Source organism: Nicotiana tabacum, chromosome 6 (assembly GCF_000715075.1).
Source record: "Nicotiana tabacum cultivar K326 chromosome 6, ASM71507v2, whole genome shotgun sequence".
Classification (NCBI taxonomy): Eukaryota; Viridiplantae; Streptophyta; class Magnoliopsida; order Solanales; family Solanaceae; genus Nicotiana; species Nicotiana tabacum.
The window spans coordinates 217,758,139-217,830,227 of NC_134085.1; the positions used below are offsets into that span (position 1 = coordinate 217,758,139).

General features: G+C 35.6%; 3 protein-coding genes across 4 annotated transcripts; all 3 read right to left on the reverse strand.

The window, feature by feature from the left end:
* Positions 1–11,991: 11,991 nt before the first annotated feature.
* LOC107800572 (calcium sensing receptor, chloroplastic-like) lies at positions 11,992–16,220 on the reverse strand. Its single transcript, NM_001325687.1, is given in 6 exon segments — positions 11,992–12,285; positions 12,402–12,533; positions 13,163–13,304; positions 14,325–14,517; positions 15,225–15,470; positions 15,916–16,220. Coding segments are annotated over 6 exon segments (1,197 nt in total). The 5' UTR covers positions 16,162–16,220; the 3' UTR covers positions 11,992–12,047.
* Positions 16,221–18,534: 2,314 nt separating this feature from the next.
* LOC142182340 (uncharacterized) lies at positions 18,535–18,918 on the reverse strand. Its single transcript, XM_075256609.1, has one exon. It carries the CDS (start codon positions 18,916–18,918, stop codon positions 18,535–18,537), a length of 384 nt encoding a protein of 127 aa, XP_075112710.1.
* Positions 18,919–34,530: 15,612 nt separating this feature from the next.
* Positions 34,531–41,284, reverse strand: LOC142182352 (uncharacterized). 2 transcript variants are annotated; one of them, XM_075256721.1, is made up of 3 exons: positions 40,193–41,284; positions 38,277–38,377; positions 34,531–34,678 (listed from the first exon to the last, which is right to left on the reverse strand). In XM_075256721.1, exons 1-3 carry the CDS (start codon positions 41,187–41,189, stop codon positions 34,658–34,660), a joined length of 1,119 nt encoding a protein of 372 aa, XP_075112822.1. In that variant the 5' UTR covers positions 41,190–41,284; the 3' UTR covers positions 34,531–34,657. The 2 variants fall into 2 exon arrangements, with proteins under 2 accessions (XP_075112822.1, XP_075112821.1); XM_075256720.1 differs by lacking the exon at positions 34,531–34,678 and having other exon boundaries at positions 37,972–38,377.
* Between the last annotated feature and the right edge of the window lie 30,805 nt (positions 41,285–72,089).

The window sequence follows — 72,089 nt, forward strand, 5'->3', positions numbered from 1 at the left end:
TATTCAATTGTTCATATGGAGGCGCAACAGTTTCCGACATCTGGTTGATAAGTGCGAGCTTGGGAAGGTCTAATTGGTTGACTAGTCGTCGCAATTGTGGCAATGTTGCGAGGTGGATGTTGATTGAGGACGACTGGTGGTATTGGGGTACCTTGTGATTGGTGTTGTGCGAGCTGCGAAAGTTAGTTTTGCAGATCATCAAATGTTTTTTTCTATGGCTTCGCGCTAAGTGGAGGAGTCCACTAGCGGTGTTCAGATTGTAGAGTCAGATTTACATCAGTTTTGGCTTGAGGTATGTATATAATTGGTATTGGAAGGTTTCCGAAATTTGTATATAACTAAAGACTGAGATCTTTCTAGGGATGATATTGGGGCTTTGATGGGGGATATTGCTTATCGACTATCCGAAGAAATGGTTTAGTTCGTTAGTGATGGGGTCAGTATGGCAATGGAAGTAATTGGTCATTTTGAATGGGAATTCTCTACTGGCATTTGTGGCAGCACTCTTAGATTGGACGGTCTGCGTGACTCGGTTGAGTTGGGGAGGTGCAATCCTGATGGCTTAGTTGCGTGCGGGCAGACCTCGGAGGGTTCTCGATGGTTCGACAAAGGCTTGAGTTGGTTGTCTACTATAGGCGTAAGGAATATGTGGTACTATGACTTTCTACTGAATATATATAAGAAATTAATATAGTTTTGACCTTGTTGAATATCATATGTGAAGGGTGTGCATTTTTGGAAGGGACCTTGAGTTTTTGTTTGCGGGTGCGTGGCTAGCAGCATGGTGATTACTGGATTTTGAGGCTTTCAGGGTTCATGTTTTGATACGCGGCCAGAAATCCTATATAGGTGCTTCAGCAGAATAATAAGGTGTGAGTGATATATTAGCCATTTGATTTGCGTAGTGGAGTTGGGTATGGAAATTTCGGTATTCCTGAGGTTTGGGGCTAGATGCCCTCATGAATGGACTATTTCCTGGTTACGGATCTTGAAGAAATGTCGAGAATGGAATAATTAATAGCATGTGTTATCGATAAGTTGTTGTGGATCTTTTTGAAGCATACTTATCTAATTGGGAAGGATCAGAATTTGGTTAGGACTATTTGAAAGCTCAATGAGAATATGTGTTTTGTATCAGATCAAGTTTGTGTGCTCCTGTGAGGTTTCCGTTTTGGTTATGCTATCAGGCAAAATGGATATTATTTGCGCCCTTAGCCTATGTTATGTGCTACTCTTTTGTGATGTGCTAGGCGGTGAGGTGCATGATTATCCCCCACGCATGTTGTGATTTCATTCAGGTCTTATGGCGATGCGGGCGAGATAGCCCTCGTGAGGTTGATTTGTTCATAGCACCTTATGTGTGCTTGCTTCTCTCCCATTTTATTACTTTTATTCATTGTCCCCATAGTTTTACATGTGCACTCTGCAGTGCTTGATATCAGTATTCATATGTTCAATGAACTCGATCATTTTGACTTTATGAGTATTTGGGAGCGTGCTGCACGCCGCAACGGATGTTATGAGGGATACCCTTTCCTTGTGTTTATCTGGTGTTGTGTTTTCCCTCTGTGGGGCGATTTGATGAAAAAAATTTAATTAATTATACTTTTGTTGTTACACGTGTTGTACTTGTTAGATAATTCTTATACTTTGATTTCCTTTATTTGTGCTGCATAATTGAGTCATTGTTAGGCTGGTGTACAAACTGTGTAGTTTGAGAATCCGTGTGGTTTTGTGATGAACTGTTAGTTGAGTTTCTTGTATTGGCTGAGATGAGGTTTTTAGATCTGAGGTTTGAACTATGGAATTGGGGGTGAGGAGTGTTTGGGAGTATGTGGTTGTTCTTGCTAAGAGTTGGTTAATGGCCATTGGCAGGCGAGAGAGTTTCTTGACTTGTTGGCTTCATGAGCGGCTATGAGTTTCCGCATGTTTCTTTATCATGGGCAGTGTTGTGGAAGTCCGGAACAAGGTTGTATTCAATGTGAAGTGTATTGTCGGCATCCATAGTGTTATTTGAGCAGCTATGGTGGTCAGAGGTTATTGCTTCGAGTATTTGAGATGCGTGGATCAACATGTGATTGTATTTTGGGTTGGAATTTTTGGCTCGATTCGTCTTGTTCGGGTGTAATCAGTGTGATGATGTGGAATTTGGGTTCTATGACAAATTTCAGATGACGAGGTTTGGGTTTTGTTCTAAGGTTATGGACTAAGGAGGAGATGGGACCTTCAGTTAAGTGGCATTGTCAGTTCTGCATAGGTTGGGTGATAGGGAAACACCCACGAGTGTATGTATGAGGAGCTCATGTAGTGGTTCAATGGCTTTGGAACGACTCCGGGCACATTCGAGGACAAACATATGTTTAAGTGGAGGAGAATGTAACGACCCGACTGGTCATTTTGAACAATTGCATTCAGTTCGGCAGTTTGAGTTCAAGAGCAACTTCACATTATGTATATCTACTTGTGTGTAGGGTTGGATTCAGTTTTCGGATGAATCGAAGTCGAATTGGAAAGAAGGAATATAGTCCTGGAAGCTTAAGCGGAGAGAATTTGACTGGAATTTGACTTTTGAGTAAACGGATCCGGAATGAGTTTTGGATGATGTCAGTAGCTTCGTATGCTAATTTTGGACTTGGGCATGTGTTCGGATTTGGGTTTGGAGGCTCGTAGGGTAATTTGAGGCATTTTGGTGAAAGTTGGAAAAGTTGAAGTTTAGAAAATGGAGAGGTTTGACCCATAGTTGACTTTTATGTTATCGAGGTCGGAATATACTTCCGAAAGTTGGATCATCTCCGTTATGTCATTTGGGACTTGCCTGTAAAATTTGGCGTCGTTTGGAGTTGATTAGATATGGTTCGGACGCTTGGTTGCAATTTTAGAGTTTCTTGAAGTTCATAGTGATTTTCATGTGTTTGGGCATCTAATTCATGGTCTTAGCGATGTATGAAGTGATTTGAAAGTGGGGCTAAGTTCGTATGATGTTATGGAATGTTTTGGTACATTTGGTTGAGGTTCCTGGGGCCTCGGGTGTATTTCGTGGTGAATTTTGAGCGAGTCCGGGCATTTTGGTACTCTGAGATGGTTCTGGCACTTTTGGGAGTGTGGACTGCACCAAATATATGCGGACCGCAGAGGAGAGTGCGGACTGTACTAAAATTTCGTGGACCACAGTGCGGACCGCATAATTTCGTGTGCGGCCGCGCATCAAGATGTTCTGCAGGATCACTTGTCCGATTTCGGAAGCTTATATCATTTGATCTATAAGGAATTTTGAGATGATTCAACAACGAAAATTGTAACCCTTCGTGTCTAGTTTTCAGAAAGATAAAGAAATCATAATTTGGACATATGTAGAGAAAGTTATGGCCAAAATACTAAAGCATGTCACTGTAGTCAAAGTTCTCCGCGGTTAGCGGTGATGGACCGCGGTCAGCGTTGGTTTTTTTTTGCGGTCAGCAGTGATGGAAATCTCGGAGGTGCACTATAAATACGAGGTTTAGGGTTTTATTTCATATTTTGACCTAGAGAGCTCGGATCTTGGCGATTTTTTGAAAGGTTTTTCAAGAAATTCATTGGGGTAAGTGATTCTAACTCGGATTTGGCGAGAATACATGAATCTATCATTGAATTTATCATTTGATTTGTGATTTGGGATTGAATTTGGGAAAAATTGTGAAATCTTTCAAAAATATAAAATGATGATTTGAAAGACCAAATGATATCAGAATTGGATAATTTTTGTATGGGTGAACTCGTATCAGAATAGGTATTCGATTTTTGTAAATTTTGTCGGGTTCCGAGGTTCAGGCCCGGGGAGTTGACTTTTGTTGACTTTTTGCAAATTGTATAAAAATTATAGTTTTGTTAATTGGAATTATTTTCTCTTGCATTGTTAGATGTATTCAAGTCGTTTTTGACTAGATTGAGCCGAACATTGATGAATTGGTAAAGGAAAAGCTAAATTGATTATTGAATTGGCCGGATTGAGGTAAGTATCTTGCCTAACCTTGTGTGGGGGACTTCCCCTTAAGAATTGAGTCTTCTATGCTAATTGTAATCCATGCATGCGAGGTGACGAGTGTGTGCTCGGACTTATTTGGGGGAAATTTGCCTTTAGGGTTCTTAGGTCCTTATGTGAAAAGTATCCTGTTATGATTGAGTTTCCTAATTGCTTAAATTGCTTCTATATGCTCCATATGACGTTGTTAGCTTTCCTTTAATTCTTAGGTGTTACCTTGACAATTGACCCGTAATTGCCTTAATTGAAATGATTGCATTCCTTATTGTTTTGATACTTCTTGATTGTGAGTTACTCTATGACTTCGTGCAAATATGTTACATGTCCAATTTGTTATGGTTACCGGTGTAGTCATCACATTCTTATTATGGCTTGTTGTTTTGTTGAGATTATTGTGCTTCTTGGTTTTTCCGTGACCCTTATTATGTACTTGTTTATTCCCTTTCCGGGACGTTATTGCTTATGATATTATTTTCCTTGCCGGGATATTGTTGTTATACTATTGTTCCCTTGCCGAGATGTTATTGCTTATGATATTGTTTCCCTTGCCGGGATATTGTTGTTATACTATTGTTCCCTTGCCGGGATGTTGTTGTTTACAATCTTGTCTCCCTTGCCGGGACATTGTTGTTATACTCTTGTTCCCTTTTCGGGATTCTTTTATGATTGATGTTGATTTGTAAATGGGATCGGGTGGCACACCGCCACAGTGATATTTGAAATGGGAGCAGGTTGCACACCTGCAACAAGATATATGAAATAGGAACGGGTGACATGCCGCCATGGTGATATATGAAATGGGATCGAGTGGCACGCCGCCACGGTAATATTTGAAATGGGATCGGGTTGCACGCCTGCAACAAGAAAGAATAAAAGTGAATATTGATTCTTATTGTGAGAACGAGAGTAAAAGCACGAAGGGTGATGTCGTGCACTTTCTGTTTGCTATGCTTATTTGTTGTTACCAATTCAAGTGTTTTAACTGTTCAGATTCCTTTACCGTTGTGATCCTTTGTGAAGGAACCCCATCGTGTTTTCAATACTTCGCCGTATTTATATACATATTTTTCAATACTTTAAAATTTCAGTAATTGTTTCATCTTCAATTCATTTAGTTACTCAATTAAATTTTCTTAAACCGTCTGAAGTTGTATTTTACTTAAAAATGAAATTTCTACTAAGTTAATTTATTAAATTCCTTGTTAAAGGCAATAATTCATTCGATGTTGTATTTAATTGAAAATGGTACTTTCTTTATTCAAATGATTTCTAAAAATAACTTCATCTTTTCTTCTGGGTTCCTAATTGGTTTAGAAGTTATACTCTACTTTATGTTATGTAAATTAAACTCCTTGAACATCTTAATTGCATTAGTTATGAACCCTATGAACTGAGTAACAAGAGAACGTTATTGTGTAAAGTGAGATAGAAATATGTGGGCACAAGGTGCCGGGTTGTGCTAAAAGTTTGGTAATTGAGGTTATGATATGAGACATCGAGTTTGAGATGGCTGGAAATTGTGCATCAGAAACGATATGATTTATTGAGCTGACATCGCCTTCCTTGTTGAGTACATTTTTACTTGTCTATGTTCCAGCTATGTTGGTGTTAATTTATATGGTTATCTTTCGTTTCCACTCGTGTTTCTCTTTATTATTTCTACTGATTGTAGTTTGTTTTTTCCATGTTGTTGATATTACTATGTCATTTCTAGGTTGATAGATTATTATCAAATCCTGTTTAATTTATTTGACCAGTAGGTGTCTGAACTGTTCCTCGTCACTACCCCACTGAGGTTAGTCTTGATACTTACTGGGCACAGCTGTGGTGTGCTCATACTACACTTCTGTACATTTTTTTGTACAGATCCAGGTATTTGAACGGTAGTAGCTGTGCGGGTCGTTGCGATGGAGACTCAAGGTAAACTTGCTTCAGCGTTCGCAGGCCTCAGAGTCACCTTCATTTGTACTTATTTCCATTTGTTCCTTTTGTTTCGGAGTAGTGAGGTATTTATTTTGTATAACTACTTTTAATCTTGTACCACCGATTTTGGGAATTGTAATTTATTCAGAGTAATTTAATTTAAAGTTAGTAACTATCAATATTATTTCAGTTTATGTTAGGCTTACCTAGTTTAGAGACTAGATGCCATCACGACTCCTTCGGAGGGATTTTTGGGTCATGACACAAGTATACTTGCGTGTGCATTTGGCAAAAATAAGTTTTTGGCGCTGTTACCCAGGACTTAGAAATTAACTATTTTACTAGATTAGATTTTTACTTTTTATCTATTTAAGTTTTTAATTTTAGTTTAGTGTAGTTGGTATTATGTTTTTTTTATATAGCATCTTTGAACGAAAAGTGGTGGGATAGTAAGTATTCTTATTTTTGTGATCCTTGTCCATATTGTAAAGGATTCCACTTGTGGCAATTTGTAAAAATATTCCTAGTGCCGAGTTGTGTGCACCATCTCCATCCTGTACTATTTGTGATGGTAGATGGAATAATTGTCCTAAATATTGTTATCCTACTTCAATCCCTTCTTATGTTGATTCTAATAATTCCTGTGAGTTTGACAGGAACAAATTGGATAATGGGGAACACGATGTTCGCATTCTTGATATGCACAGAAAATTATTAGAAGAATATGGAGGTTTTCGTGAGAAAATTACAAATGGGAGGCAACACTTTATAGAAGGAAGAGATGTATTGGTACAAGAGATCGACCAATTTGGCAGTTCTATTCGTGACTTGGATGCAGATTTGAGTGCAAAGATTGATGCGTGTAACACCCAGCAATTTAATAATGAATTGTATGAAGCCGAAAAAGATTTTCTAGGCCAAATTGAGGAGCTAAAATGAGAATATCAATCACTAGACCATGTTTTTGTTGATAATGCCGGGGTTGAGGGAGTACGTATTACTGAGGATATCAAAAATAATGCAGTTTTAGAGTTGGGGCGTATTGGTCCTCATTCTACACATTTTTCTACATTATGTTTGGATGAAGACATGAAGATCGAACTTTTGGAGAGATGTATAGATGAAGAACAAAACCCTTACATACTGAAATTTGCCACACCAAAAAGGCAAAACGACATACCTCACTTAAGGGCCAAGAGGTGCAAGATGCGATGTTATTTACTTGGTTCTTTTGTATTTACACCATCGCCCTAGGAATGTGACAGAAAAATTGATGCAAAATTGGGGGCGCAACTCATATCTTCAAAGTGGAAGAAAAAGTGGTGAAAGTATGGCGTCGTACCGCGACGTTAAATCAGGTGATTGGGAGGCAACCCAATTCTATTCTTTTTTTTTTAATTGTGTTATTTTTTTTTGTATTGTTGTTTTTGTGTTTTGTAGGAAGAGGGGCATGGAGTCAAAGCCAATAGGCATGTGAAAAATCGAGCAGATGGTTGAAACTAAGTGTGAGGTACCCGCACAAGGGATCATACCTGGGAGAAGTCTGAGTATCCCGTGAGCTGCTAATTCTTCGGCCTTTGGCCTACCAGGGAATCTCTTTTACCCTCTTGTTATTTTCAGTGTGCATTGAGGACATTGCACAATTTTAAGTGTGGGGTGAGGAGATTGTCTGGGTAATTTTCTGTGCTAACTTAGCTTAGTTGTAGTACTAGTTCTTAGTGTAATATTAGTTTTTGTTAAAAAATAGAAAAGAAAGAAAAATGAGAAAAAAAAATCAAAAAATTTGGACTTTTCCCGATGATGAATTTTGTGGACGACTTTCTTGAGGGATTAAGGTCTAATAAAAAAATTCAATAATATTTTATTTTTATTTCTAGTTAGTTTTAGTTAGATAATGATCCCCCTTGTTTTTTTTTTGCATCGGTTCTTTTCCAGGGGATGTAACCTAAACTGGGTAATTTTTTTTTTATTTTTAGGATTAGATTTTTTTTGGAGTAGTAAATGATGGAGAAGAAAGTTGTTTGATACTAGCATATGTAGGCCTAAGCTTGAGTAGTACTTTCGTTTGTGTGCTTGAGTAATGAATAAAATAGCAGACTTTCTGACACCTAAGCTCATGGTTGTGATTCTGTATATAACTTATTCTTATTTTGTTGTTCGCTATGATCCCGTGTGTCTCAGAGTAGAATTGATCCATCTTGATTGATACTTGTGCCATGTGAGGTGAGGATTTCTTACATATATTCCATATTTTGCATCTTAGCTTAGAACTTGCCCTGCATGTTATTGAAGCGAAATAAAAGTGTTGCTCTGTTTAGAGGATGATAATAGACTTTCTTTGATATGTCTTGTGAAATTTAGCCTTTTCAGATATTGTACCACCAGTTAGCCCTTTGAGCCTGTAGCCTTTTGTTTGGAAGCATATTTTTGCCTTGATCCTTTTGTTGAATCTCTAGTTTTTGCACCCTGCTTTCTTGAGCACTATTGCTTAGACTGTGATATTAATTGATAAATTTGAAGAATGGGATGGTTAAGTGAAAAATGGTGACCAATGATGGTTGAAAAATAATGAAAAGACACTCTTGAAAAGAATATGACATGATAAAAAAAAATAGAATGAAAAATTTCTTTGAAAAAAATGAAACGTTCTTGATATGAGGGAAATACTTGTGAAATAATTGTTGAAGAGAGGGTTGAAAAATAAAAGTGAAAATATGAAAATAATGGGTGATGAAGTCTAAAAATGCAAAGTGCTTAGGGAAGTATAAGTCACTATTATATGTTCTCCTACTTGTCCCTTAGCCAACATTACAACCCGTTAAAGTCTTATTTGATTCTATTCGACCATACTTAATTAGTAGAGATGTACATAATGGGCAAGCCTATGGTTCTTTGTGCATACATGTGAATTTATTTGTGAGTGCGAGAGTTGTTATTTGATGATAAGTCCTTAAATTATATCCATTCTTTGATTTGAGTGTATAGACTATTTATTCTTGTGAGAGCACGTGTTTCATGATAGATATGTGATGTTATTAGCTTCTTTGACAGAGTAGGTGAGCAAGCTTAAATTTGATAAGATAAAGTCCCTCTCTGAGGTTAGGAGGTTAGAAGTTTGTTGTTTGTTTGTGACTTGTATATTTTGCACGATGATCAGGCGCTGGCCCTGGACGCTGGGTACGGACTTTTCTTTCTTCGTTCTGGATAAGGTTATTTCGATCCTACACGATTGCAACTCGTATAAAAGGGGGCCTAAACCTAATTTGGAGGAGATCTAACATACTTTGAAGGAGAATTTACGTACGGGAACACAAACCACGCTTGGAGGAGGCTTTTAACTAGTTTTTCTTCTCTTCTCTTCCTTTAATTTCATAGTTCATTAGTTCTAGAATTTTGGGTGCTACATGAACGTTGTAGTTTGAAGCTTGAATTATTTTTATTATTTTATTATATTGGTTTATTTATTCAATCTTGCGCTTAATTATTTGATTGCTTGATCACCAATTGAATACTATCTACGAATCTAGGATTAAACTCGGGAGAGGGAATTCTAGATTGCATATAAGATTGAGTAGAGCAAGATCTTAATTTTGAGGGGGGAGGGGGTAGATTTGCGGTTAGGATAGAAATATACCTAATCGCCTTGTTTGGTTACTATACATGAATTATTAATGCGTTCTTGTTAATTCTAATTCCATAGGAATATAGGCGTTAGATTAGCTTGAATATGCGAGTTGTACTTCGGGAAAAGGCTACGAGCAATATTAACCGTATCAACCAATAAACCAGATAAATTAATTAGACGATTTAAGTGGAAAACTCAACGGGATTGCTAGCTAACCCATAGCTCTAGAATATTTACTCACATTGAATTCGTCTTTATAATTCAACAACTTGTTTTCTTTAATCTCTTAATTTGTTGCTTTAGATTAATTTTAGTTAAATATTCATACGTTAGGATTCGCTTGAATAGATTAATTGTTTGTTTTAATTTTGTTAATAGTTAATCACAAGTCCCTGTGGGTACGATATCTGGACTAACAATCCTATATTACTTGTTGACGACGTATACTTGCGTATGCGTTAGGGAGCAACACATATCGTTCCTTCAAAGTATAATTGAAATGGATCTTTCAAGGTTAAATATCCACTTTTTAACCCTTCATCGAGATAATGGCCAAGGAAAATCATGGCTTTTGCCTTATCCTGACTTGTTGTTTTATTTCCTTCTTTAATAGTGTCACCAAGACCGTTAGCGTCAAGGTGAATTTCAGCATCAAGTACCCATGACATATAGTTATTCCCAGAGATGTCAAGTACCACAAATTCAAGTTTTGACAAATTTGACATAGTGAAAACTATCATAGAAAATAAGTGAATTAGAATGATAAGAATTGTTATCAATGAAAGAAAAATAAAATCACTGCAGAATATAGTCGTGTATTAACATTCTCTATATAATTGTTAGAACAAATAATTATGTGTAGTGCGATGATGAATTAGTGCTCAATATTACACATAAGAACTTTAGACATGTAAGTATATTTTCAGAGAATAAATAAGTTGAAGTAATCTCATTAATAGGTACTAGTATATTTGTTCTACTTAGAAGACATTTCAATAAGTTAAGTAGGCATAAAACTAGATGATATCAATTCTGCCAAGTTTCAATATTGAATACGATTCATCTAATAGTTAAGTCATTAATTCTAAAGTCATCAATTAGTTTGTATACTTAGGTGATAAATTCATTGAATATACGTTTAAACCTTTTGAAATTTTTGCAAGAATTCCTTCTACGTGACCATTCCGTCATAACATTTGGATGTGGGATTAATTTGTCTAATCATTATAATTCAATTTAATACTTATCTATTTATGTGTAGGTTTAAACTTCTTCGTAGATTATATAATAAAATAACAATTTAACCGAAGCTTATTGTTTTCGTACCAAGGCAATTATTATAATCATATTCAAAACATGTTATGCATATGGTAACTAAATTATACGTTAAAGAAGATCCTAATAGAAACGTTATAAACATAAGAATGTATATCCGGACCGGAAAAGAAATTAACTACCTCTTTTTGGAAGAAGATAAAATTCGAATGAAGCAGATAATCTCAGTTGGTTAGAACTTTGTGCTGATAACGTATTAAGAAATGAGAGCAAAATAGAATAATGGAGACAAGATGTATATAGGAGGAGAATATAGAAGTTATCGTATTTAAGTGTGTTTCTTATGTGTTTTCCACAGGAGAATAACATTCTATTTATAGGTTACAAAATGTCTTCTCAAATTACATGTATTAATGAACTCATTCATTTGGTGTATGAATTCCCAAAGACAGTTACGGAAAGAACATCCACGTACATTGGAAGGGACATCCACATACATTGAATTTCTAACAAACTTATCTTTTTAGAAAATATTTTACCAGACCAAACAATTTGCCAGGGCCTCAAATAATATTTACGTATTTATAATAAAGAACTTCAATATTTACAGTTTATAAATATTGGTGTAGCTGTCAGCAATTTCGAATGAGAATATTTAAAAATCCTGGTGAAATGTTAAAATATTAGTTTAGAGAATATTTCAAGCAACATGATGTTTTCCCCACACAAATAAAATTTCACAAACTATTTTTCAACTAAATTTGATGTCCAAACACAATCGCCCAACTTTCAAATATATTTTTGTTTAATTTCAACTGGGAATATTCTTTTCTTGACTTTTAATAAAATATTGTTCAAATGCCTGCTTCATATTTTGTGATTTGAATTATGCCCAAATTAATGAAGGTGATGCAAGAATTGCTTTGACGATTACTGCAAAATCAAGAGCTTGAACTTGGAAAAACTTAAATCCAAAACAAAGTGAAGGGATGGAACCTCTTAAGCTGAACCTTGCTCAATGTGCCATTAGCACTTACGTTGGATGTAGAATCAAAATCTGAAAACATGCAGTCACATGCTAAAACAAAGTGAAGAATTGAGGCAAAGGATAGTTCATTAGAACTGATCAAAGAATTACACCAGGCTATCTTAAAGAATCCAAAACTATACTATGGCCATTTGTTGGTCATTACAAGGGGAAACTAATTAATCACTATCCCCTGAAAGCAATCTGACGGTGCCTGTTGTACCAAAACGTCTAGCTGCTGCTGGTATGACTCTTGATGGTGATAAGACTTGGGCAAACGAAAAGTTATAAGAATCTGTTCCCAGCCGACTCTGCAACCAACCCCTCCCTCCGGAGAAGCCATCAGTCATGATCCAGCAGTTCTTAAAGCCAAGGCTCGTCAGTGTTTTAGCAACTGTTTTAGCTGAATCAGAGTACCTGAAAAGTTTTAATAATATATCATTGATAACTAAAATTATACATAGGTGCACATAGAGTATAAGAGCATAAGAGAATTAAGTGTGGTGCTCGAGTTTATTATGAGAAAAACTCACGAGTCCATTATCACAATGTTAGACCCTTTGTTGATTTTCTTGAGGTATGATATCTTCAGAGCTACTAACTCAGCTTCCACTTTCTTCGCATTTCTCACGAGACTCCTTAGTTTGCTCGGTAAATCTTCCAAACTGAAATGTACCAGGAGAACAAATCCATAAGTCTAAACAAACTTTATCTCAAAAAAATTTCCACATCTTCCCTAGGAAGTTTTTTCCTCAATACCTTGTCAGAGTTAAATGATTGCATGTACAACATAAAAACAAGGTGAAAGCAAGTATCCTAGACCTGGTTAACTTCTCACTAGTACATAAAGTCAATTCATCTCCAGGTATTACTACCTTCTTTTGTCAATTCCTCCCCCACCCCACCCCCACCCTCTTTTTCCCAACTGGTAAAGGAGAGTGTAGCGAGGAAACAGAAAATGAAGGCCTAGTCAATGATCATACATATTTTAATACCCCCCCAACAAAATCTAATGCTATTTTCTTTTTCCTTTAAATGCTTCTGATGGAGAATTCTCAAGAAATTAAGAGAACCTTCTTAACCTTCAGACAAGTAACATAATAGGCTTCTTTTAGTCTTTATGCATGCCATTCTAAGGTATTTATCTTGATAAGCTTGTTTCTGAGATAGAATGAGAAGCATCCTAAATTTCCTACAATTTGGAACACTAGAATGGTGGTGGAAATACAACATGATGCTTGTAAAGATAGAGCATGGTTCATTTAGCAAGAATGTTAATTTCAAGCCAACTTACGGGATTTGAATCATATTGTTTTTAGCACTAGATGGAAGACGAGGAATTCCAGCCTTATCCTTGTCCTTCTCTGTTCTAATATCAATCAAGACATAATTCTTAGAACACATCTGGTCCAGTGTTTGAGCAGGAGTTAGTTCACCTGGAAATGTCATTCCAAATCAAGTTTCTTTAGTCCCAAAATTAACAGGAAAACGAAAATTGTTTAACAAAACTATAAGCAACAAACTTGGATTCAAGATAATGCTATTAAAGCAAATTGTGAAGGCAATTTCCAGTATGATAACAATTTCAGTCACTCAGGACACCATTATTTGATGTTGCAGAAGTTAATAACTAAATGAACGCTGGTTCTCGACTGATTACATATGGACTTACTTTGCTTTACAGAAAAAAGCCAAGTTTAGTTGTTGTGAAATGCCAAGCTTCTCAACTCCCAAAAATAATAGGAAATCTCAAAATGGCAAGACAGCTACAATGTGATTACTTGATATCAAGACACTGATAATAAAATGGATTGTGAAGGCACCTCCCCTCATGACGATGACAAATTTCACTATTTCAGCTACTTGGGAGACATTTATTGGTAGCAAGAAGGAATTGGATAATCCATCCAACCAAGCCAAAGTTAGTCATGGTCTTATATTTTTGCATTACCTTTTTTTCTTTTAATTTTAATTTTCTTGTGGGGATGGGGAGGTTGGTGGCAAAAACTTTTGAAAAAGCCTTGTTTAGTTTATGTGAAATAGCACTCACACTGTACCACCATTAGAAATGCAGGAAACAAGCAGCATTGAATTTTTAAAACTATTACTTGCATACTGTCATCTTAGTCTAGTTACTTGTTTTCTCATTCTGGTCGAATGTAATTTACGATATTCTAAAGCAGATTGATTTTAAATGCATGACCAATAACCACATGATTGAAAATGAATATTACGTTTCTCACAGATAGTAGCAGGCATTGGTTCTTGGGACCGAGTTCATCTAGAAGTCCCATAATCTAACACTCCTAAATATTATTCTTAGAACTATTATTATGCTTATGTACTTTAGGAGATCCCTCCGGAGTACTACATCTATTCTCAGTTGTATATCTCAGTGGTCTAAAGCGACATAAATTCGGGGAGATAAACAAGAGTAAGAAAACCCATCCAATTACCCTTGTAACCACGAAGGCTGAAAGAGAGAGCGGAGAAAACTGGGGGAAGTAGAAGATATGCCAGGAATAATGAGCCACCGGCCACTGCAATAATAGCTGGATCAGCTGATGAAATTGTTTCAACTGTGGATGAGGCGATTGGTTTGGCCCCTTCGATCACCTTGGATGTCTGTTGAGCTGCATCAACAACTGTCTGCAACCAAACAATCATTTATCTCTTAAAGTTGAGTAAGGAAAGATGAAACCCAAAATATAACGACATGGCAAAGTCCAAGAATATCATTTTCATGTCCAGAAATGGATTAAAGAAGAATAAAGCATTGAATACTATTTTGTTCTATATCCAGTGCTAGTACCTTCACCTTTATCCACCAAGATATTTTTCCTCCCACATATGACTTACATGATTATCGCTTCAACAACAACAACAACAAACCCAGTAGTTTCCTACGAGTGGAGTCTGGGGAGGGTAAGATATGCGCAGCCTTACCCCTACCCCTAGAAGGGCAGAGAGGTTGTTTCCGATAAACCCTCGGCTAGAGAACGACTGAAAAAGAAAAGGTAATTGCAACAAGTAGGAATAACAGCAAGATGAAATAAGAACGAATCCAAGAATGCAGTCAAACTCTAGGTAGTAATAACCATCTATGAATAAAAGATATCATACTAACACTAATGCTAGTGAACTGAGTAAGACAAAGAGAAACGCTCGTCTACCTATCCACCAAGATACTTTTCCTCTCACATATGACTTGCATGATTATTACTTCTTACAAGAAAATTTCACTGGTCAAAAGGCAATGTACAGATGGCTGGCAAAGTGGCAATTTATTCACAAAGCACAGATGAATTTTACTGACTAATTGAAGCATGTGAAACAAGAACTTCCTATAGCCAAACCTTAGCTGCAGTCATCACTGGCTGAGTGTCCATGCCAGCGCTCTGCATTGCCTCTTGGGCTTTCTTAGTGGCATCAGATATGACAGGAGAAGCATTCTTTAAAATTTCTTCTCCTGCCTGCTTTACTAAAGGCAATGCCACATCAACCCCGGGCTTCACAAATTCAATTATGGGCCCAATCACTCGGCTTGCAGCATCAAAGATGTTCGAACCAACCTGTTGAGCTTGATTAACTGCAGATTCTACCTGTAAAGAGGAAGCTTCCGATAAATTGCTAAGAACTAAATTTTTTCACAAACCACAAACACAGAACATAAATTTATGGACCTGCAGTCCTCTGCCATTTAATACACAGCATGTAGAATCATAATTATCCGAGCAAAATATTGTCACAAAAATTCTAACTTTAAAACTATCAGGAATAGTAAATTTAACAACGAAAATCAACAGGAAATGCGGCTAGAACCACAAAATAAATAAATAAATAAAGCTTCAAGTGTTATTCGATAAAACAATTTCTAGAAGAGCTAAAGCAACCAAGGATGTGAAACAAGAATTGTCATTAAATACAAGGGCGAAAGCAAAAAAAAAACTATACCTAGCAGAATTGCCATTAAATAAATGGCTTTTAAAAAACATCCAAGAAAATGTAAAGAGTTAACTCAATTGAGGGAAAATTAGTAAGCGGTACCTGATTAAGGGAAGAGACAATATCTTCCTTGGGTAAGCTGAGTGCTCTGGCTTCATGGGTAGCAGTGAAGAGAGGAAAGAGGAAAAGAGCCGTTGAAGTAGACAGTGATACTGACACAGATTTTGAAGTGAATTCCGGTTTCTGGGAGAGTGTAGGGAAATTAAAGATTTTCGTAGGTGTAGAAGAGGAAGAAGAAGAAGGCGGAGGAAGAGGTGATTTTACGGTGGCTGAAGCTCTTAGTGCCATTGCCTTTCAGCCTCTTGCCACCGCTTGCCTGAGTCTGTCCCTCCAATGAAAGTTGGTTGTGTTTATGGCCTCTGTTTTGTGGTATAATAAAGGTTTGTATCAATGATAGCTAATGTGTGATGAGAAATTGAGAAACCAACTCAACGGCTGAATTTATTTTTCGTGTTCCTTGGTCCTTATAATCCGACGTGGTATTACAAAATTCTGATGAGGCCATAACCATGATGACACGTGGCTTACAAGATAGAGAAAAATGGGGCCCTTTTCCTACTGTGTACTACATCTGTCTACCTTTTGCTTATGCGGACTGGAGTAGTACTGGGGATCGTAAGATTAGTAGTACAACACTTTGTCGCAAGTTTTATTTCGTGTCTCGTACAACTAACACTAGTTGTATGAGGTTCTTTTTTGTCTTACAAATTTGTAGACCTCAATCTTACACTTTTGAATCTACAGAAATTTGGGTTCACAAAATTGTGAGATAAAAAAGTTGCCTCATACAACGAGTATCAGTTGTATGAGACATAAAATAAAATTTTCCTTGTGAGACCTTTCTGGGTGTGTTTTGGTACGAAGGAAAATATCTTTCAATTTATTTATGTTTGGTTGACCTAAATATTTTAGAAAATATTTTTTTCATGAACTTATTTTTCTCCAATTTGAGAAAAATATTTTCCCTATCAACAACAACATACCCAGTATAATCCCACAAGTGGGGTCTAGGGAGGATAGTGTATAGCAGACCTTACTCCTACCTAGCAAAATAAAGAGGTTGTTTCCAATAGACCCTAACTCCAAAAAAGGTGAAAAGAGAGAAAGGAAGAAGACGAAGAAGAAAGAAAGAATAGGTGGGCAAAAGACCATAAGGAAAATGGGAGAAAGACAACTATAGTAACAACAACAATAACAACAACAACGAAACTAGTAACATAAAATAGCATCAAGCAGTAACAAACTGGAACAAACGATACACAGGAACGAAAAAATAAGGGAGCTACTAATACTACTAAAAAAGAATGGGAAACTCTCGACTACCTACTAGACAACTACCCTAATCTTCGACCTCCACACCCTTCTACCCTGGATCATATCCTCGGTGAGCTGAAGTAGCGCCATATCATGCCTAATCACCTCTCTCCAATACTTCTTCGGCCTTCCTCCACCCCTTCTCAGCCCCGCCACGGCCATCCTCTCACACCTCCTAACAGGAGCATCCGTACTCCCCCTCTGCACATGCCCGAACCACCTCAGCCTCAACTCCCACATCTTGTCCTCCACTGGGACCACTCCTATTTTTTCCGAATAACTTCGTTCCTAATCTTATCTCTCATGGTGTGCCCTCACATCCATCTCAACATCCTCATTTCCGTTACTTTCATCCTCTAAACATGGGAGTTTTTGACTGGCTAACACTCAGCCCCATACAACATAGTAGGTCTACACACCATTCCATAGAACTTACCCTTAATTCTTGGTGGCACCTTTTTATCACACAAAACATCGGATGCGAGCCTCCATTTCATCCATCCCGCACCGATACGATGGGAGACCTCATCATCAATCTCTCTGTTACCCTGGATTACTCGAGATACTTGAAACTATCCCTCCTCGGGATGACTTGGGTATCAAGCTTCATATCCACGCCCGCTTCATGAGTCTCCTCACTGAACTTACACTTAAAGTATTTCGTTTTGGTCCTGCTCAACTTGAAATCTTTAGACTCTAGGGTCTACCTCCAGACCTCCAGCCTCGCATTGACCCCGCTCCTCGTCTCATTAATCAGCATTATGTCATCAGCAAATAACATGCACCATGGCACCTCTCCTTGAATGTGTCGTGTCAGCACATCCATCACCAGAGAAAATAAGAACGAGCTAAGAGTCAATCCCTGGTGCAACCCTATCACTACTGGGAAGTGATCTGAGTCACTTCCCATTGTCCTCACCCGAGTCTTAGCACCATCATACATGTCCTTGATTACCCTAGTGTAAGCTACCGGAATGCCGCTAACCTCCAAACATCTCCACAGAACCTCCCTTAGAACTTTATTATACGCCTTTTCTAGGTCTATAAACATCATGCGCAAGTCCTTCTTTCTCTCCCTATACTGCTCTACCAATCTCCTCACCGGATAAGTGGCTTCCGTAGTCGATCGCCCGGCATAAATCCAAACTGATTCTCAAAAATAGACACACTCTTTCTCACCCTGATTTCCACCCCCTCTCCCATATTTTCATAGTATGACTCAGCAGCTTGATACCCCTATAGTTATTGCAGCTTTGTATATCACCCTTGTTCTTGTACAAAGGAATCATCATACTCCACCTCCATTCTTCGGGCATCTTCTTCGTCTTAAAGATAATATTAAACAACTCAGTAAGTCACTCCACGCCTGCACGGCCCATACTCTTCCAGAATTCTATCAGGATCTCCTGGCCCATTTGCTTTTCCCCTACTCATCTTACGCATCGCTACCATAACCTCTTCGACTTTAATACATCTACAATAGCCAAAATCATGCAGACTCTCGGAGTGCTCCAACTCACCCAACACAATGCTTCTGTCCCCCTCCTTGTTCAACAATCTGTGGAAGTACGTCTTCCATCTTCGTCTAATATGGGCATCTTCTATCAATACCATGCCGTCCTCATCTTTGATGCACTTCACTTGGTCCAAGTCACAAGTTTTTCTCTCCCTCACTTTGGCTAACCTGTACAACTTTTTGTCCCCGACTTTGCTCCCAAGCTCCGCATACATGCATCCAAAGGCAACAGTCTTAGCTGTCGTAACCGCTAACTTTGCCTCTTTCTTTGCCTTCTTATAACATTCCCAATTCGTCCTCTTTTCCTCCTAGTTTGTGCTCTCCACTAGTTTCAAATAAGCCGTTTTCTTAACTTTAACTTTACCTTGGACCTCCGTATTCCACCACCAATCCCCTATACATCTCCCAGGGTATCCCTTTGTAACCCCTAAAGCCTCTCTCGCAGCTTCCTAATGTAGTTCGCTGTCATGGCCCACATCACAGTCGTATCCCCACTACTCTTCCAAAATATTTTCCAAAACTCCTTCTCAACCTTCCCCACCCTATGCCCTATCCCAACCCACCCCCACACCCCACCTTCATCCACCCAACCCCACTCTACCCCAACCCTAACCCCACCCGCCCCACCCCAATCCTAAATAAAAATATTATTAATAATACTTTCTTTTCATGTTATAGATAGATTTTTTTTCATTTCAACAAATGAGTATTTTTTTTCATGATATAAACAAATATTTTTTCATTTTAATAATAAAAAAAAACTTTTTTTTCATGTAGAAAAAGTATTTTTTTTATTTCAATAAAAAAAGTATTTTTTATGATGTAAAAAAGTATTTCTTTTTTCATTTCAACAAAATGAGTATTTTATTTCATGATGTAGAAAAAGTATTTTCTTTTATTTTAATAAGATGAGTACTTTATTTTCATGTTGTAGAAAGAGTACTTTCTTTTTCAACAAAAAAAAGAGTATTTTTTTTAGTTATGGAGCACAAATTTTAACGTAATTTTTGCATAACAAAAGTAAAGCGTCACATTAGTTCCTTTGGGTTTGTGTGGATTTTTAGAGACTTGGGGGAGGGGGAGGGGGCGGTGAAGAGAATAGCATACAAATATATTTTCTACTCTCTAACCAAACGCTAGAAAATATTTTTCGAAAAATATTTTCCACTCACCAACCAAACAAGGGAAAATAAGTGATAAAACCACTCATTTTTCATGAAAAATATTTTCTAGGAAAACATTTTCCATGAAAAATATTTTCCTTCATACCAAACACACCCCCAATCGCTTCTCCTTTTTCTTTTGGATTCAAGGTTAACCACAAAACTAGGAAACAAACGATAATGTTATGTTTGCAGCATAGATAAATTCAAAATTTAAATTTAAAGGGTTTAGCTTTTAAAATTTTTAGCATTAAAAATATTGTATTACTACTAAAATTATGGGTTTAAATTTAATATTTATTGATATTTTAATAAGTTTGATATTTAAATTCATATTCCGTATCGAAAGTTATGAGTTTTGTTGAACCGTAACCAAAAAACTTTCAACAAAACTACATTGACCCTGTGCACCAGCCGGAGAAATCCTCCTGTTAGGCATTCTATTTCGGAATCCTTAGGTAATAAGCCAAAGTAGAGGAAACACGACTTAAAGTAGTATGACTTTTTGACTTTTTTATTTTGGTCCAAAATAAATATCATTTTATATAATCAAGAAGCAATTAACTTTATATTTTCGAAATTTGCCCTTATTTATATATCACAATGCGTTGAGTTAACAATATGCAAATTTTAGTTAATGGTAATTTAGTCTAAATATTTTTTTCCTTTAGGAAATAATATTTTCTTAAGATGTGCGCCAAAAGACAAAAAGCCACTTATTTTGGACCGAAGGAGTAGTGTATATGACATAACTTTAATGCTAGAATTTTTCGGCACTGTGTTGAATGGAATACTGAGTTATAGTAGGGATGGCAAGCGGTGCAATGCGGGTTTTCTCTTAACCCGCAAAAATTCAATCCGCCCCGCTTCGTATAGCAAATGCACTCGTGTTCACCAGCTCCGCATTCACACCCGCATCTACCTGCCCTGCCCCGCTCTGCACCCGCTTAACTTTTTTTCCCCTTTATTTTGTTAGTTTATTTATATTTTAATCTTTTGGCTGGAATTTTTTTATACATTTATGAGATCTACTCATACTTTTTATTAATTTTAAAGAATTGCAGATTTTGTTGAGTGTCAGACTTACTGTAATTCCTTTTGGGTTACTAGTAAACGAATTGTTCATTCTTTCTCCACATAACATTTCTATTCAATCGCTTTATTTTACTGTATCAAAAGTCTACTGATTTGAAAATACCGAATTTATTATGTTAGAAGTTTACTTAGCTTAGACCCAATTTCCATTAGTTAAAATTGAGTTTCCTTTTTTAATGAAATTTTAAAATCCGCAATCGCACAGTTTTTATTTTGTTTATTTCGCCCCGCCCCGCCCCGCATCTGCATATGTTTAAATACGCCCCGCATGTGTTTAAACCCGTACCGCCCCGCACCCACACCGTCCCATTTGCAATCTCTAAGACCCTAACCTTTAGCTACTCAGTAAAGTTCACTTCTTTTTTTGGCGATCTTCTCCACAGAAAAAGGCTACGACATATATATTCAGCCATGAGCCAGCTTGGTGCAAAAGCCGAAAGGAATTCCGAATTATTCCAGCTCGAGCATCCAACTATCCAAATATTTCAGCAACCATCTGATCATTGGACCAGTGTCCATTATGTTAGGTTAAAGCCCCGTTTATTTGAGCCCAACAAAATTGACCCAAATTAAAACGTAGATCTTGATTGATTGGACTGACTGGTTTAGCCCAATTCAAAAGTTAAGAAGAAAACACAATCAGCCCTAATAACAAGAAACTATATACACATAGAACATAAGACATATATGGAGGGGAGGTTGGAACAATACGGATCCGAGCCGTGGAATTAACCATGGATTCTTATGTCAAAGGTTGATTGATGCTTTATGCACTATCTACCTTTTTTAATAGAACATAAGATATATTATTGCTTGTAATAAATCCATTATGGATGTGGCAACTTCTAGGAATTAAAGGACTAAAAATGAGCAACTATTTTCTACAAGATATAAATATTCCCAAAAAGTTTTGTTAACATACCAGAAAACAATCATCTTAGTCTTACATATATATAATTACAACTATAATACAAAATAACCAGATTGATAGTAGCAGTATCTAAATCATAAATTCAGGAAATAATAAACGTGACAACCAAAAAATTATTTTTAATTTGAGGCTTATTTTAACAATTCATGACAAATCCACCAAGCACTCTGATGTAAGCATCTGTTCAAATACAGATGATGAATTGAAGTATCAGATTATTAAAAACATATTGTTCTAAGGGACTAACAAAGACATACACTATGTGACAACACCAAAATATTAGTTTTTCAGCTTTCAAAAAGGAAAGAGAGTGAAGCCTAATTCAGAAAAAAACATGGAGGAGCTAGCTCTATTCAGTTTTGGACTTTTGATGAGCTAATTTTGTTTGTTGCCTCTTGGAAGTATTATATACAGGACATTAGTTGTACTAAACCTTTATCATTAAACTTGATCCTATGACAAGCCATGACAAATATTGCTTGTAGTAAGCATTCAATGTTTCTAAGAATATAAATTTTTTGCATCATCGTTGTAAGTCGACCTACAATAACACGTAATTTTCCATTACAAGCTTTCCATTACAAGCTCAGTGAAATAATTGAAAAATAAAATAGTACTATTTTTGTTGTTGTTATTGTAAAATAGTACTTCCTACGTTTCAAAATTAGATGAGGTATTTTCCTTTTTAGGCTGTTCCAAAATAAATGACACATTTTTAAATTTTGAAATAATTAAATTGTAAACTCTTCATTTTACTCATTTTACCCGTACTGAGAATAGACAAGAGGGGTTGCTCTGATGGTAAGCAACCTCCACTTCCAACCAAGAGGTTGTGAGTTCGAGTTTCCCCAAGAGCAAGTCGGGAAGTTCTTGGAGGGAAGGATGCCGAAGGTTTATTTGGAAAGAACCTCTCTACCCCAGGGTAGGGGTAAGGTTTGTGTACACACTACCCTCCCCGAACCCTATTAAGTGGGATTATATTGGGTTGTTGTTGTTGTACCCGTACTGAGAATCTTTTATAAGTCACAAAAGTCTTTTTTTTCCTTAAATTCCGTACCGAATCAAACTACCTCGTGTAATTTGAGATGGAGGGAATAATTTACTATAACCTTTCGAATTACACTGATAGTGTAAAAATTATTTATGTTGTGCCAATTCATAATCAACGTAATCATAAATTGTCAATAATTGTAGATAGTAAACTACAAAAATACCCAATAAAGACAATCAACATATAATTATAACACCTCTTTTCTTCTTTCTAGTATATATACAAACCACTGTTCCCAATCCTCCTAATCATAAAACAAACCACTTCTAATTAATCTCCTCTCTAAGTATAGAATGGAAAGCTCAAAATCCCAATCATCTGAGTCTTTAAACAACTCATCCAAAAATATCCAAGAAAAGCAAGTGATAAAAAGAAAGTCAAAGTTAATTTCCTCAAATGATGGAAAGAAATTTATTGGAGTGAGACAAAGGCCTTCAGGTAGATGGGTTGCTGAAATCAAAGATTCTTCACAAGAACTCAGGCTATGGTTAGGAACTTTTGACAGAGCAGAAGAAGCAGCTTTGGCTTATGATAATGCTGCACGTCTTCTTCGTGGTAGAAATGCCAAAACAAATTTCAAATACCAAGGAATCTTGAAACCCAATGAAGAAAACTGCAGTTTGTTGGAAAAAAATCCAAGATTATATCAACTTCTTAAACTTGCAATCATGAAGAAACTTGCAGGGAATAGATATCAAAATGAAATAGAAACAGAGGCATTTGTTCAAGAAAATATGGGTTGTGATCAAGATAAAGAAGAGATCTGCAGGATCCAATTACAAGGAAGTAGTTCAAAGGTTTATTCTTCAGTGATTGTGGCTCCTTCTTTTAGTGCTTCTGTAGCTGATCAAAGTGGGAAAAAAGACCAAGAAGAAGAAGAAGAAGTTGAAGAAAATCACTATCAAACTAGTGCTCAATTATTTGAGTGCCTTTTTTCTCATGCAAATAAGTCGTCGGCAGAGAATAATGGATTAAACAGTTCCTTTTGATGTAGCTTAATTAGTATAGGAGTAGCATTTTTCTCTATATTTGCTTGTCTCTGCTGAGATCAGTTTAATGCAATACATATTTACTTTTTGACACCAAAGTTTATTTGCTGTTCTCTTCTTATTCTTCTGCCTAGCCATGGACGTTTATGGTTCGGTTTAGATCGGTTTTTTCCTAAAAAGAAATCAAATCAAGTAAGTCGATTTTTCAAATATTGGAACCAAACCAAACCAATTAAGTCGGTTTTTTATCGATTCGGTTTTTATCGGTTTTTGTCGTTTTCGGTGATTTATCGTTTTTTTCTTAAATATGAGACATACACTACCAAACGCATATTCCGGCGACTACATTTTCAACGTAATACTATCAAATCAATTGCTCTTTGAAAAATCTATCATTTACCAAGATATATTGATGATAATTGAATTAAATAGTGATGAATAATTTAAGTACTCAATTAAAAATTAATTATTTTTATCATGAAATAAATTCTTGTACTTGCAAAAGAAAACTACCAATCAAACTAGAATGTAAAGGCAAAGAATTAGATTATTATAATAGCAAAAAACTAGACTAAAAATACAAATGACTAATATGTACGACAAAATTTTAGAAATTTTATATAAAAATACATATATGTAGGTGTAATAATAATTTTAAATAGTTACTTTTATAGTCGGTTTGGTTCGATTTTCGGTTTGGTTCGGTTGTTCGTGTTTTTATGAACACCCCAACTTCTAGCATATTATGATGGAACTCCAACACGCGGAAAGTTCCAGTATAATATACTGGAGATTGGAGCACCGGTGCTCCACTCTCCAGTATATTATGCTGGACCGATATATTATACTGGAGTTCTAGTATATTATACTTGAGTATTTTTCCGGATTTTGAATAGTGTTTTCGTTCAGATTTATTTTTACATGAAAAGTGGCTATATTTCGATTACTTTTGAAACTATGGCTATTTTTGAATGACCACTTATAAATCTGGCTATTTTTGAATTTCTCCCCGTTTAGCATATTTGACCATTGGGCTGCGGAGATCTTTACATAAATAGCTAACTGGATTCCCTTTTTACTTTTTCTAGCTGATTTACATAAATTGTAGTACACGATTGTGCATATTATACAAATATTGTACATCAATTATAGATTTGCCGGTTATTTTTAGTTTAAACGGCTGGATAAGTGGCTATTTAGGCGACCTTTGGCCCTATGGCAGAATTCTTACCTAACTATATTATAATAGAAACCAATTTACCATATTTATTTAGGTTCCTTATTAATTACTTTGTATATCTATATTTACAAGTTATATATTGTCAAGGTAGGCCCATGCTTCAATGGACCGGGATACAGACCATTATGATCCAACTTACGAAATGGAGCTAGTTTCTCGACTTTATTCATAAAAACTAAAGTTGGAGTGTCATACATAAAAGAGATTTTTACATTCCTATGCCATATAGTAAACTATATTACCCTCCATGCTTAACTGTTAATATAATTACCTTTTATATACCTAATTACCATTTATATATATTTTAGAGGTTTTAATGGTATTAATTAGTCTCGTAATTTAACTCTACCGTATATTCCCACTCCCCCCAAGTTTCTCTCTCCAAATCTCACCCCCTCACCCACGTATCAAACCACACCCCACGATTTTCTCTTCAATCACCCACTATTTTCTCTTCTAAAACCAACGAAAATCTGTATCCCCTTCACCATTGACAACCATTAAAAAGCTTTGAAACTTTGAATTCGAATTTGGGTTTTCAAAAGACATTGTTTGTGGATTGGATGTTGTTGCAAAGAATTGAGAATTCTCTCTACATCTCTATCTATCTCTCAATCCCAAATTTCAATAATATAAAGCAAAGGAAAAGAGAGCAGCAATTCCACCATTGACAGTCATTAAAAAGCTTTGAATTCGAATTTGGGTTTTTAAAAATTATTATTTATTTGGATTAGGTGTTGTTGCAAATAATTGGAAATATGGTTTGGAGTTTATATCTCAATTTTGAGGGGTTTTGGTGAAGATTAGACTTGATTGTAAAAATTGTACGGGGTGCCCTATTTGGTCGCCCTCATTTAACCTATACCCATTTTTTTTAAAAAAAAGTTTTAACTTGTACCCACTTTTTAAACAACTTCAGCCCCCTTTCTCCTCCTTCTCCTCCTCTTCAAAGTTTTATCTTTTCTTTTTTTAGAAGTAAGTTCAGCCCTATCTGCTTCTTCTTATTTCTCCGGTGAGTCCTATAAATTTTCAATCATTTTATCCTTTTCGCCGACACCCTCAGCTGTAAAGGTTCTATCTTGGTTTTGCAACTTGAATCTTATTCACAATTTTGATATGAAAATGGGACAAGAAAAATTAATTATTAATTTTATATTGTTGTTTGGTGAATTGGGTCTGACGAAAATTGGAGATTTCAGTTGTCGATTGGATTGGTAATGTGTTGATGTTTCCTGGTTCCTGTTAATGTTGCTTTAAGTTACTTCGTTTGGGTACAACATGCCTCCTAGAGCTCTAGAGCTGAAGTTCGCCAATTGCAAACAAAAATTTCAGCTCTAGAGCTGAAGTTCGCCAGTCTCTAGAGCTGAAGTTCGCCAGTTACAAAAACAAAAACTTCAGCTCTAGAGCTGAAGTTCGCCAGTTACAAAATAAAAACTTCAGCTCTTACAAAAATCAAAACTTCAGCTCTAGAGCTGAAGTTGGCCTGTTGAAAAATAAAAACTTCAGCTCTAGAGCTGAAGTTCGCCAGTGACAAAAACAAAAACTTCAACAATTACAAACAAAAACTTCAGCAAATAGAGAACAAAACTTCAGCTATTATGCTTAAGTTTAGCAATTACAAAGAAAAACTTCTGCACACTTGGTTCAACGTATGCTGAAGTTACGCGAAAAAGTGGGTACGCTTGCAATTTTTTTTGTAAAGCGGACACAAGTTAAAACGTGACCCAAAAAGCGGGTATAGATGCAAATGCCCGACTTGGTTTTGGCTGAATTTCAGATTGAAACTCGAAGAAGAAGAAGAAGAAGAAGAAGAAGAAGAAGAAGAAGAAGAAGAAGAAGAAGAAGAAGAAGAAGAAGAAGAAGAAGAAGAAGAAGATATGCCATACATTATATTGCAGAAATTGTAGTAAAATTGTTGAAAAATTATAGAAAAAATGTATTCTGTTGTTTATTTATTTTTCTTTTATTCATTTAACTATCGTATGAAAGTTGAACAACATTGTATAAAAATTATATTTAAGTTTTATGATATTGTAGTTGTATATAACTGAGTAGAAATAATGTATAAAAATTGTAGATAAGTTGTATAATATATAATTAGTTGTATGAAATTTGTTTTTACTATGTATAAATTAGATACAAAATATACAAAAGACATATTGTATAAAATTTGTATTTAAGTGGTATTTTATTGTAGTTGTATATAACTAAGTAGAAATAATGTATGAAAATTGTAGATAAATTGTATAATATATAACTAGTTGCATGAAATTTATTTTTACTATGTATAAATCAGATACAAAATATACAAAAGATATATTTTATAAAATTGTATAAAAAATATTTAGTTCTATCGAAGTTCGTTTAGAACATAATAGAAAGAACGTATAGTGCCTTGCAGCTTAATTCCAAACTCTCACAGCTACTACAATAACAATGTAGTTTTGGTTCTGTAATCACCTTTCTAAGCCATAGGAATGTGGGTTGTCCCGACACATTGTGTTATAGAATATGAAACAGGTCATGGACGATTTTATGTAGATTATAATATGTTGGAAAGGTTCATTTTTAGGATAATGAAATTTATTTTGGACACAAATTAAGTTTAGTTCGACACTTATATCACTATTTGTTCATAAAATACCTTCATAAGAATCTGACGAGCAAGAAAAGCAAATAAAAAAAATGCTAAAGGTAAAGTAATTATATTTTTCACTTTTTATGTTCATCGCTGTTTTAATTTTTGTTTGTGTTAACATAATTTAAGATTATGCACTGTGGAGGTAACTTCGTGCCCCGCAGGAATGTGAGCACAAGCAGTTGAACTTTTACCGTTTATCTGTTTATAGTCCAAACTCTCAGATACTTATGAATGATTAAAACTTGAAGGAGGAATGATAACTTTCAAAAATAGCTCAGGGCGTGATCTGTTTCATTTTGATTGGAAAACATATAGACGATATATTTATTAAAACTCACACAAAAACTTATTTGGAGTGTGAGTTGAAGATCAGGAGAAAAAAGGGGAAAGAGGTGAAAAAAGAAGGAAAATGATGTAACTAAATCCCTTAATTGAAGGCATTAATAATGGATTTGAAGCCTTTTAACGTGGAATGTATATATTTTGTAAACAAAATTTGTGTAGGTAGGATAATTTACTAAACATGAACATTTAGGGTAATAAAATTTCCAATAGTGTATAGGAATGAAAAAATTTCAATTCTAAAATTAGAAGAAGAATTTAAATCTTCACTTTAAATTTAAAAGTCGTCATCTGCTAATCTTTCGTCCACCTTACCCATAATAACAAAATATAAGCTAGCGTTTAGACATAGATTTGATTGAAACTTGAAAAAAGAATTTTTGAAGTTGTGTTAAAAATAATTTTTGAAAGTTAAAATTGTGTTTGGATATGGATTTTATTTGAAGAAAAGTTAAAGTTTTGTAAGTGGAAGAAAGAAATTTGCCTAAACCATTCGGGAACTTGAAATTTTTTAATTTTTTTTCTTCAAGATATGATCATATTTCATAAACATTACAACAACAACAACAACAACAACAACAACAACAACAACAACAACAACAACAACAACGACGACGACGACGACCCAGTGTAATCCCACAAGTGGGGTCTGGGGAAGGTAATATGTACGCAGACCTTACCCTTACTTTTAGGGGAAGAAATGTTGTTTCCAGGAGACCCACGGCTCAAGAAGGCCACAAGAGACGATATATTAGTGCCATCAATAGAATCACAATAAAATGACAACAATATAAGAAATATGAAATAGATGGAAAGTACGATAATAACCAGCAGATAAAGCCCTGCATCAGTTGATGACTACTAGCATCCAAATAGTAACTCCTAACTGGCTAATCTCACCCTGGTGCACCGTAGAAATATTCACAACTTTCTCCTAACCTGCAACCTTAATGCTCGACCCCCACAATTCCCTGTCCAGGGCCATGTCCTCAGTAATCCTAAGTCGCGCCATGTCATGCCTGATCACCTCTCCCCAATACTTCTTAGGTCGCCCTCTACCTCTCCTCATGCCCACCACAGCCTGTCGCTCGCACCTCCTCACCGGTGCATCAGTGCTCCTCCTCTGAATGTGCCTGAACCATCTGAGTCATGCTTCCTGCATCTTGTCCTCCATGGGGGCCACGCCCACCTTCTCTCGAATATTTTCATTCCTAATCTTATCTATCCTTGTATGCTCGCACATCCACCTCAACATCCTCATCTCTGCTATTTTCATCTTCTGGATGTGTGGGTTCTTAACCGGCCAACACTCAGTCCCACATAACATGGCAGGCCTAGCCACTGCTCTATAAAAACTACCTTTTAGTAACGGTGACACTTTCTTGTCACACATGACTCCCGACGCTAACCTCCACTTCATCCACCCCACACATATACGGTATGTGACATCCTCGTCGATCTCCCCGATCCCCTGAATAACCGACCCAAGCTACTTGAAACTACTCCTCTTAGGAATGACTTGAGAGTCAAGCCTCACGTCCACTCCCTCTTCCGTCGGCTTGACCCCAAATTTGCACTCGAGGTATTCCGTCTTCGTCCTGCTCAACTTGAAACCTTTAGATTCAAGGGCATGTCTCCAAACCTCCAACCTCTCATTGACGCCGCCTCATGTCTCCTCAATTAGAACTATGTCATCAGCAAATAACATGCATCATGGCACCTCCGTCTCCCTCAAGTTGCCATGCTATACTTAACGGTAGGTCTCTTGTTGGTTTAGGTAAATAAAATTTCAGGTAGGATGCTTCTTTAATCAGCGACCTATGAATTCGATGCATCTTTTTTCTTTTTTAAACTTTTTTATGATTTAATCGGTATATAGTGTATCATGAAAGGTAAAAGAAAATATATGAAATGATTGTAAATATAAGCTGTCTCTTTTAAGTTTTATCATTATTACTAATCATCAAATAGCGCACGCAAACAAAAATTATCTCACTATCAACAAGTCATTATATTGCTGTGACGGACATGTGTTTTGTCACAGTATGCTCCATATATCATTTGGAATTATTGATCTGTTTAATGTCAATCTTGTTATTATTGTCATGTCCATTATCACCTCTTTGTCAATTGTGTCAATTTTGTTATTATTGTCATGTCCATTATAACCTCTTTGTCAATTGCATCATGTTCCGGGGGGCTTAATATTTATGTTCATGAAATGAGGACACTTTCTACTCAAACAACTGTGCAATGTGATAAATTTGTCACATGTGACGAAAGAGACCTATATGCAAATTATTCGAGTACTGTTTTACAATTACATCTCTCACTAAGGGGCACCATTTTCTGAAGTAATATCCGAAACAACATTTTACTCTTTTTTTTGGGTTGGTAAATCATATTGTTTGACTAAAAAGATATTGGAACCTTTTTAGGACAAATCAATCAAAGAAAGAGAAGGGAAAAATCTTAGTTAAACATAATGAATTCCAGATCAATGAGCTAATTGAATAAGTAGCATATAAGATGAAACAGAGGTAACCAATCTTATTGAAACTTTCGTTGTGTCTCTCATTAATCAATGGGGAGGTTGTTTTACATATCCTCCTTTCGAGATTGCTATATTGTTCCTTTTGTGTTTAGGAAGATTACACAAGAGGGAAGTAAGGAGAGCGGGAGAAGCCCCAGATCCCCTTAACCGAAGGTTTTTCCTTACTATATATAGTCATGGGACCTTTGCTATCTACTTGGTTCGACGGTCTTACATTATGTCTGTCTTGGTCGTCCTCTAAACATCGTTTCTTCTGGCTCGACGGATATCGAGAATGCTTGATGTGGAATAGGCCATGTCGTCTTTCACCTCCTTGCCGTCTAGACGGGACGTTGGTCAGCTTGACGGCAATGACCAATACACATATAGTAGTATAGATGCTATTATCTACTAATAATAGAATAAAGGCTTGTTGCACGTTAAAGCATGTGAATGATCCACAAGAGGCCGCATTCCACACCATTGACAAGTGCTAAACATTCAGGTAATAATTTGAAGATAACAAACGAGAAAAATTTCTCCAGATATTGAGAGAGAACTTAATATTGCTGGTAATGAATTCTGAATTTAGTGGGTGGCCTTCAACAAGAGCGAAAATGTGAATTCAGAATCAAGTGGTTTTAAGTTTTAACTACCAAAGGTTTGTGGTGCGGTGGTAAATACTCATACTCCTCAATTCTTAATAGTTTGGATTCGAGTCATGAAAATGAAATCACCATATGTAACGAACGTTTTTACCACCCATAGTGAAACTGTCCGGACCCAAATTCATAGGAGACCCAAAACCAAGTATTGGACATAGAGTGGGAAACTAACAAAAAAAAATCAAATGGTTTAGGCGACCTAGAATCCTTCTTTTCTCAGGGGCTAGTTTCAAGGAAGAAATATTATTGGCAGAATAATCTTTCAGAAGCAGCTGTGTGGGCACATCACCACTCTATGAATTACAACACAAAAAAGCTAGAAGCAAAAGAAGATCCTCAATATTGAAAGTGACAGAGACTCTTTTCTTTTCCATTAACTGATGCTATTCAGAGGTACAGTCAAAAAAATTACTACTATTTTGATTGCTCCAACCTACTAAATTCTTGACTAGGTTTCTAGCTTTGCAAAAGGAATGTGATACCAGATTCCTAAGAGTTCCCATCACTTGTAAAGATTCTCTGACGATTTGGCACTTTATACAACAATTTTCCAATTCCTCTTTACTTTCACAGGCACAACATGTTCCCCACTTTCAATACTTTCTTTAGAAGGTAAACTTTCTCTCCTGAAGGAAAACAAAAGAAACCCCCCAAACTAGTAAAAACAACCTTTGACTCACTAATTGTGAAAGTGACATCCAACCACATAGTTGGTAACGAATTGATTCTTTGTAAATATAGTTCAACTTTTAAACTAAATCTAAGTGATAAATCCATGTGGGTGCATTAATCTCAAATGTAGCATTCCAATCAATCGTGGATAGTTGGAAATTGGAATAGCACATTTAATCCAAAACCATAGAAAGTGCCAGTTAAAAAGAAATGAAGTATCACCAGCCAATTCCAGATATGACAAAGGAAGAGTATATTCACCAATTCTAATTCTTTTTTTGCAGAGTGTCACTGCAGTGGGCAAAATGGGGATCAAATTAATTGCATAGATTTTCCGCAAAGAATCATAAGTATTCAACTTGACATCAGTAGAAAAATGACTTACGGCAACCAGGAATAGATATGAGGCATAAAAAGAAGAAAAAGAAAATGGGGCAAAATACATAACTGGCCAGTCGACTAAAACTAGTAATTACATTCGCTAGCCAAAAAATGTATAAAATACATAAATTTTTTGTATATAATAAAAAAGATATTTTTTATCGATTATTATTTTTGTGAGCGGCTAAGATTATAAGATATCTCAAGAAAATACCCATATCAACTAGTAAGAGCAACTCAACAATTCTTAATTAGTTCTTGGATAGCAACTTTTTCTTATGGAAGGGAACAGTAATCGAAATAATAGGTGCAATTGCACGGAGATGCATTAAATATATCTTAAAGCTTCCCTCAGAACCCCGAAAAGTTCAAATGCAATTACCGATATGCTTTTTTCACCAAAATGAAAGAAAGATATAAACCGCACTCTTTTCGGATAGAAAAACTATGCAAATAGGACTAAATATCTACATGTGCATATAATTACAAACTTATAAGGTATTTTTTTGTCATCCAAAATAAGCGATTTTTTCAGATTTCAAAAATGATTAATTATTATTTTTTTCTATATTGCCTTTGGAGTAAATAGTGTTGGATTATTTATGTGAAAAGATAGTAAAGGTTAATATGATCAATTTTATTGCTAATTAATGTTAAAAGATGAATTTCTTAATCTGTGTGAAAACAGTTAAAAAATCATTTATTTTGGACCGGAGGGAGTATTTCTCTACACAACTAAACCAAAACCAGACCTTAATTACATATTCTGGAACTGATTACTGTTCTCTTTCTGCCTTTAGTACGGTAATTATCCTTTTAAGATGACAAATCTTTGTGAAAATTGTGCAAATTAAATCTACACATTTTAGCAGAAAATCCAACAAAACGCAGTTAATACATCTTAAAAGACCAAACATGAACATATCATGAACTGCGGAAGCAATTAATTCAAAAAAATTAAAGAGAAGAAAAATGAAAAACAATATGAGAGAGAAGGGGGTTAAGCGCTGGATGCAGAGGTTTATCGACCGATTCCTGTTGCTATATTTTGTTTATCGCCTTTCAGGGAACAGATCGATGAACCGCTGCCTCCAGTGTTCTTAACCAACCAAAAGAAGAACAAAGAAAAATATTAACAGCATCCCGCTCTCAGTTTGTGACATATCACATAGATCTAACCTCCATAAACACAAATCAAATACATCTACCAAATAATTTGCATAAACACAGGCCGCCAAACTCACCGAAGTGACATAAATATTATGAATTTAATAGTTATATTTTTTTATACATAGAAAACTGCAGTAATCTATAGCAACATTAATCTAGATTCAAGAGAGAGGAAGAAGATAAAACCCAGTGCCAGACTGCAGAGCTGCCATTGATGAACTGTCACGCATCCCTTATTTATTTATATTTTTTGGGTACTTATGGTGTATATTCATCGGAAAATAGCAGCTGTGGGGTAATTATACGCATAGCGGCAGTGACTTAGGGAGGTTCAATTTACCATTTTAACCCCTGATACTGAAGCGTCGACCAATAATATTTGTGTTTTGGCTACAAATCGGAAGGGTAATTAGTATAGTGAATTGGAATAGTGAGAGTGACGTGTCGGACTGAAATTAGTAGGGGGAGTCCCGGGTCTATTTACAGAGCGTGCTTGGGAACAGTGTACACGTGTTTGGATCCTGTTAAAGGAATCCTCTGCAGATGGCGCACTCTTTTTTTTGGTACAAAACGATAATATTTATATATATTTAAGTATTGCGTACAAAGAGTCTTCAATTACGACAGAGAGGTTTTGAGTTCAAGTCTCCCCAAGAGCAAGGTGAGAAGTTCTTGGAGGGAAGGATGTCGGGGGTCTATTTGGAAACAGTCTCTCTACCTTAGGGTAGGGGTAAGATCTGCGTACACATTACCCTTCCCAGACCCCACTAAATAGAATTATACTGGATTATTGTTGTTGTTGCAGAGTCTTCAATTACAAGTGGCTTTAGTGTCATACTGTAATACACTAGCTACATTAATACTACTACTATCATTAACAAGCATCATATTGTTTACATAGGAACTGGGAATAGAGCCTGTTCTCTGGCTTATATTTATATCCAAAATGTGTTTCTTATCAGCTTCCAAAGCTTGGTTCACAAAAAGTGGTGCTACAGGATAGACATACGGATTGGCTGCCTTTGCTAAGTGGTCTGCTACATTATTTTGCTCTCTGTACGCATGTTGGACAGACAGATTATTAAGTTGGTGGAGGAGGTACCTGCAGTCATTTAGCATATTGGCAAATGGAAGGTTGTCGGTTTGCAACAATGTAATAATATGTTGAGCATCTAACTCAACTTGAATAGGTAATAAATTATGTTGTAAGACCAATTTAAGTCCTGTAATTAAAGCATATAACTCCGTTGATAACGACGATCCCTTGTGGATAGCTTGTGCAAACCCTAGTATCCATTCACCCTTTGAATCTCGAATTGATCCTCCAATTCCACTTGCATTTGTGTCATTGGCTCCGTCAGTATTTAGCTTATAATTATTTTGCGCAGGAGGTTGCCATCCAAGGTTAGGCAAGCGCTGTTTCTTAGATTTATGGTAATAGGCTGTCAAATAAGCGTACTCAGTAGCTTGGTAGGTTGTTATGAAAACATTATCTTGTTCATTTGAAGAATTAAAATTATTCTTGTTACGAGTTAACCAAATATTCCACAAGCTCAGCGACAAGTATGTTTTGGGGCTTAAATTATAAGGGAGGATTACATTCTTAGAACTAAGAGTATATAACCAATTCTTAGTCCCTTGGATGGTGCGTATATATATCGGGAGATTTCTAAGTCCTAATTCCTCCCAATAGGCAGTAGCATTGTCGCAAAGAAGGAAGATGTGCCTAATATTTTCTTCAGTATCTTGGCAGTAAATGCAAGTGTTGTTTTGAATTAAATGAATATTAGTGAGATAAGCTTTGGTGGGTAAATCTATCATGGTATAACAGCCATAGAAACGTTTTTATCTTTGCTAAGATTGGTAGCTTCCATATCCATGAAAAGTTAGAGGAGGTGTTGTTGAAGTTGTGAATTTATCTACCAAATTATGGTACATAGAGTGAGATGGAAAAGAACCTGTTTGTGTTAATCCCCAGTATGGGATGTCCGGAGTCTTGTGAAGTTGAGAAATATAAATTTGGTGTACTTGTTCTGTGATATCTTTTGGTAATTCAAAAGGCATTACCTTCCAATCCCAACCAGCATTGTGGAGGAAAGAAGATACTTTGATATTATCTTGATTTAGAGGAAGTGGTCCTCGGATTAAGGAACGAATTGTGAGTCCAGGATTTAACCAAGAATCATTCCAGAATTTAATGTGTTGGCCTGTTCTAATTTTCCATTGTAAACCATTTTGGCAGTGTTCCCATCCTTTTAAAATATTAGACCAAATCCTGGAGTACTTAAAGCTGTTTTTCCTAGTTAAAAACTTATTAAGGAGTACCTGAGCCCATAAAGTGTTAGGAGATTTAAACACTCTCTAAGCTAAATTAGCAATGAGTGTTGAATTTTTTATGTCTAGCTTTTGAATTCCTAAGCCTCCTAAATCTTTTGAAGTAGTGATGATATCCCATTTCAGAAGGTAAATTCTTTTCTTTGTAGCAGTTGTACCCCAGAGGAATTCCGCTGGTATAGATTCATTTTAGCAATAATTGTAGGTGGAATGTCAATATATTGCATAATATGGTTAGGTAAGTTATTTAAAGTTGATTTTATAAGCGTTGTTCTGCCTGCTATTGTTAGGAACTTAGTTTTCCAGCCAGCAAGTCTATTTTTAAAATTATCCAGCAGGAATTGGAAATCCTCCTTTTTTGGTTTCCTTTGGAACATTGGAAATCCTAAATATTTACCAAATGATATCCCCTCTTTAATACTAAAGGAGTCCATAACAAATTGCTTATCTGCATGCTTGCAATTTTTGGAGAAGTAAATCTTTAATTTGTCAAAGTTAATTTGTTGTCCTGAATGATGCATGAATTGGTTTAATACATCAACCATTGCATAACAACTTTTAGTAGTGATTTTTGAGAATATAATAATGTCATCTGCAAAGAATAAATGTGATAGTGTTGGTCCTTGATTAGAGATCTTGATAGGTTGCCATTGGAGATGTTCTGTAGCTCTTGAAATATTATGCGATAACATTTCCATACACATTATAAATAAATATGGCGACAAAGGATCTTCTTGTCTTATTCCTCTAGTAGGTGTAAAATACTGAGTTCTGGATCCATTAATGATAATTGATATGGAAGATGTAGTGACGCACGACATAATTAAAGAAACCATAGGTTCTGGAACATTAAAATAGTGAAGAGTTTGTTTGATGAAAGACCATTCCAGGCGATCAAACACCTTTTCTAAATCCAACTTTAGGATCATGGTAAAAGACTTACCGTGCATTTTTGCAAGATAATTTAGAGATTCTTGAACTATTATGGCATTATCAGAAGCCCTCTTTCCTTGTTGAAAACTTGTTTGTATAGGTCCAATTATTTTATTGACAATAGGTTTAAGACGATTAACAATAATTTTAGTTATAAGCTTATATAAAGTATTACAAAGACTAATGGGACGAAATTGCTGAATTGTAGATGAATGTTTTATTTTTGGTATTAAACAGACTAGTGTTTTATTTAATTTTTCAGGAATAACATTAGTGGTGAAAATTTCTTCACAAAAATGAATAACCTTACTTCTAACTTCTGCCCAGTATCTTTGATAAAAGAATGGGTGCAGACCATCCAGATCAGGGGATTTATAAGGTTTAAAGCTGAACATAGCTTCCTTTATCTCCTCATGGCTAATTGGGGCACTGACCAATTGAATTTCAGTATAAAACATGTTCCAAGTACTAGGGTTCCAACGAGAATTAGCCGTACTTATATCTTTAGTGTTGAACAAAGATTTATAGTATTGTAGGATAAAATTATGTAGCTGAAATGGTTCATCAACCCAATTTCCAACTGTGTCCTTTAAAGCCGTAATTCTATTCCTACGTCTCCTTTGCAGAGTAGACATGTGGAAAAACTTAGTATTAACATCTCCATCATTTAGCCAATTAATGTGTGATTTTAATTTCCAAAATTCTTCTTCAACACGTAGGAGGTTACTATAATCTAAATTGAGTTGTATTTCCAAGTTTTGGAGGAATTGACTTGTAGGATAATGAACTGAAGCCTGCATACCTCCTAGTCTAGCTAAAATTCTCCTTTTTTATTGGAATATGTTACCAGAAGTTTGCGTATTCCATCTAGTTGCTACTACTTGAAAATTGCGAATAGTTTCAAACAAAAGTTGGTCGTCAGACCAAATATTATGAACAATTTATTGAAAATGTGGGTGTGAAGCCCACATAGTTTCAAAAGGAAAAATATTATGATGTATTGTTGTTGGGGGTTCTAAAGTAATTAAAAGAGGGCAGTGATCGGAATGAGTACGAGGTAGATGATTAACTAAAATTTCAGGATATAAGTTCAACCAATCATAGTTAGCCAAAAAACGATCAAGTCGCTCTAGGATTGTGTACCCATGTCTACGTTTATTAGTCCAAGTATATCTAATACCTTGAAATCCTAAGTCAACTAACTTACAAGTGTTAATAAAATTGGCAAAGTTATCAGTTCTTCGATTATTAATGGGAAGTCCACCAAAATTTTATTTTGCTTCTAAAATGTCATTAAAATCACCCCCAATTAGCCACGACATAGAAACCGTGTTATGCAAATTCAGTAGATTATTCCATAGTATATCACGGAGTTGATAATAAGGGCTAGCATATATTGTAGATAAAAGCCACGGTTGTTTATTTGAACTTACCTGGACCACACAATGGATCTCTTGCTGAGAAAGCCTCATTTCAGTAACATTGATAGTAGCTTCATTCCAAAAAACAAGTAATCCACCTACAAGACCATTGGCTGGCACTTGCGACATATTAGTAAAATTAAAGTCATCACGAAGCCTAGTGTGATCTTGCATGTGAGTTTCTAGTAGAATGACTAACACTGGCTTGTGATTATCTAAGAGAGATCGAAAATGCCTACAAAACTTACGATTGTGTGACCCCCTACAATTCCATACTAGGAAATTCATATAAGAGTTAGGAGAGGTTATCTCCCTCATGGGAGGTCGAACCGTCGGACTGGCTGCCTGAGTCGTGATCTAACCTAGACTCAGAGAATGAGTGAACTGAAGTAGTGTGGGGATGATCACCATCGCATATTTGCCTACTTCTGGATGTGTTGTTTGACGAAAAATTAGACTGCATTTTATCATTTCTGGGGGGCATTTGAGAATGAATTTTTTTTCGAACTATTCTTCTAGGTTGTAAAGTTAGATTCCCTTTAGCCACCAAAACTCCGTCCTCGTTGCCCTCATTTCTACTAGTATCTCTGCTAATTCCTGCCTTGTTTGAGTATCTAGTGCGGGTGGAGATTGAGGGGGAGTGTCTGGTGGACTGTCATGTGGTGTAAGGTTCTCCAACGGACTCAGGGGGCTCGCATAGGGAGAGAGAGGGTTGAATGTGTCTAGTGCCTGAAACCAAGGGGCATAGATTTGCCCCATGTGATGAGGAGGATAGAATGGAAGAAGTTGGAAGTTCTAATTTCCTAATGGATTCAGATGATTTGGAGGGTATTGCCAGTATGCTTGTGTTGAGGAGGATGCCTGGCTCTGTAAGAACAATGGGGTCTGAGTCGAGTACCATTGATTTTGATTGTAAGACTCCATTCCTATCCTCATTCCCTCTGTCACTATCTCCGCAAGGTGAGTTGGATTTTGAATGAGCAACACAACTTCCTGATTGTTTAACTCCAAGGTGAATATTAGGGCATAACCCTGCAAATTCATCTCCAGCCAGGATTGAAGGGGCTGATCCATAGACATCTGTTGAGATGTGTAGATCATCGGTATGGAGATATGTGGAACCTGGGGACCCTACATGATCAGCCTTGGTAGATGGAAAAAGTGATTGTTCACCTGCATGTTCTCCCTGAAGTACTGGTTTCGACTGTCGTTGATGAAAGTTGGCCTTTGCATTTTGTATGGTCTCAGAGGAGGGAAGTAATGGTATTATAGTTATTAAAGGTTCTGTATTATTCTTATGAAAAGGCTTAAGAGGCGGAATTATCAAGAAAGGCTTTAGTGGGATAGAATGAGTAAGAATGGGTGAATCACATGGATAATAATCATTATGTTTGCATGGATCAGTTTCATTACTATCCGGATTTACTGTGGCATGCAAATTACTTGAAGAGCTATTGGGGAATGAGGAGGACGTGTCTAAGGGTGGGATAGCTAAAAGTAATAAATTATTTATTATAGGTCCATATGAGAAGGTGGAGTGTTACATGGAAAATCCATCTTATGTGGATTCTGTTGCTGAGGAAACGTGGTACAGGTTGGAGAAAGATTAATAGGCTTAGGTGGTGCATCAGAAAAGGTAGAACTAGATTGAGTAATTTTTTGATTGGGTAAAAAGGGAGGCTATAATAATGAAATGTTGGAATGGTGTAAAGTGGCGTCGGTTTGCATTATTACTACTTTAGTAGGTGAACCAACTCGGTTTGGAGTACTATTCAGTGGGCTTGAGTCCATATGATCCGTCTGTGGTTCATATTGCCCAATAAGAGGACTAAACTTGTTAGACAAATCCTTATTGAGCTTAGACAGCTTATCTTCGTTTAACAAAAGAGGGGAGCCCAAAGATGGGCCTTTAGGGTTTGAGGATTTACCTCGTAGCAGATGTGCCGACGTTTGTTCCAGTAGCCGAGTATTGGTGGGTCTACTATTCTGTCGTTGTTTATATGAAGAGTTGAATCTTTTTGAAAAAACAACTGTTTTCCACTCTGGTTCAGGTTTGGCAGAAGTGGATGGTTGATTTGTTATAGGAATTGGTATAGTTTTTTTCGAAGTTGGACAGTTCTGAATTATATGACCTAGGTGGCCACAATTAGTGTAGAGTACATTGATACCTTCGTATAGGAGGATTTGCTTGTGATTTCCTATGTTTATGTGAGTTTTGAGGGGTCGCTCCAAGGGTACTTCAATGCAAATACGTGCATAGCGTCCTTTTGTAGTTGTTGAAGTACATGTATCAATCTTTAAGAGTTGTCCTAATTTAGATCCAACTCGTTGTAATATCTCTACATCGTAAAACTCTGTTGGTAGCTTAGGGAGCCTTACCCAGATTGCTGAGTAGGTTAGTTGTGTGGATGATGCAATAAACTTGGGTTCCCACCTACGTACTGATAAGAAGTGATTTAGAATAAACCATGGACCACTCTGCAGAGCTTTTAGCATGTTGTCTTCCTGTTGAAATTTGATAAGGAAGAAATCTGACCCTAGGTCAATAATAGGGAATTCTTCTGTGGGTTTCCATAGTTCTATAAGCTTGGTCTGTAGCAGGTGGTGTGCAATTCTTCGTCCAAACAGCTTAATAATTACTGAGTATTTCCAAGGTTCATATAAACGCGCCTTATCTGTAGTTGAAATTGGTATGAAAGTATCATCCTCATCTTTGTCATTGATGAATTCATCAGATAGGTCAGGGTTAGGTAACGGTTGGGAATGGTTGTTGATAGATGTAGAGATACATTTATTAGCAAGTAGTGTTTGGAGGAAAGATGCTGCTTTGTGGTTTATAAGTTTGCCATCTATTTGCATAGAAGTGAGGTCGGGTGGTTCTTCAAGTTGTTGATTGGATAAAAGGTTGTTGCTAGGAACAGACATATTTAGGATATATGTTGTGTTTATACGCAGCAGAAGGTATGAAGATTAGTGGAGTGTCTATGGTGGGAAGTTAAACCGAGGAGGAAGGAAATATTAGGCATTCTCCCTCTAGGAACTAAATTTCTTAACTTTACATAACTAGCATGAAGACAAGAGGGGTTGCTCTGATCGTAAGCAACCCCCACTTCCAACCGAGAGGTTGTGAGTTCGAGTCTTCCCAAGAGCAAGGTGGGAAGTTCTTGGAGGGAAGGATGCCGGGGGTCTATTTGGAAACAGTCTCTCTACCCTAGGGTAGGGGTAAGGTCTGCGTACACACTACCCTCCCAGACCCCACTAAGTGGGATTATACTGGGTTATTGTTGTTTTTGTTGTTGTACATAACTAGCATAAACTTGCATATTCTTGAATATACGCAATGCTACTTACTGTCAAACAAAAAAGAATTTATGAAGGACCATTCCTGAATGTCTCACCAAAGAGCTACATCCAGTTGTACTTTTCAGATGGCGCACTCAAATAGAATTACATCAAATTAGGAGTATTTTTAGCATTGTCAAATAGGTTAAATCAATTAATGGACAAAATACACATAAAACCACATTTTATGTGTATTAATTTTAAAGTGCGCACGTTGCACCTGAATTCTCATCGATGACAATAAATTTTAAAAAATCAATGAGTTTTATTATTATTTGACTTCTTTATATTTAAGTAAGCATAGATTTAAAAGATATATGCAGTAAGTTATACTTTAAATAATCCTAAATTTCTTATAAATAACAGTACGATTCAATTATAATCTCAATATATAAATTTGAATATCTTATCTATGCTTCACTTGTCGAATATTATAACTGAATTTGTGATTTCATATGGGAATAATTGCAATATGTAAATAAAAAATTAAAGTATATTTTGCATGTCATTTATTTAAAGATATTGTATTTCTCGTCCTAATGTGTTTATATGTGTGGTCACATTGTATAGTAAACTTTAATATTTAAGAATTTAAGGAATAAATTTATATAACCCTAAAATTAGGAGTTTTTACATAGTTCAAATAAGAAAAGATTTATTACCAAAATTTAGCGGATTTCAAAGTCTTAAATATTATAAAAGCTATTAATTTATACTCTTATCTAATGTGAAACTAATTTTTAAATGGTAAAAAAAGCGAACAATATTTCACTACAAAAAAGCTTAAAGATAATGCATAAGATTTCACCTTCTGAAAATATAGAACATCGACTATAATAATAAGAAGACGAAGAGAAGTTAATATTGATCCATTATAATCAGATGTGTCCAAACGGACACTTAACAATTCAATGATGTTCAGCAAGGAGATACAATTGCGCCATGAAAAATTAAAAGTTAAAGTTATAAAAGTTTCAAACTTGGAATTGCAGTGACGAAGAAACTCTATTTTTTAGTCCAAACGAAAAAGAGGAGCTAAAATTTAATTTGAAGGAATTGTAATATAAGACAGTTCGAAATAATAAGTATTGTAATTATATTCAATATAGGATTATAGTTAATTTTAAAGTCCTAATACTTTTATATGTCAGTCAATAAGGAAAGATTTAAGAAGTTAACATTTTATTTGATTTTTAAATCCAAAATATTAGAAAAATAACTCAAATTACATTTTTGTCTAATGTGAAATTCCTTTTTAAAGACTACAATAGAACAAAGATGTGAGTAAAATGGATCACAAAATATCCAGGGATTGTTTGGTTCATCTTAGTTATAAAGGGATTATAATGTGAAAATTGTTTGTGTGATGATTTATAATAAAGAATGAAAGGATTATTGTGCGCTGACTAATAATAAAGAGAGAATGTTATCCATGTATTACTTAGTGGACGTTTGGACATAAAAATTGTGAAATTTTGGAAAAAATAAGAAAAAAAGCCGAAGTAAAAAATTGGTATTTAAAAATTAGAGTTATGTTTAGACATGAATATAATTTGGTGTTATTTTTGAATTTTTATGAGTGATTTGAGGTGAAAATTTTGAAAAAGAACTTTTTCAAATTCTGAAATTCAACTTCAATTGCATTTTTAGATTTTCATGATCAAAAAAATTATGGCCAAATAGGCCATTAAATACCACTAATCAAATACTGTACTCAGGAGTATTGTCTTAGAACGATTATTTTTATCTTGTGGGGCCAATCAAATATTGTATTATGTTGTGATTAATTATGTATGTACGGTCGACCAAACGTCCTCATAGGTTATAGGCCCCACCGCAGCAAACTTGAGTAATTGTTATTTCGGCTTTTGATGATTTTTGTTTGGTATCCATCTATTCACATCGTAGCTATAATCATAGTTACGAAATGGTTGCAATTTTACTTTAAGTGCGTGTACGGGTGAAATCGGAGGCAAAGTTTTTCCTGATTCTCCGATAAAGTAACAAAGGGGAAGCACAACTCGAAGTGATTATAATCGAAGCCTAGGAGCCCCTCACATCGAAAATCGGGAGGAATGAACGATATGTTTGAGGGACACGGTGAAATGGTAGGCCTGGCCAAGCGTATAGCTTCTGGACCTCGAGGAACGCGCTGAATGGTTACGCATGACGTACACGGGGCCATAATATTCGCCCTCAATCAGATATTCACTACTAGAAATCCGAAAAAAAACGTCCACAAAAACCGACCAAAATAGATCGGTATTGGCTAATAACCGTCCAAAACGCGACCATTAACATGTGGTCTGTATTTTAAAGGTTAGAAGAGCATATTTTGCGACCGGCCAAAACTAAAAAAATGCCCAAAAAATCGACCGAAGTTGATCGTTTTTTTCAGACCAAAGTGGGTCGGTTTTTTCCGACCAAAGTCGGTCGGTATTTTAATTATGTAATTAAAAAATGTAACATTTGGGAATCGAACCGGGGTCTGTACTATGGTAGGATACTTTTCTACTACTAGACCATTGGTGCATTTTGTTTTAAGACTGTCTTTTATTTCATTTTATACTCTTTAATTGTATTTTCGCACGAAAATAACCGGTCGATATAGGTCGGTTTTATTAAAAAAATAAAATTACCGACCGAATTCGGTATTTTTTAATTTTAATTTTAATTTATTTCAAAAAAAAATCGGCCAAAGTTGTTCGATTTCTTAAAAAATAAATTTTCTAGGACTCAAAAATAGTTTCCCGCATTTTTACGCCAAAGAAAACCGACCAAAATTGGTCGGTTTCGTAAAAAAATTAAAACATAAAATATTTTGAAAAATCGACCGACTTTGGTTGTTTTTTGGCCGATTTTTTGATCGACCCGGTTGACCAAGGTCGGTTTTTCCCGAATTTCTATTAGTGATTACGGCGCGAATCCCGTTCAGTATCAATTGTAGATCAACATTTAGCGAAAAAAGAAGATTTTTATCTTTTTTAGAAGTGCAGTAGGATTAAAATTCCCCTACTATATAAAGAGGAAAGTTTTATTTATTTAGACACATTGTGACACGCAAATCAAAAGAATAAAAGTTTACTTTTGTGTTCTAACTATTCTTAAAAGCATTACTCATTTGTTTTTTTCTTCACTCCCGACCGAGCTTGCACCGAGGGTCCAATCGAGGACAAATTTCACTATCATTCTAAGATAAGGCTTGGTTATTCATTGTGTTTGGTTTGATAATTTATTTTGTCTTTAACTCATTTACCTGTTGTTCTTAATTATTTATATTAAATTAAATCACATATTTTTTAAACCACGTATAAATTTAATTATTATTCATTTTTGGATAAACAAAGTGACCTACATATAACATTCTAATTTATCGAATATCTTCTCTTCTTTATTATCCACGAGTTTATTTTTATTTTTGAAACAACTTTAGAAGGCGACATAAACATATTATCTCCAGGAAGTTGCAATAATAAGAGCTTATTCGCGTGTGTCATAATATATATCACTGTTATTATTTGGAAGTCGATCTACTAAATTATTTTTAACTGCGACTCTTTTAATATTTATTACATTTTTTAAAGTTATTAAAAACTACTATATTTGTTATATATGTACTCTATATTCCAAATAAGAGAGTGACATAATTGACAATTATAACGCATCGACAAGCAGTTAATTTCTAAGCAGAGGCGAATTTAGGATTCAAACGCTATTGGTTCAGCTTTTAAAGTTTTTATTATTGACTTATTGTATTTTTAAAAATTACGGGTTTATATATATTATTTGTTACAATTTTAGTAAATTTTTATATATAAATTTATATACCATATTAAAATTATGAGTTCGATTGAATCCGATATTAGAAGGCTAGGTAAGCCCGTGAATGCAGCAAAGATTATTTTTGTTAAGAATTAATGCTCTACCATGTACCCCTTCTTTTGTTGCTTCTCCTTTTTATATAATGATTGCCTGGGGACTATGCTCCACCAAAAAGTCAAGCTTTATAATAAGTACTCCCTCCAGTGGAAATTAATCTTATTTTTTCAAAATTTATCTATATTTATATATTTTAATGTGTTAATGTAATAATTAATTAAGGTTAATTTAATAAATATATTTTTTTTGGAGTTCGTATTTTTTTAATGAGTGTGTCAAAGATTAAATGGCCACTTATTGTGGATCGGAGAAAATATTAAATAACTTTTACTTATTATTAAAATATATAAGTATCTCTTGCGCAAAAAAAAAGGATTTACAAGCAAGTAGACATATTGTAACTGGATTTATTTTCACATAGTTGAAATATTAAAGTTCAATTAGGTCGTCATAAGCCTAAGATTTTTTATTGGGAAACTTACACAAATGTCCCAAATAAGTTTCAACTTACCAATCTCTATTCATTAGTCATAGATTTATCAAAACTAGCCAAGTACATATAAAAATTGAAAAACCAAATAAATAAGGTTCTTTCTCTCAAAGAATCACATGCAAAAATCACCTTCCATATTGTTAAGCGTGATTAACAACATTAAATGAAAGCCGGAAAGAAAATTTCATGGATGAGCTAGCAAATAAGGTGATGAAATACACACAAAAGAAATACAATATTCCAAAAACCTACTCAAAAAAAAGGAACTTTTTCAATGGGTATAGTTGAAATTCATTGAAAACATATAGATAAGTCAATAAACAAAATTTGAGAAAGGTTGGAGGTGATTTGGACTGGTTTTGTATCAAAATTCGTAAATAAATCGAGTTCAAAAAATTCTTCTCCGACACATGTATCAAATATGTATCACGCATGTATCTCACACACATGTATACATGGATATACGTGTGATACACAATTGATACAAATATGACATATATGCGATACACAAATGATACACAGTGTCATTTTTTTCATGTTCAGTTTTTACTTCGAATTTTCAATTCAAGCCACCTCAAAACTTCACCAAATCATCCCAAAACTAAGATTCAAGCTCCTTAAGTTGTGCCCAATCTATTCTAATAATACCTACTCAAAACAAAGTAAAAATTTGATATTTTTTTGCTACGAATAGTTAATTGACTAATTTGGCTAATATTAATAATATTTTATTAAGTGGTCAATTTTTGTAATGAGCTACCTATAAATGAACATAGCTGGTAATTTCCCTTTATTATTGGTGACAATATTCAACTATTCATATTGTGACCTTGTTAGAATATACTATAGGCCATGCGTATTGTTATAGTATTCTTTATGAACAATTATTTATTTACTTGTTTAAATTCAATAAAGTTTCATTTTAAATAGATCATGTGTTGATTTGTGCGTCCATTGCTTACATAGTAGATGATTTAGTGTATAGAGTTTAGCTTATACACGGAAGATTAAATCATCGGTTCTTGTAAGACATAAAAGTTAATGTTCACAATCTAATGATGGAATTGGACAAATCATCGGAATGATTGTAGCACAAGATTAAATATAATTTATCTTGATTATGGGAATGGTTTAATTCCAACTTCTTGTGCTAGTACATTTTGTATGTATTGAACGGATCAAGTAGAGATGAGTATTTTATACTGACTTTATAAAATAATTTCTCTAGTCCATTTAATGTACTTATACTCTTAATCCTGATATAATTATTATTAGCTGTGTATGTCACTTGTTGTTTTGATTTATTAAAAGGCGAGATTCTTTCGCGAGTCAATAAGCCTGGTAAATTGGATAACAATGATATACATTGGCGAAGTAATAATTAGTTGATGGAATCCATGTCTCGATTTTGAGATTGATGATACTCCTTTATGAAAGCTTATAAGTTTTCATGTGTAAACCCGGCTGGTGGATTTTGTATCCGACACATGAAATAAGTTAAGTGTAAGTCTAAAGGAAGTAATCAATAAATTAAATAGTCAATAATTTAATTTGATTGATTAATATCTAAATCTTAACATGGGGATTTAAATAAGGTTTTATGGAAGAATTTCGAAATTGAACTAAGGAGTGAAATTACGAATTTTTAGTGGAACAATTCGTAATTTATTATGATGGAAATTAGTTTCAGAATTTCGAAATTAATATCATAATAGGAAGCCTTGTTAATTAAATTCTGTGGTCCCTACTGTGCCTAAATAATAGAAAATAGTGGAAACTGTTACTTAGTGGGAAAGAAAACGTGGAAACCGTCCCTTAGTGGGAGAAGAAAACCTAACAGGTTTTGAAAACGGTTTTGACCTAAAAAACGCAACTTTATATATGGATATAAGGGCTGTACGTTTTTTGATATGATTCTGACTGCGGTTTCTACTAGAATTTTGCCCATCCAAAATTCTCTATTTTCGATTATTGTTTGGGTAACACAGTAGAAGACTGTAGAAATCTGCTAGTGTGTTTTCAATTGAGGAACTGAAGAACGACATAGATTTGTTGTGTTTACGATTCAAGAGGTAATCCTAAAATCTCCATACGTGCTAGTTATTTAGATTACACGTGAATAAGATTCTGTTATTGCTTCCGCTGTGGTATATATTCCAACAATTGGACCACTTAATCTTTGCACTCCAATTTTGTAATCAAAGCCTTTATTTCAACGGCAACGATCATACACGTAATGGAGAAGTTTTTCTAATTTGGAGGACTAGACGTATTGTATTACTCCCTCCGATTCACTTTAAGTGATTTCTAGCTTTTTTTCATGCATATTTATAATTCACTTTTTAGTATTAGTTAATAATTAAAATGATCATATTAACCTTAATTTGCTCATTGGAAATATAACAAATTATTCTTAGGCTCTTTACTCCAAAAACAACTTTGAAAAGAAGAAGCTAATTTCTTATTGATATCTGAAAAAAATTAAATATTATGAACCACAAAAAAAAGACCAAAAAATCATTTAAAGTGGAATGAAGAGGGAGTACCTCTCATATCTTTAATAATGTCAATTTGAAGTAGTCAAACAGTTACCGGAATCTCTCTCTCTCTCTCTCTCTCTCTCTCTCTCTCTCATATATATATATATATATATATATATATATATATATATATATATATATATATATATATATATATATTACTAAAATGGGAAACACTTAAACCTAAAGTTAAATTACTAAAATACCCGTCAAAATCTAATGGACAATTTTACCCTTCACCAAAGAAAAGATAAAGGAAAAACCTTCTAAATAAATCAAATTCCCTGCTCCTAGGAAATGACACCGATTAAAATTCTCAGGAAGAGAACTAACAGTCGCACCCCGTCAATAACACTTATACAACATGTCACGATCCGAATTTTTCGCAGTCGGGATCGTGATAGTGCTTACTCGTGAAAGTTGGGCAGGTCAACAATTTCAGTTTTTAACACATTAACAATTAACCCCAAACAGAATTAAATAATAACTAAAGCTAAACATATTTAAGATGCGGAAATGTTATAACAATTTAAAATACTCCAATACATGTCTACCCCAATGATCTGGTGTCACAATTCACAAACGTCTAAGAAGTTCTACAAATACTGATTTAAAGATATTACAACTGTTCTCGGAATAGAAAGAGACAGATAAACCAAAATAGGGGAATGGGGGACTCCAGGGTCTGCGGACGCCGACAAATCTACCTTGGGTTTCCTGTGGACTGAAGGCAGCAACCGCAACACTACTCACGTGGTCCAGCACCGAAATTTGCACAGAAAGTGCAGAGCGCAGTATCAGTACAACCGACCCCATGTACTGGTAAGTGTCGAGCCTAACCTCAAGGAAGTAATGACGTGGCTAGGACACGATAACCATATAAACCTGTGTAGTTAAATCATATATGAGAAATAATAATAACAGAATTAAACAAATAAAGACGGGAAATGGGAATATGCTGAGGGGTATATCAAATTCTGACAGTTATAAAATAAAGATGCAAGGTATATATCAACTTTGAACGAACAGAACAGATAACACAGTAACAAGTGCACGACATCGCCCTTCGTGCTTTTACTCTCGTTCTCACCATAGAAATCAATAAAAATGGCACGGCATCACCCTTCGTGATTTTACTCTCTCATAATCATGGCACGCATCACCCTTCGTATTTTAACACTCACAGAAATATGGCACGACATCACCGTTCGTGCTTTAATACCCACTGAATATGGCACGACATCACCCTTCGTGCTTTAATGCTCTCTCACAAAATCGTGCACGACATAACCCTTCGTGCTTTACGCTCTTCCTCACCCAAACAATAGAAACAATAATATCCTGACAAGGGAATCAACAATAGAAACAATAACATCCCGGCAAGGGAATCAGCTATAACCAATCTTGTTTCAATAGTTAGCTTCACAAAATAAGTGTCCACTTGAGTCACTACTCAACAATGGTCAATTACCAAGAAAATATCATATGCCTTGTTCAACATGGACAATCATCAATTTAAGCATGAACAGTACATAATAAGAGTTATAACAGTCTGCATGCTCGACACCAACATATAGATACTCGTCACCACACCTATACGTCATACTCAACACTAACACATATCAAATAAGACAACAACACTTATTCCTTCAAGCTAAGGTTAGACCAAATACTTACCTCGATTCTACAGTAAAAAATCAAGCCTCAATTACCGCTTTTCCTTTGATTTCCACTTCCAAACCGCTCGAATCTATGCATAATTAATATTAACATCAATTTAAAAATAACGCTAAATAAACCAATTCTAATGAATGAGTATAGATTTTCCAAAAATTTTCCCAAAAAGTCAAAAATCGACCTTGAGCCCATTTAGTCAAAATTCGAAGTTCGAACCAAAACCCGACTACCTATTCACCCACGAATCCAAATATACAATTGATTTTGAAATCCGAACTCAATTTGAGGTCCAAATCCTCAAATTTCGAAATTCCTAATTCTACCATAGAACACCTAATTTCCCATGAAAAAACCCAGATTTTGAGATAAAATCATGTAAAAAGACGAAATAGATTGAAGCAAATGAGTTAGAAATCGTTTAACTATGATTTTAGGGAAGAACTCTCCTTTGGAAATCGCCTATGGGAGCTTAGGGTTTGAAAATTTGAGAAATAAATTCAAAATCCCGTCCAATTGATGTTTTGATCAGGTGTAGATGTCGCAATTGCGGCAGGAGCTTCGGAATTGCGAAGCTTACAAATGCGAGACAGTCTTCGCAATTGCGAACCTTCTGCATATCTGCTCCTCTGTTGACTTCGCAATTGCGAAGGGATGTTCGCAAATGCGAACTATGCTGGCCAGGGCTTCTTCGCAATTGCGATAAAGACCTCGCAATCGCTAAGCCTGTGAGGCTCACAATTGCGAAGCCGAGGCTTGCAATTGCGAAGCCTGACCTCACAATTGTGAGATCAGAGCCTGCAAAGAAATACCAGATGCAGCAGAAATTTTTCTAAGTCTAAACTCACTTCGTGGCCATCCAAAACTCACCCGAGCCCTCGGGGTTCCAACCCAAATATGCACATAAGTCTAAACACATTATACAGACTTGCTCGTGCGATTAAATCGCCCAAATAACATCTTAAACAACGAATTTCACACCAAAACTCATGAAATTCTTAAGAAAATTGAAATTTCTATTTTCTCAACTAAGAGTCCGGTTTATATCAAATCTCTTCCATTTTTCACCAAATTTCACAAATACGACTTAAATACTATATCAAACTTGTACCGGGCTCCAGAACCAAATACGGGCCCGATACCAACGAGTTCAACCATTATTCAATTTCTAAAAATCCTTATATTTTTCAGCAAATAATTTTCTTCAAAAATTTATTTCTCGGGCTAGGGACCTTAGAATTCAATTTCGGGCATACGCTCAAGTCCCATATTTTACTACGAACTCTCCGGGACTGTCGGAATACGAGTCCGGGTCCATTACCCAAAACGTTGACTAAAGTCAACTTTAATCAATTTTAAAGGCAAATTTCAATATTTTTCTTAAATTTCACATAAAAGCTTTCCAAAAACGCGCTCGGACTGTGCACACAAATCGAGGAGGAAGAAAATGAGGTTTTCAAGGCCTCAAAACCCAGATTCGAATTCTAAAACAAAAGATGGCCCTCTGGATTATCACACAACATGGCTCTTGGAAAAAGTATTTTATCATTTTTAAAAGGTGCTCTTGTAACACATAGTTGTACAAAGATGCCATCCATAGTATGGAAGAATAAATCTTGAGGAGTCGATGGAGATCAGAGTTCTCCACAGAATGATTTAATCAGGGGTGTCAATTCAGAACTCTTTGTCGGAAAATTACACAATATTATTAGATAAATTTTTTTGTTTATTCATATTTATTATAAGTTAAACCCCCTTAACTTTTTAGTGTATTTAATTTTTTATATTTTGATACCTCCTAACAAAAGTTGTGGTTCCACCACATTCTTGGTAAAACTTATAAGATAAGGCAATGGAGTAAACAATGCAACGTTTGAATTAAAAACTAATTAGTGAAGAATACATTTCTCTTCAAGAAATTAATGAAGAAAGGCATATAAAAGAAAGAAGAAGAAAAATGAAATATACAAAAATAAGGTGCATATGCAAGCGTGAAAACCATTCATCATCACAATTGGAAATAGCAGTTATTTCTTTGCATGGTAAAGTGTCCAACAAATCATGGATATATTAGAGAAAATTTACAAAGCAACACTTCTTGAAATTTGACGTGGAGAAGAAGAATCCAAAATAGTTGTTTGTTAGGCAATTTGAAAATAAATCATATGGCAGAAGGAATGTACGTTCTTTCGCTATAATAAGTTTTTCTTTTTGACAACATCAAAACGATTAATATCGAATAAATTGGTGACAATCAGGTTTTATATTGATGTATGGTTATAATTTCATAGTTTCGTACATTATGTACCTTGTATTTTACATACTTTAATGATAAATTATACTTTATTTGTGCGTAATGGAGTCTATTTTATGTGTAGATAAATTAGAGATGAAAGTAGAGCAAAAGGGATACTTAAACGTTGAAAGTGTGCTCGAGAACAGTGAAAAAGAGAGATCTAGCGAGGCCAGGCAAATGCCAGCTTAACTAGGCTTTAGCCTGGCGAAGCCAGCCAAAGGTCAGGCCTGGGGTGTGCACATTCCGAATTTTGAAGACTTATTTCGTCTCCTGATTTTGACTAGGACTTGGCCTACACGTTTAGATCTTTTCATACACATATAAATAGACTTAAAAAGGTCACTTTTGACACACTTTAGACTTAGAAAGAGCATGAAGCTGTCGTGGAAACCGGAGATTCGATCTAAGGAGGCAAGAACACACTAGGAGCAAGGCGGAGAATTCTTCTACGAGTTTTTCACTTCCTTCTTCCTATTTCATTATTGGTTATGAATTCTAGTATTCTAGTTATGCATACTATTATGAATAGCTAATTTGTTATCTAGGGTTTTGATGGAACCTATTGGAGGATGATTTTCCTCTAACATTAATATAGATTTGCTGTAGCGTTTTCTCTAATTGTTCAACTACATTTATATTGTGGTTGGTTGAAGTGCTCTCAATCGACCGTGCCTATTTAGTGTGTATTACTCGGGAGAAAGTGTATATTTAGGTAGTTTAGCCAATTCCGATCGCAACTCGACCTTCAAATTCCCAATTTGAAGTTTATGAAGTTTCTACAATATTTCTCAAATTTCCATCTCAAAGTACTAATTAAATGATGAAATCAGTGATATATCCATGTATATTAACAAAATCTGAGTTAGAATCACTTGCCCCAATGATTTTCTTAAAAAACCTACAAAACATTATCACAAATAGAGCTTCCAAAGTTCAAAATGTCAAATAATACCCTAACCCTCGTTTATATAGTACTAAAGCTGCCTTCCAAAGTGCTGACCACACATTTTCAAGTGTGGTCGCACATCCCAGGTCCTGCGGCCGCAATCCAAATTGTGTGGCCGCACTTCAGCAAATTCTGCCCTACCAAGCTTTAGAAAAATGGCCATAACTTTTTGTGTAAATTTCCAAATGATGATTTCTTTATCTTTCTAGAAACTAAACACGAAGGTCTATAACTTTCGTTTTTAAATCATCTCTAAATTCCTTGTTGATCAAAAGATATAAGATTCTGAAGTCGGACCAGCGAACCTACAGAATACCCTGAAGTGCGACCGCAAGAAGAATTGTGCGGTCTGCACTTTTCCTCTATGGTCCGCATTTTTCCTCTGCCTCAGGACTTTTTCTTGTGCCTCAGCAATTTTCTTCTTCCTCAGCACTCTAAAACATGCGGCCCGCACTTTCAAAAGTACCAGAACAACATCAGAGTGCCGAAATGCCTAGACTCGCTCAAAACTCACCCCGAAACACATCCGAGGCCTCCTGGACCTCAACCAAAGATACCATCAAGTCCTAAAACACCATACGAACTTGGTTGAACCCTCAAATTACCTCAAACAATATCAAAAATACGAATTACATAAGGATTCAAGCCTAGTGAACTTTGAAATTTTCAACTTTTGCAAACGACGTCAAAACTAATTCGACCCCGATATCAAAAAGTCCACTCCCAGTCAAACTTCCCAAAATTCCAACTTTAGGCATTGCAAGCCTAATTCTACTACGGACCTCCAAGTCACAATCCGGATGCGCTCCTAAGTCCAGAATCACCCAGCGGAGCTAACGAAACCATCAAAAATTCGAGGTCAAATACTAAAAAGTCAAACTTGATCAACCCTTTCAAATTTAAAGCTTCTAGGTGAGAATCATTCTTCCAAATCAATTCCGAATAACCTGAAAATCAAAACTGACGATTCACATAAGTCATAATACATCATACGGAACTATTCATGCCCGTAAACTACTGAGCGAAGTGTAAATGCTTAAAACGACTGGTCGGATCTACATCTAGAGGTCCAGTCCCCTAGGTCATTTGACGTCTGAGTTAAACTTGGAGATGGAAGTCTTCTTTCCTTTCTCGTTTACAGGGAATGATATAAAATATGTTATTTGAAAGGATCGTGCGCTTGTACTTGAAAGTTATTTTATCGTGAGATTAGACATTGTTTATATTTAATGTAGATATTTTTTATTTATTAATGACTTTTTGTAAATTTCATATCTCTTGAGAGAAGTATAATCTATTACTAATATTTAGAATTAATTATGCTTGATTATGATTTTTTTTCCATAGATGTTATGGAAAAGAGGTATTTTCATAATTATATTTAGCATTATAATTATGCGAAGTAAATTTCATATTTCTCTGTGTGATATTGACCTTTTCTCTTTACAGGAATTTGAAATATATTTGGGTAAATTCATAAGATATGTTGTTATTTTGTGTTACTTCATTGATATGTTGATAGCATGGTAGTAGTTCATGCACGCTATTAATTGTGATTAACAATATTCATGAAAGTTGACATATTAAAATTACTGCATAGACATATATACAATAAAAGAAGAACGAATTTTTTTTGAGAGTAATATAATAGTTAACTAAATAATTTATTACTATTGAAATGGAATATTGGACATGGGCAATAGAAGCTTCATGTAATTAACTGCAACGTTCAATATCCTACATTATGAATTAAATTTTTTAACTTAAAGTGATATGTGGATAGAAAAAAGAGAGTATATTATCGATATTATGTGTGAAAAATCTAACATGTTTACAGTCGAAAGTAAGCTAACACGCATAGACCTAAAAGAAATTAGTAAAACGAGAATATTAAAATTAGATTTTAAAGAAGTATACAAACATTAAAATGGTGTAAAAATAAAGGATGATAAAAAAAATATGTGTCTACAATATGTATCTTAGTAAATATTCTTATATGAATACTTCCATTAAAGCACTATCAAACTATACTAACATCACTTTTCCTCTAGCGTTTTTAACTATTGAGGTACAATGTTAAATTTTAAACCAAAAAGGAAGTGAGAATTTACTAGATAAGTATATGCAAGTAAAATTAACTCTTGAATAAACACATAATAATACAATCAAGGCATCAGAAAAATATGGGTGTGAAATGTGAAGTTGAAAAAATAGGTGGCAAGAAGAGATTTTTTAGTTATTTTGATCCATGCATCTATTTGCTGGGAAATTTGAAACAAAATCTCATAAATAGTAAAGGTAAAAAGGAAATGTAATTACCTTTAAGTCTAGGAGTTTACCTTTGTTGTAACAAGTAAACACTACATCACGTAAAATATGCATATTTGATTTTCTTAGTATATTCATAAACACTAATGTACTTACTTTTGTAAATTCAATTTTAGCTTCTTCCAAATGAATGATGCATTGCAAATTTGCAATGTAAATTTTAGTATTTTATCTTTTCATGATCATAGTTTATTCGTTTCGACTGCTAGCCATTTGCTATAAATTTTGTCTTTCAAAACCATTGTCATATTCTTGCTTATTTAAAAAAGTCATTTCCCCATTCTTTGATCATTTCTTGCTTTTCTAACTTGACTTTGCTATGGTGTCGTATATTTTCTACTCAAATAATTTCCTTAGTGTAATAGTTGGTCTATGTTCCTTTATTCAAATTTTGCTACAGACAGGACATGAAATCTTATGCATTTTAACTTGATATTGGATATTTTGTTTTATTTGGAAAGTTTTGTTGTAAACTGTATTTTTTTTTTTTTTGATGAAGAGAATCTAGACTTTTTATTATTAGACAAGTACTGCAAGAAATTAGGGCTACAACGACATTTAAAAAGCGACTTGTAGTGAAGTGATTTTTGAAGTCGGGTCTTGCTTTTGTTTGCAAGAAAGTTACATATTTTTAATAAAAGAGTCGTATTTTTTATCATTTAAATGTGAAATAATTTATAAAATGCTTTTAATTTTATTCTTTTAAACAGTGGCTACTTCTGGATACAGTTTGCTACTTCTTTGATTTCCAAGACACTAAGCTATCTCCAAACTTTACGACATAGCCAGTGATAGACCTCCTGGTATTGGGACATGCAGCCCAATTTGAATCACATCAGCATGTGAGGCTTTCTGTATTTCCAGAACTCATCAAAATGCCTTGCCTAAGTGCTCCTTTCAAGTATCTTACAACTCTCATTGCTGATTCCCGGTGAGACTTCTTAGGCCTTTGCATAAATTGGCTTAATGTTTGCACGGGATAGTTGATATCATGCCTGGTAATAGTAACATATAAGAGCTTACCCAGGCCTGGTATACTGCAATTTTCACACAAATGTCCCAATACTTGATAGGTATTGATCCTTGAATCTTCAATGCTCTAGCAGAGTCCAAAATATGTCTATGTTTCCTATCAACTATGTCATTCTACTGAGGGATATAGGCACAACTGCTTTGATAAATTATGCAAGACTATTTAGAAATTCTGCACATTGAGTGTTGAACAACTCAGTCCTATTAGCTGACCTAATGAGGTTGACTATATTTCCAAACTGGTTCTGAATCATTGTTAAAAATTGTTTCATCACAACTATTGTCACACCTCCTTTTTCCGCCCCCGCGATGGGTGAAGGAGTTTTTCCAATTAAAGGACAATCGAAACGGGATTTGTTTATTTATTTCGGAGTCGCCACTTGGGAGATTTAGGGTGTCCCAAGTCACCAATTTAATCCCGAATCGAGGAAAAGAATAACTCTGTATTACAGTCCGCGAACCAAAAATCCGGATAAGGAATTCTGTTAACCCGGGAGAAGGTGTTAGGCATTCTCGAGTTCCGTGGGTCTAGCACAGTCGCTCAACTGTCATATTCGGCTTGATTATCTAATTTTATACAAATATGAACTTATGTGCAGATTTTAACTCTTTACCGCTTTCATTATTATTATTATTATTTTACAAGGAATTGCAACGTTGTGAAAATGTATCTCGAACCGCGTCACAATCAATGTACCCGTGGTCGTCGACACACTTTGACTCCGTTGAGATTTGGATTTGGGTCACATAAATGTGCACCCGAGTTTAAGAAAATTAATTTATTAAAGGCGCGCCTAGAGCGACTAGCGTATCATTTACTTTGGGTAGGGCCGTGAAATTTTGCTAAACGGTCCATCCCGAAGTCTAAGAAATTTTAGAGCAAATGTTTACTGAGGGCCCCCCAATTTTGTATTTTTATTCGACGAGGCTCATCTCATTCTTATTTTTTAAAAGGAATTTGCAACATCATGGACACGCATCTCGAACCACATCACAATCAATGTACCCGTGATTAGAGACACGGGTACATTTTAGAGCAAATGTTTACTGAGGGCCCCGCAATTTTGTATTTTTATTCGACGAGGCTCATCTCATTCTTATTTTTTAAAAGGAATTTACAACATCATGGACACGCATCTCAAACCACATCACAATCAATGTACCCGTGATTAGAGACACATTTCGACTCCGCTGAGATTTGGATTTGGGTCATATAAATGTGCACCCGAATTTAAGAAAGTAAGATTAATTAAGACGCGTCCTAAAGAAACTAGCGTGTTGTTATTTTGGGTAAGGCCGTGGAGTTCGCTAAGCGGCCTATCCCGAGTTCTAAGTACTTAACACATACATTTTTGTGAGGGCCCCGCAATCTGTGCGTTTTATCTGGCGAGGCTCGCCTCATTTTTATTTAAAAGGTCGTCCTATAGTGGCTATGTTTTCTATTGAGTTTGTCTCTAATAATGAAAGAAGAAGAACGATCCAACTTTATTTACATGCTTACAAGTTAGTTATAGTCGGGTTCCGAATATGATTTGCAAGATCCGAACATGAACGCGCATATGGGTAGTCGTTTAGATATTACGGGCCCAGGCCCAATGTGCATAACGTGAAACTCGGTCTGGGCCATCCTTATTCCAATTGGGCCTATTTAACTTATTTGGTATATGTTTGACATTTATAAGGGGGGGCTGAAATGTAATTACTACTTGTCTCATCAAGCAATATTCCTACCAACTTAAAAACAGGCCATTTGTTTAAGGAAGTAACTATTGGGTACCTAATATGCTTCTTGACAAACAATAATGAACTAATAGAACATGGCTACTACAACATTAGTCTCTTTTAATTATAAGCAACACATAGAGTTTTCCAACTAAATGATATGTATAAAGGTTCAGTTACATCACAGCTACTACATAGTTCTATTAGAGAAAGCGAACTATCATACATACAAACTAATGTTCAGTATATTTCTAAAGTGAATCCAAAATAACTTCAACTCTTCATTTCTTTGTATTCATGCTTCAAATTTCAGCCTACATTGATCAATGTATCAGGGGTGTACCTGGTATTTGGGAAAGCAAGAGAAGAAGATGAATGATCAGTGGAAACAGTAGCATACACAGCAACAGCAACAACAAGAGAAACAACACTCAGCAACAAACAACCCAGCAAGCAGATTTTTAAAACCAGAACAAACCCAACAGGAAAATCCAATAATAATCAGTAGGAGGAACCAACGACAGGTTTAAACCAAAACAGAAAACCAGTGAACTTTCAAACCAACAGAAAAACCAAGACACTCAACTGAAATAGTGTTCAACAAGTAGAGAAACCAGGAATAACTAAACTGAAACCCAGCGGTGTCCCAACCCAACAGACTGGTGCACGAAAGTAGTAATTTCTGATTTTTGTCAAACACTCCAGAAAAGCAGCCTCAAACTCTTTAATGTAGAAGTTTGGCTTTAACACTCTACCTCTCTCAATTTCTGATCTCCCCCTACTCTATTCTTAAATGAGCCTATTTATAGGCAAAATAGGCAAGCCCCCAGGCTGCCTCGTTCCCTTCAAACCTCAACTCTGCCCATACCCCATTATCAGGTGTTTCGTGCCCAAAATGGTATGGGCAGCTGACAACAACCAACTAATCCCCCATCAATTCATTTTATTATTATGGGCCTATTATAATACTCAACTAACATCCCATGCTATCAAGTTTTGTTTCCCACTATTGTATTAGTTTAATCATACTTCAGTACCCTACTGTCAGCCCAACTTAAACTAACCATTTTCTGATCTTTTCAAACCCCAAACTACCCCTTTTTACCCCTGGTTATTACTGTTTTAACCTAAGCTTCAGCAGCCTGAAATTTGAACTTCTGAAAGTTCAAACTCAAACTTCCCTAAACTGAGTTCTAGCTATTGCACTGCAGCTACAAACCATTCACAGATAATGTCAAACAATCAGCTAAACGACAATGGTTCGATCAATCATATGAAGCTATACGAATCAGAATATTTGAACATTCAGTCCTATAAAACTAATCGACAACGTTTATCTAATCGACTATACTAATTATAACATAGAACAATCAGTCGATTAAACAAATAATACGAACAGGGCCCCAAATGGCTTCAGACAACTTTGCACAAAACAGAGGAACAACATGAATGGAACACTTGACAACACTGATCAAATCGAGTATGTATATCACCATACGTATTTAACAATAAACAGAAGAATAGTCGACCAAATAAAAAAGGTCTTACGAAGAGGAAATTGAAAGAACATATCAGATATCAACAAACTAATTAAACATGTTAACAAACTCAGACAACATTCAAACAAGAAACAGAAAAGAAAAAGGAAACTCACTCTGGAAGCTCAACAACAAACGACCCAAGCTTTGACTGGATTTGACCATTTGAGGTCGAACAGACTTTAATCGAGGTGTTCTCAACCGAGAACACTTCGATTAAGGTCTATTAGACCCCAACCCTCCGTTTAAACTGGCCGGATTCCCAAAGTTCTTGTGTTCTAGGGTTTGAACAATCCGATTTGGGGCTTGAGGGTTTGTGGGTAGATTCGGACCAAACCAAACTGGATTTGGTCACGAGTGAAGCTAGGGTAGTGACAGGTGTGAATTTGGGGTGGGTTGGTGTAGATCGGGGTTTTGCTCGAACCTTCAAACGAAGATTCGAGACGATGGGGGATGATTCGAGGCAAGCTGCTAACAGATTTTTGTTCAGGGGGGTTGGGTGCATCCGGGGTGTTATTTTGGCGGTCACCGGCGTCATGGTTGCCGGGTTTACGGCGAGGGTGAAGGGTGGAGGCTAGGGTTTGAATGGGGGATGCTGGGTTTGTGTCTGTGGGACGAATTGTGCACAGTAGGCGAGATGGGGTTTGGTTTGGGGGCGTGGGGTGTGATGAGGGGTTTATATATAGGGTAAGAGATTAGACCCTGGTCGTTAGATCGAGTTGGATCTATGGTCAGGATCTATTTTGTAATAGGAAACGGCGTCGTCTCCCTTAAATAAGACTGGGTCGGCCTAAGGTTTAAACGGGTCGGGTGCTGGGGAAGGCCATGGGATCGTTAGATTAGAATGGACGGACGGCTCAGATCAAACGCCCTATGCGGCGGCGTTTGGGGCGTCCCTGGAAGACCTGGTTTGGACTGGGTCATTGTATTGGTTTGGGCCTGATTTTCAGTTGAATTTTTGGCCCAAATCCGATATTTTCCTTCTTATAATTAAACAAAAATTCCTAAAACCAAAATTAAACTACACAAATATTAATTAACACCTAACAACAATTATCGCACGAATTAAAACATTTAATAAAGTTACCATGACAATAAGTAGAATAAAAATGCATATTTTTTGTGATTTTCGCTTTTAAAATGGTTAATTAATGTACCATTTTTCCCTAAATGCATGCAACATGTATTTTTGTATTTTTAACTATAGCAAGGCGAGCATTTACGGATAGAAAATTATCAAAATGTCACGCAAATTCTCAAAATTGTACCCGAAGGTAACTTGTTTTATTTCTTTTGGAGTAGTTTCCGTGAAGCAAAAATCACGTGCTCACAGCTACCCCTCTTTGACTGAAAACACAAAGAGCTTTCGTGCAAAGATGAAGTGAGCGGATACGAGTGATTTTTGCCCTGTTGGAGTACTCCGTGTGGAGCATTTTTTGAGAAAAATATTTAACCAAACCTTTGCTTCAAAAGTTTCCTACATATCCCCGGCTAAAGGGGAATCAGGTTAATGTAGTTCGGGAAGTGTTGGTAGCTGGGACTACCATGGGATTGCGATTTGCTGTTACTGCTGCTGCATGCTGTTACTACTGCTTACCGATCTCCTTATTACATCGTGCTTAAAAGAAAAATCAAGAAGCTAGGCTAGATAACGGATTACAAGATCCCATCCATCTTCCCTTTATTCTGGACGCCTTGCTTTCTTGTCGGCTTGCGTCTGTTCCGGTGCTGCTTTCTTCCGAACACTGATGGGGTGACACCAACCTTTTGCTACTCTGAATACCAATTCTCACTGTCTAGTTCGGTCTGCTGGGGATATGGCTTCCTTCATTAAGCTTTTCGGTGGTTCCTCTGGGGATACGACTCTCTTCATCAAAATTTGTTATGCCGGGATTTTTTGTTGTAACCTTCTGCCTTCCGGTGGGTTACTGATTTGCTATAAATTTTGTTTGATTATTTTAAAAAGTCATCTCCCCATTCTTTGATCATTTCTTGCTTTTCTAACTTGATTTTGCTATGGTGTCGTATATTTTCTACTCAAATAAATTTCCTTAGTGTAATAGTTGGTCTATGTTCCTTTATTCAAATTTTGCTACAGACAGGACATGTAATCTTATGCATTTTAACTTGATATTGGATATTTTGTTTTATTTGGAAAGTTTTGTTGTAAACTGTATTTTTTTTTTGATGAAGAGAATCTAGACTTTTTATTATTAGACAAGTACTGCAAGAAATTAGGGCTACAACGACATTTAAAAAACGACTTGTAGTGAAGTGATTTTTGAAGTCGGGTCTTGCTTTTGTTTGCAAGAAAGTTACATTTTTTTTTAATAAAAGAGTCGTTTTTTTATCATTTAAATGTGAAATAATTTATAAAATGCTTTTAATTTTATTCTTTTAAACAGTGGCTAACTACTTTGATTAGCTGAATCAAGAATTATTTCTAATAATGCTTTTGCAAAAGGCTAAAATGCAAGGTTTGAAGCTCTCACCTTGTTCGTTAATGGGCCAGAAGAGAGAAAGTGAAACAGATTATTGAATAAGGCAACTGTTTCATTCAATTCTATCGTTAACATTGTACATTCTTTTTATACAAAACTAACCACTTCCACTAATTAACTTAACAAACTAATACAGCTCATTGACAGCTGTCATTAACTACCTAACAGCTGTAACTAACACCCTAACTAACACTGTACACGTGATCTGCACATGCTCTATTTGAACATGCCCCTCAAGCTGGAAGGTGCAAGAAATTGAGCACACCAAGCTTGCCAAGTAGATGTATGTGTTGTGTAGTCCCTAGCCCCTTTGTCAGCAAATCTGCTTGTTGATCCTTATTACTCACATAAATTGCCTTGACTACTCCTTCCTTGATCTTGTCTCGAATGAAGTGGCAATCGATTTCAATATGCTTTATTGTCTCATGTAAGATCGGATTTTCTGCAATCTTTATGGCTGATTTGCTGTCACTGTAAGCACGTGATTTTTGCCCAATATGAGAATTATTCCCAAAAAATCCAAAAAGAAAATGAACTCCCAACTCCTTAAATAGCCCCAGTAGCCATGTTATTTCTGCTACTGCTACAACCATGCTCATATATTCAGCACCGACTGAGCTTCTGGATACAGTTTGCTGCTTCTTTGATTTCTATGACACTAAGCTATCTCCAAACTTTACGACATAGCCAGTGATAGACCTCCTGGTATTGGGACATGCAGCCCAATTTGAATCACACCAACATGTGAGTCTTTCTGTATTTCCAGAACTCATCAAAATGCCTTGCCCAGGTGCTCCTTTCAAGTATCTTACAACTCTCATTGCTGATTTCCGGTGAGACTTCTTAGGCCTTTGCATAAATTAGCTTAATGTTTGCACGGGATAGTTGATATCAGCCCTGATAATAGTAACATATAAGAGCTTACCCAGGCCTGGTATACTGCAATTTTCACACAAATATCCCAATACTTGATAGGTATTGATCCTTGAATCTTCAATGCTCTAGCAATGTCAAAATATGTCTATGTTTCCTATCAACTATGTCATTCTGCTGAGGGGTATAGGCACAACTGCTTTGATGAATTATTCCAAGACTATTTAGAAATTCTGCACACTGAGTGTTGAAAAACTCAGTCCTATTAGCTGACCTAATGAGCTTGACTATATTTCCAAACTGGTTCTGAATCATTGTTAAAAATTGTTTCATCACAACTATAACTTCAGTTTTCAGTTGTAAAAAATATATCCATGTGTGTCTACAGTGATTATCCACAATTGTAAAGAAATAATGCTTTCTATCAAAGGTTGGAGTTTTATAAGGTCCCCATAAGTCCATGTGTAAAAGGCGAAACAGAACATTTGATCTGGATTCACTAAGAGGAAACTTCAACCTTGTCTGCTTTGCCAATGAACATACAAAACAGGTATTTTGTGCTATACTACTAATATCAACATGTAAGGTTCTCATATTTTTTATGATAGACAGTGAAGGATGACCTAGTCTCGTATGCCACGGGCTGCTGTCTCCTTCAACTACTCTGCTTACTGCATTTATTGCCTTTATTCTGTTAGCCAATCTACTACCTTTGAGCACATACAATCCTCCATTTTTTTACCAATACCCTTCACCTTGCCACTCCAAAAATTCTGAAATACACAGAAGTCAGGGAAGAAATTGACATTGCAAGATAATGCCTTGGTTAGCTTTGAAACTGATAATAGGTTGAATCTAAAGTTAGGTACATAAAGCACATCTCTGATTACTTCTTTGTCAAATAGTCCGGTGTTATCAATGTAAGTAATATCATCTTTCTCCCCTGTAGGTAGGTGTACTTTATCTCTGATGAACCTATCTGTGCTTTTGGTATTGTCAAGCAATTCTATACTAGAAGCAATGTGATGAGTTGCCCCTGAGTGTACAATCCAATTTGTGTCCCTTTGATAGAATTTTTGATCAAATCTAGACATTAGGCTAGTGATCTTACCTGTTGTATTTTCTTGACATTCTCTAGAATCCTCGCTGAGAAGTCTGAGTAGCTGGCTATATTTCTCATCAGTGAAGTAATTTCCTTTGTCAACCGACTTCATGAGTTATCCACCTTCAGTTGCCTGAGAGGATGAGCCTACATCTGCATGATTCATAACAGCAAGTGTCTCTCTCTTCCAGTTGTCTGGTTTTTCTCGATCATAATTCTGAGCATAATTTTGAGTTCCAGCATGAGCTTTCTTCCTTTGATCAAAATCAGATAGATAGCCAATGAGTTTATAGCAATTTTCTTTGGTATGGTTCCTCATGTGACAATGCTCACATTGCATAAATTTCTTTCTTCCTCGAACACCTCTATCTCGTCCTGCTTGCATTGCCATAGCATCAGCCTTATCAGTCACAATATTAGCACCAACTGTTTGTTGACTCTCATCTTGTATAATCATAGCATAGGCTTGATTGAGATTTGGTGCGGTGGTCATCAGGATTTCCTGCGTGCTTGATCATACGAATCATTTAAGCCACTTAGGAATAGCATTATTCGCTGCTGGTGCATCATTTCCACATTCTCCTTTGATTTTGGACACCCATAGTTATAGAATGGGGCTAAAACATCATATTCATGCCAAGGCTCCTTCAATTTCGAAAAGTAAACTGAAACTGAGCTAGTTCCTTATGATACTGCTCTAATTTCACGATGTAACTGAAAAATCCTCACTCGATTGACCTTGTTAAATCTTTCTCATAAGTCTTCCCAAACGAGATGTGCATCTGATGCATAGACGATGCCACCTAGGAGTTCTGCACTCACATTGTTCATGATCCATGACAGCACCACCGCATTGCATCCATTGTTCCTGCAATTCAGCGGTTCCGTACAGATCCTTCTTGCATGTGCCAGTAACAAACCTTAGATTTCTTTTTCCTAAAAGTTCTATCCTCATCGATCTGCTCCAAAGCCCGTAATTGTCTGATCCAGCGAGTTTCACTAGTATAGAACCTGAGCTTGGAGTGTCAAATGGACCTAGGTATAAAGGATGTGTGTGGTCGATCGAAGTTTCTGCCATTGCTCAGAATAACTTGACAGGAATTGATCGAATTGAAGACTTTTTGTAAGTTTCGAACTAAACGAGATGTGAAGCAAGGTGCGATGCGTCAAATCGATTAGTCCCGCTCTGATACCATGCTAAAATGCAAGGTTTGAAGCTCTCACCTTGTTTGTTAATGGAGTCAGAAGAGAGAAAGAGAAACAGAGTATTGAAGAAGGCAATTGTTCATTCAATTCTATTGTTAACGTTGTACATCCTTTTTATACATAACTAATCACTTCCACTAATTAACTTAACAAACTACTACAGCTCATTGACAGCTGTCATTAACTACCTAACAGTTGTAACTAACATTGTACACGTGATCTGCACATGCTCTATTTGAACACAAAGCAATAAAGATAGAAAGATAAAGGAAAAAGGATTATTAGGAAGATACACGAGAGTAGTCGCATATGTACGGTCCTGTTTACAACTACATGTCATCTTCAAACTTGCAAAAATCGCAAGTTTTTACTTAAGTAGTAATGCATTTGGAAGAGGATGATATTGCGGGTTTTGACTTTGCAGTTGGGGTTCTGTGCAAATTAAAATATTCATAGTAATACCAATTGCTCCAAAAAAATTGAAACGGAGTTGAAAATGAACTGTGCCAAATAGCTTTGCATTTTGGTACAGTTGCAGTAATGCCATTGACCAATCCACAAAGAAAAATATTTAACCATACTCTGTCAAGTTCATAAATAAAATACAAGCATTTGGGGATCCAACTTACTAGATATATCTATTATTTGGTAGTGCTTATAATATTACTGCCCTCTAGATGCATCATGAGTTAAAAGCTTAATTTAATAGGTCTCATTTGTACTGCACCATTTTAGCCTATTACTTTTTTTTGTGAAAAATGAAGTATTAATAAACTTGGGACTTAGACCTGGGCCGGATCGAGCCTAAAATAAATAATTTATATTTTTATTTGTTTCTAAATTAAAATTTGTTTTATTTAAAATTTAAATTTTAAATATATTTAAATAAACATATGTGTCTGTTTGTGAAAGAACATATCTTTAGGCTTAATGAGATGAAAGGCTATTTAACAGACCCAAACACAATATGGGCCGCCTAATATTCGCCAGATGGAGTTACTAGAAAGGTTCTCGTCTCGAGCTGTGATAGATGTAGCAGGTGAAGTCAAGGGCGGCCCCGACAAATTTCGTGATCTAAAGTCAGATATGGGCCTATTAGGGATATAATAGATATGCCCTAGATCCAAACTCATAATTGATGATTTAAACATATTTTTGTAAACGTTATTTGATATAAAAATATATGGCACTCGTTTATCATAGTTATTATTAATTGTTTGATTAATTTGATAAGGTCATTGATTAAATTTTGAGATGTGTCATCGTGATAGAGATCATGATAATGAGAGCAAAGTCTCTTACAATTTAATCTAAATTTGTTCTTGATCGTAGGATTATTAATTTGGACATTAGTAATCCGGTTAGATCAATATTTATGTAATTGTCTTTATGAGATAAAGATTAATTGATCTCATTAACTGAATCACATAGACAAATGATGCATATAGAGATATGATCATTGAACCGACTCATTGGATAATTCTTAATGGTTAGAATTACCATAAACTGTCAATAGCATGTTCTCTTGAAGAATGTGATATAAAAGTTTCCTTTGACCTGAGATCGTCATAGTAATTGACAAGTTATTTGTTGTACTTTAATACTAGACATCTGGCCCTAGGGCGATAGTTGAAAGGATATTGGATACAATTGAATACTTGTAGAATTAGTGATTGATTAAGATGGAATCTGTCAACTCTTGGTAATGAGTTTAAGCTCCATGTTGTCATGAATTATAAACGTCCAAATTAAGACCTTGGTCAGGGCAATTGAATGAAAGAAGAAAAGAGTTTCTTAGGTTATTCAATGGTCGATTATATTTGACATGAACACATAGCTGGTCGCCTATTAGGATTTGACAGTTGAACCATATCCTAGGGTGATCTAGAGCTAAAAGGACAGAAAGAATTACTACATTATTCTTCTACTGGTTCTTAAGAGTAAATTGTATACTTCATGCTATCCGGTCGTTAAGGAATGTTGCTAGACCGCACCCTTGATTAGTATATTGATGTGGTCAATTTACTACCGGTTTAGTATTGAGCCTATGTGTGACGACCCAAAGGGGTCATCACCTGTTTTCTTATTCATTCCGAGCATCTGAGGCCTTGAAAAACTCATTTATAGTTGCCTCGATTTACGTGCGTAGTCCGGGCGCATAGTCGAAAGCTCAAATATGAAATTCTGTGAAAATTTGCTAAGTTTTGATATTAAAATGAATAACTTTGACTTCGGTCAACATTTTGAATAAATAAACCCGGACCCGTGATTTGACGGTCCCAGGGGGTCCGTAGGAAAATATGGGATTTGGGCGTATGCCCGGAATCGAATTCCGAGGTCCCAGACCCGAGAAATGAATTTTTGAGTAGAAATTGTTTTATCAAAATATTTAAGAAAAATGGAAATGAAATTTGATTAGAAAGTGATGGTATCGGGCCCGTATTTTGGTTCCGGCTCCTGGTACAGGTCTTATATATGGTTTAAGCACTTTTTGTAAAGTTTGGTTGAAAACGGACGTCGTTTGACGTGTTTCGGACTCAAAATGGAAAATTTGATGTTTTAAGAAAATTTGAAAGAATTCTTGGATTTTAAAGCTTAATTCGTGGTATATGATGTTAGTTTGGCGATTTGATCGCACAGTTAAGTTTGTAGGATGTTGTTGAGTTAGTGCATATATTTGGTTAGGAGCCCCGAGGGCTCGGGAGTGTTTCGGAGGTGTCTCGGAGTGATTTCAGACTTAGGAAACAGAAAAATTGCAGAAATAGTACCCCGTGAACAGTACTGTGTACAGTACCCCGTGAACAGTGTCATACAGTACTGTGAACAGAATCGTGTACAGTGCCCCGTAAATAGTAAAAACGCGTGAACATTACCCGGAATTTTTCAGGACAGAACATTAAGTTCAGAAAATGGGACTTTGTCCCATTTTCCATTTTTAGCGAATTGGAGCTCGGGAAGAGGCGATTTTCGGGAGATTTTCAGAGAAAATAACGGGGTAAGTGTTATTAACTTAATTTTGGTTAGATTACCCGAATCTATTTCTAGTTTTGGCATTTAATTGGTGATTATAGTTGGGAAAATTTTGAAAACCCTCTTAGTTTAATTTGAAGATTTGAGGGTCGAGTTGATGTTGGATTTAAGTAAAATTGGTATGACTGGACTCGTGGTTGGATGAGGTTTCATATTCCATAATTTTTGTCGGGTTCTGAGACGTGGGCCCCACGGGTGAATGTTTAGTGCAATTTCGGTTTTTTAATAAAAAATGTAGAATTTCATATGGAATTAATTCCTATAATTTTTATTGACTGAATCGAATTGCTTATTACTAGAATTGAGAATTTCGGGCACGAATTCGCGAGGCAAAAACTTGTTGGAATTTTGAATTGGTTGCAAAGCGAGGTAAGTGTTTGGTCTAACCTTAGCTTGAGGGATTAGGAGTTGTGTCTTATTTGATACATGTTAATTGCGGAGTACGACGTATAGGCATTGTGACGAGTATCTATACATTGGTGTCAAGCATGTTCGTGAGTCTTGTATTATAATTGTTATGACTCCGTTGTGGTTTATTGCGCTTCATATGTTATTATCACCATTGTTCCCTTGTCGGGATATTGTTTGATATTATTGTTCCCTTGTCGGGATGTTTGTTTGATATTATTGTTCCCTTGCCGGGATGTTTGTTTTGATAGTATTGTTTCCTTGTCGGGATGTTGTTGAAATATCATTGTTCCCTTGCCGGGAAGTTGTTATATTGCTCTTGTTCCCTTGCCGGGATTCCTTGTAATTATTGTTGGCTTGTAATTGGGAGCGGGTGGTACGCCTACCACAAGATATAATAAAATGGGAGCGGGTGGTACGCGTACCACAAGATATAATGAAATGGGAGGGGGTGATACGCCTACCACAAGATATAATTAAATGGGAGCGGGTGGTACGCGTACCACAAGATATAATGAAATGGGAGCGGGTGGTACGCCTACCACAAGATATAATGAAATGGGAGAGGGTGGTACGCCTACCACGAGATACATGAAATGGGAGCGGGTGGCGCGCCTGCCACGAGATACAGGAAATGGGATCGGGTTGCACGCCTGCAACAAGATGTGAAAAGAAAGTAAAATATGCCTTTGTTTTCCTTATTCTTGTTAGTGGTTGAATTTTGATTCCTTTATAGTGGTTGGATTTTGATTCCTTTATAATTCTCTTGATATTCTGTTTTTACTTTTTTTTTATATATGTTCAATACTCCAAATTTCAACAATTGTTACATTTTTAACTCAATTGATTTCTCAACTAAATTTTTCTTAAACCGTTTGAGGTTGTACTTTACTTAAAAAAGGATTTTTTACTATGTTTTGATTTATTGATTTCTCGTATTAAAGGTAAAGGATTCATTTGATATTGTACTTTAATTGAAAAGGGTACCTTCTTTATCAAATGATTTCTAAAAATAACTTCATCTTTCCTTGTTGATTTTCTAATTGGGTTGGAAGTTGTACTCTACTTTATATTAAGTGAATGAGGCGTCTCAAGGTGACATTTACTCGAAAGAATTATTTTCGAAAGATGCTTATTTGAAAGATATTTTTTTAAAGGAAATATATTTGAAATATATTCATTGAAAAGCATATTATCTTAGAGATTATTACTTGAAGGATTTATAGGCGAAAGATTTATATTTGAAGGACTTGATAAATTGATTGCACTTGTATCTATTATTTGTTGAGAAACATTTATGGTGTTCTTGTGGCATGCTATTTACACCACTGGTTGATCATCGTTGTCATCATTGTTATCTGCTTCCTATTATTTCTGTACGCTATATTGCACAGGTTTATTTGGTAGTCTGGTCCTAGCCTCGTCACTACTTCGCCGAGGTTAGGCTAGGCATTTATTAGCATATGGGGTCGGTTGTGCTGATACTACACTAAGCACTGTGTGCAGATACTGATACCGGAGTGCTTGGACCGCAGTGAGGGTGCTATCTTCAGCCCACACATGCGACACGAGGTAGTCCTGTTGACGTCCGCAGGACTTGGCGTCACCTCCTATCTTTTCCTTAATCCTGTTTCCTTTACTCATTTCAGAAACAATATTTATTTTATCTTTCAGACTTTGTATGTAGTATCTTAGACCATATGTGAAGCTGCGACACCAAATTCTGGGTAGAGTTGTATTTAGACTTCCAAAGTTTTGTATTAAGATAAATTGTCAGATTTTGTCTTCCGCTTAATTATTTTTGTTATTTGCATGATATCTATTCATCACTGATAATGGTTTAAAACTGGAAAAAAGTTAAGTAATTAGGATAATTTGGCTTGCCTAGCTTTCACCAGTAGGCGTCATCACGGCTCTCGAGGGTCTGAAATCCGGGTCGTGACACTATGGGGTCGCACACTAACGAGTGTTCTGATCTTTGCTAAAGGATTAATTACTTTATTATTTGTTAATTAAATTAAAAAATCTAATTAGTCAAATAAATTTAGTTAGTTAGTCCAAATGAAATATTATTATATTCTTTGCTAGCACAGAGGATATAATTAATATTGTGAACAAATTGAAGTTTTCTATTTGGAATAGAAAATTAAATTATATCTCTTGGTTAAAATATATATATGTGATATATATAATTAACATATATATATAATATTAATGAAAGACTTATGAATCAAATCCAATTTAGAATTGGATTTTCACGTATAAAGTCCAGAAAGGACTATGGCATACGTGTAATCTCTATTAGGAATGAGATATACCTTTTCCACTGTAAAAGTGTTTAACTTGGAATTGGAGTTATAAAAGTCAATAGAGTATCTTCAATAGTCACGTTAACTTGATTTATCAAATTTTTCATAAGTTTATTTTTGGAATAAACTTTTACCCTAAGTAAATCATTACTTCAACCAAATAAGAAAAGGGTTTATAGATGATGCTATATAAAGGGTGATGGAACAAAATTTGTACAATTTTTCTTAAGAAGAAAACTCACTTTGTGAAGTGAGAATACAATACAAAGCCAAGAGAGAAAATACAATTATAAGAAAAAGTGTTTCTTGTTTTTCTACAGTTGAGTTGAGACTTTTGAAGAAAAAAAATTCAGCACAAGGTTTCAATCAATTTGTTCGCGTGTTTCATTATTCAAAGAGTTGATAGCAAGGATCGGTCTCGGTGTGGATACGCATAGAGTCTTCGCATTATCGAAGAAATTTTGAAACGAGACTCTCTTCACCAGGTACGTCTTAGATCCGATATTTGATATGTAAATAAATTTTAAACACTATAAGATCTGCCTAGGATTGTTATTGTCTTCCGCTGCGTGTTATGAACACCTATATGCAATCCTTCAGTGGTAT

Bases quoted from the DNA above. Each gene is read 5' to 3' on its own strand.
- LOC142182340 (XM_075256609.1), bottom strand. From the start codon at position 18,918: ATGTATGCGGAGCTTGGGAGCAAAGTCGGGGACAAAAAGTTGTACAGG.
- LOC142182352 (XM_075256720.1), bottom strand. From the start codon at position 41,189: ATGTCTGTTCCTAGCAACAACCTTTTATCCAATCAACAACTTGAAGAA. The intron at 38,378-40,192 runs GTAAATCCTCAA...CGCAAGTGCCAG, and splicing joins GTCGGCACATCTGCTACGAG to CCAATGGTCTTGTAGGTGGA.